We start from the raw sequence: 72,089 nt of genomic DNA on the forward strand, positions 1-72,089 counted from the left end.
GACCCCTTCCAGGGCCCGAAACCGGGCTCTTGTCTAACACTCGGAAATGAATTGTCCGAGGAGACACATGCTGACAAAGCAAGAGATTTTATTGGGAAAGGGCACCTGGGTGGAGAGCAGGAGGTAAGGGAACCCAGGAAAACTGCTCTGCCGCGTGGCTCGCAGTCTTGGGTTTTATGGTGATGGGATTCGTTTCCGGGTAGTCTTTGGCCAATCATTCTAATTCAGAGTCTTTCCTGGTGGCGCACACATCGCTCAGCCAAGATGGATGCTAGCAAGAGGGATTCTGGGAAGTGGATAGACACGTGGTGTTTCCTTTTGACCTTTCCCGAACTCTTCCGGTTGGTGGTGGCTTATTAGTTCTGTATTCCTTATCAGGATCTCCTGTCATAAAACAACTCATGCAAATGGTTACTATGGTGCCTGGCCAGGGTGGGCGGTTTCAATCAGTGTGCTTCCCCTAACAGTTCTAGTTCTTAGCTGGTGGGGTAGGTGAAAAATAAAAGACTTTTTAGGATATCAGTTATTTCAGGGTTTTTTTCTTTTCTTTTTTAAATTAATTTATTTCTTAGTTGAAAGATAATTGCTTTACAGAATTTTGTTAGTTTCTGCCAAACAGCAACATGAAATCAGCCATCAGTATACATATGTCCCCTTCCTCTTGGAGAGGTTTCAAGGTTTCTAACGCACCTTTCCTTTCATCAAATGAAGAATCTGTCAAGCATATAACAGGAACTTATAGTTTAGCTTTTTGGACAATGAGATGTTCAACTTATGAACAAATCAAAGAAGGTCAAACCCAGCATGAATCAAATTAGTATAAAAGGTGAAATTTTAAGAACTGCATATTAGGACTGTTCTCTCTCTCCAGCTGTGAGAGGTGAAAGGGAAGAACTCTTTTTCTATACTCACACATCTGACACTAACTACCCAGAATTAGCACAGACACCACAGGTTGAGGGCTCAGTCCCACAGGACTGTCCCCACTTCTTAAGTCTAGAACTGCTATACTTCTGACCAACTGGTTCCATAACAGAGGTTATTACAATTCCTCTCCTAACATTCAATAATTTTCTAGAATGCTTCACAGAACTCAGGAAAGCACTTTGCTTGGCACGCTGCAGCCCATGGGGTTGCAAAGGGTCGGACACAACTGAGTGAGCTCAGCCAGCACAACAGCATTTTAAAGGATATAGTAATAACTCAGAAACAGCCATGTGTAAGAGAGCCAAGACACGATGAGGCATGCTACATGCCTTCTAAGGAATGAAATGTTTCTATGCCCTCTCCAGGGATGCTATCCTTCTAGCACCAAGACATATTCACCAAACCTGAAGTTCTTGGAACTCCTTTAAGATTTTTATAAAGGTTCCATTAAACAGGCACGATTGACTAATGACTGACAATTGGTGATTAACTTACCTTTGTTCCTCTCCCCTCCCCAGTGGTCAGGGAGTGGGACTGAAAGTTCTAACTCTCTAATCACTTAGTTTTTTCTGGTGACAACCAGCCCCCATCCTCCAAGAGTCACCTCATTAGCAAAAACTCAGGTTTGATAGAAAGGGACTCGTATGAATAACAAAAGATTCTCCTCTCACCACTAACAGTCAGGAAATTCCAAGGGTTTTAGCAGTTCTATATCAGGAATCAGAGATAGAGATCAAAAACATATTTCTTATTATGCCACAGAAACAATTCAGTTTAATCATTAATGACTGGATATACATGAATTTCAATAACCAGGCTGTACATGTGATGAACATGATTGTTTCCAAAAAGCGTGAATCAAAATACTGATGACTTGCAAGGAGTTTGAGGTTTTTAAACTGAAGAAGGAAAGAAAAAGCCAGGAAGATAGAGCTAGGGAGATGGTAAGTAAATGTGCGTGCTTGCTAAGTCACTTCAGTTGTGTCCAACTCTTTGCGATCCTATGGATCATGGACCACTAGGTTCCTCTGTCCATGGGATTCTCCAGGCATGAATACCAGAGTGTGTTGCCATGCCCTCCTCCAGGGGATCTTCCCGACCCAGGGATAGAACCCATGTCTCTTACTTCTCCTGCATTGGCAGGCAGGTTCTTTACCACTGGTGCTACCTGGGAAGCCCAAGTAAAAGTTCATATGATTAAAATCATTTTGCTTTATTGAATATGCATTTTTTATATCTACAAATAATAAAGGGGGAGGGAAATTCAGATTTTATTCCAGAGAGTTACTCACATGCTGAATTCATATAATGTACACTGTATGGGTGAAAATCACCCATATGTTATTAATAACATGCACAAAATATATAGGAGTAGAAAAGTAGAAATGTAGTTTCCAACCTCTGGGTATGTGAAAACATATTTTAAAAAGTAAATTAAAAATGTAATATATATATATATCATTGAAATTCTTTAAAAACTGCTTTCATTTAACACACAGAATTATGATTTATTTTTTTAAATCTAGAGAAACAAAAGACAGATTAGGTCTATGATACTCAAATTTTCTTTATTTGATATCAATTGAAAAAGAAAAATTGAGTCATTTGCTCTGTTTAAATTGATTGTTTTAATTATCAGTATGTCATTCTTAACAAAAAAATAATTGAATAAAGAAATGAATGTTTCAGAATTTACTAGAGAAAGAAAAGATGGGTACCTCCTTTTCCCTCTAAAGTTAATTATGTTAGAATACATTGTCTATTCATAAAATTAGATGATTCTCATGAGCCAAAAAATAATTAGAATATTTATATTCTTCTCCTAAAGGTAACTATTACTAACTTTGGTAAAGTTTCTTTCAGAATTTTTTCATTACATATTATTCATTAAATAAACATTTTTATAAGATCAAGCAGCATATGATTTTTTTTTCACTAAGTTATATATCAAAAACAAGCTTCTACACTATAAAAGTGTCCTTCATATAATTGGGAACAATGTTTTATCTTATTTATGAATTAATAATGAGGTATTTAATTGTTATAACAACAGGGAGACATTTAAAGGGAATTTAAATGCCTAGAAGAGGTCAAGAAGGTAACTTATTAGACAATAATGCTTCTGAAACAACCAGAGAACCCAAGCCTAGCCTAATAGATTTTAAGTATAATTTAAAATAAAAACAGAAACAAAAATTACATCTTTAAATTGAGAAAAAAATCAAAATATTTATTTTGTACCATACCTGATAATTCACATATTTGAAGACTTTGATGGGTCTCATTCAGTTGAGAGCCCAATTATTTTGTACTTTTCAGATTTTTTAGTCCCTGCTTTTATGATACTAAGAAAAAAAAAAAAAAAACAAAACCAAAAAACTTCTGAGAAGTCCAGTCCATAGTATAATCTTTGGGAGCTGATTTTCTTTTCCTTCTGCAAGGTTCTATAGGATGTGACCTCTTTTTTTTCTTTTAATTGTTTGAGATATTGAGAAGACTTACAAAAATAATACAGAGAACTTTGCTTTTCACAAAAAATTTCTAAGTATAATATTAACATTTCACCACATTTGCTCCTCTCTTGCTTTATATTTATATAAAATTACCCTTGGTGGCTCAGATAGTAAAGAATCCGCCTGCAGTGTGGGAGACCTGGGTTCAGTCCCTGGGTTGGGAAGATCCGCTGGAGGAAGCATGGCAACCCACTCTAGTATTCCTGCCTGAAAAATCCCAGTGGTCAGAGGCGCCTGGTGGGCTACAGCCCATGGGGTTGCAAAGAGTCAGACAGGACTGAGAAACTAAACATAGCACCCGATTGGTGTGCTATTTCTTAATTTGTGGTTTTCTAGATTATGTTAAGTGTTTTTAACTAAAACCACAACTCCTCCTAACTTAGACCAGTAATTGCATATACTTTTCCCCAAGGATCTTATTTAAAGCAAAGGAAAAAAAAAAAAAAAATCCTTATACTCTTGCTTTGCTGTTCTGTTTGTTTTACTGGTAGATTTTTTTTTTTTTTCTTTTCATAAAAGCACTTTTTATTTGAGGCAAAGAAAAGTCTAGCTGAAAGGATTACAGTACCAAGCAACTAAAATCCCACTGTTAGAGGCACTATTCTGATTTTGTAAATTCAATTTAGAAAAGAGTATTTGGGTTGCATGTTCCCCAGTTCCCCAGACAAGAAGGGCAAAGGAAAACTGAAGACACTTCTACTAATCTATTGAGTCTGTTCTTTGGACGTGACACCAAGCTGGCCGAGCCCTCAGCGGTTTGTCTAGAAGTCGCTGATCCACCACTGAGGGAAACGGGCCAAATTACGCTACACACAAGGAAAGTGAGGTGGGAGATGGCAGGTCACCTGGCCAAGGGCAGACAGGCGCAGCTTCAAAACTCCTTCAGAACTCCTCATGAACGGGGTAATCCCTGTGGGAGGCACAGCTCACCAAGGCACAGACCCTCCAGCCCCTGTTGTAGCTGGGCAAGGTGGTCATATCCTCCTTGTTCAGTTCAAAGACCTGGAAGTCCTCAGCAATGCGTTCAGGCGTCGCCGACTTGGGGATCACGATCAGGTTTCTCTGCCTGGGGACTCAGATCAGCGCCTGGACTGTGGTTTTACTGTGCTGTCTGCAATCGCTTTGATCCTCGGGTCCTCCAGTATGGAAGGGTCCTCGGGCTTGGCCTGTCGGGAGAGCCCAGGGGACTATCGGCACTCACCACAGTGCCTTTGGAGTTGCAGTGCTGGATTAACTTCTCCTGAGTGAGGTATGGGTGGCACTCGATCTGGTTAACCGGCAGCTTGTATTTTAAGCCAGGTTTGTTTACGATCTTCTCCACATGGAGATGGTTGAAACTGGCGACTCCAACAGCTTTCACCAGCCCTTTGTCCACCAGCTCTTCCATGGCCGTCCAGGTATCCACGAAATCTTTCTCACTGGGAATCACGTTGCCGTCCTCATCCAGTGGGAAGAAGTCTTCCCCAGGCTTGAAGCCCGTGGGCCAGCGGATGAGGTAGAGGTCCAGGTAGTCCAGCTTCAGGTCCATGAGCATCTTCTGGCAGGCTCCTTTCACCACGTCCTTGTTGTGATACGTGCACCACTGTTTGCTGACAATGAAGAGGTCCTCACGTTTCACAACCTTCTCCTGCAGCTTCGCGTGGAGGGCCAAACCCACCTCATTCTCATTCTGGTACATGTGGGCACAGTCAATGTGACAGAGTCCAAGGTCAATCTCCACCTTCACAGCCTCCGTCACTTTGCCTGGAGGGGACTTCCAGGTGCCTAGCCCCAAGATGGGCATCTTGGCGCCAGTGTAGAGCACATGTGGTTGGCCATGACTGCTGAGCTCCGCCGACTGGGATCAGAGGACCGTGGTAGATGTTTTTCTAGTCTACTTTTTTTCACTGAAAATATAGTGGCTTAAGGATTATCAATGTATGTGAGGATCTCAATTCTGTTGCTTCTGAGACTTTTCCCCTTTTTCCAAGTGATGATCAATACCCACAGTTTTAGGGTCCTGGTATCATCATATGTCTGTAAGATATGTGTCTATAGTTATATGTTTATAGTTGTGGCTTCATTTTTTGTTCATCACTTTCATTTCAACTTATTTTTTTCAATTTTGCTTTATGTGGATTTTACCTCAACCTATTGAGAGATCTCTTATCCACTTAAATATATGTTTGTAAAAATGTATTCAACATTTCTAGATGTTTAATCGTGCATCATTTTTCACAATACCAAAGCAGCCATATTGCTAGAACAATTCTAAATAACAATTTTAAAGATAACATTTTCAATTGTTTACCTTGAATATAATATTCATTATTTTTTCATGAGTCTAGAAAATAAAAATTAGTCAGAACTTATCATACTTACTGTTATAGATTCTTCTCCCCAAAGCCCTGATGAAATCACTGTACATAAAATAATTAATTTTATATATATTCATCTTTATCAATTAACTTGAGTATTTCTTTTGACATTTTGAAGATAAATCCTATCTTGGGTGTACAGATGTTTTGTTGTTTTACTAACATTCAAATAAGTTGCATTTTTCAACATTTCTTGTGATAGCTTGCTATTTTTAGACAAAAATATATAAGCAATACATTTCTGAGCAATGTATTAAAGAAAATGAATGCTTAAGTAATATTTGATACTGAGAACTGGAAAGTGAGTTGATCAGAACCACACTGGTTAGCCTGGAAAGTAAGTTTTTAACAGAAAGCAAATTTGGCAGTGCCAGCTCTGAACTACTCATTGCTTGTGACATGATTTGACATTATAATCATTCACCTTACACTCTTTGTTCTAATTCTTTATATGAAGTAAGCAAACTTGTCTTTATAGCTTGGCTTCCCATTTGATTTCCTACAGAGATCATAAGTTGGTCAAGGAAACTATAAATCCTGTCTGCTTAGCAGTGATATTTCTTTCTGTACATTGTTAAATTAGCATTCAGTTCTGCACTAGCTTTTGTGAGCTTGGCTGACCTGAGACTATCTGGGGAAGATTGAAAAACTAAAAATGAAACCTGAAATATTGTGAACAAAAGGATTCTGGGATGCTATATACATTACCAATGAATCAGTTAAATGGTTCCTGTGTTTTAGTCACATAGACAGTTATTTATTTCTGTCATTATTCATTCAATCATGCATTTATCCATCCACACATCCATGCATCCACCCATCCATTTAACTATTCACTGAACCAGCACTTATTTAATATCTATATACCTAGTTCTGTGCTAGCTGGTAGTAATAAAGAGAAAATTATTTTCAGCAACCTTTCTTTAGAAGAGAGGCAGATAGGTGAAACAGAAACATAATCACATATTATAAACATAAAAATATAAAAATAGGTGTTACTCAGTATGATCAAAAGAAAAAGTGAGTTTACCCTGGAGAACAAAAAAAAAAACGAAACAAATATTTGTAACTCCTAATATCACTTTCTTTCAATTTCTCTGAAATTATGTCTTTAGTTATGAGAGGATATGAATTGGTCCTGGATATATTTCTGACTATGTGCAAATATGTAGGTAAGTAAAAATTAAATGGATAAAAGTAAGCAAAATTTATGAAGTCACATTACAAGAGCCATCACTGGAAATATTTCCTCCTTTAATAAGTATAAGCTGAACACCAACACGTACAATTATGTACAAGGCATATTTAATCACTGAATCATGTGACTAAATATAATGCATCAATATCGAACTTGACCTTTTATATTTTTATAATATGTTCTGGATTATTATTTATTAGATTTTTAATTTTTCATGTTAAATTTTAAACTATTGGAAGAAATCACCATTGCAAATCTAAAGCCTTTTAGTTTCATACTCTATGTCAATTTTTAAACTACAGTTTACTATGTATTTCAAGAAGAGCTTAAAAGTGCTTAGTAGTGCTTTTACCAATAAATGAAACATCTATGATTAACAACTGAGTCTTAAGCTTTGACATATATAAATGCCATGTAGATCTATATATAATTTTATCTATATGTCCATAAAAAGAGGACTTATTTTTAAGAATATGAAGGAACAGTATCCATTTTTTTAAGAGACAAAATTTTGTGTTCAGTGATTATGAGATAAAAAAAAGAACCTAGAAATTTAACTGGGCACATTGGTCATGAGCCAATACTGGATTTCCATAAATTATAGGATCTAAAACTACTGATCTGACATTTATAAGATTAACTTACAAAATTTGTTTTAACTGTCTCATTACAAAATTTGACTCTCTTTGTAAATTTTTGGCCTTGGATTAAAAATTTTAGACATTTATTTATATTTTAAGATTATTGAGAAAATATATGATGAATTCCCTCCCTAATACAGTACAAAATATTATTTTCTAGTGTTGTAATTTTGATTCTAATAGTGGATGGTTAAGAAACAGTATTTATCTGTTGTATACAGGTTGTATTAACAGGTTGGATCAACTACAAATCGGCCCTCGCCACTGCACTTGCCATCTACCACAAGGATTAAATCATGTGCTGTTGCAGCTGCTGATTTTCAACACCCTCTGAGAGGAATTCAAGGTAGAGAGCAGAAATGAGGCAGCCTGCAGCGGGGGTGGGGGTGGTGGAGTGGGGGGTGCTGTGGGGGAGGAAACTGGAAGCACAAGTCTTCAGATAGTTAAATCTTTTCAGGAGCCAATTTTAAGAGTTCAATTCTTGTATCTCCTTGTATCTAGAAAAGCACTAAAATTCTTCATAGTGATGACTGCTCCTCATGACAAGCAGAAAACTTCTGCAAAAAATATGGGATTGATTACATGTACTACCCCTTCAACAAAATAACATATATTTTGACCTTCGCCTCTACCTCTTTGGAGCAGTTTCTCAGGGCTATCTGAGGTGCTATCTCTTGAACTATAGTTCTCATTTTGCCCCCAATAAAAGTTAACTCACAACTCTCAACATTGTGTATTTTTTAAAGTCAACACTTGTTTAAATTACTAAACTGACAACATGAATACTACATATATTCTCAAACTCATTTATCAAATTAGAACAAAAATTAGCACATGTTCATTAAAAATATCACAAAGTTCAAGGATTTAAATTTCACTCACATTTTCTGAACATTTCTTGAGGTAAAAGACAGTGTTAGGTAACGTAAATAACATACAACTGGTTTCATGAAGAATCAAATATGTTAACTGTGATAAATGCAGAATACAGATGTGAGGCAAAGGACTGGTACAGAGGAGGGAGTGACTGAGGGTCTTGACACAAGACAGTCTTTTAGAATAATTCTTGCTTGAAATGGGCTTTTGATTACAAATAGATTTTTTTTTTTTCAGGTAAATGAGGGTGGTGTAAAAACGTATTGAGAATAGAGGAAAATAGAATAACACATTCAAGAACTATTCAGTATCCTAGAATGCAAGAGACAGATTTCCAGCACGAGGGAGAAGATGAATCTGCAGTGTGGGTATGATCAGATTCTATAGGATCTTGTGACTCAAGCTAGTATCTTTATCACTTGGATAATGGCAAGCCACTGAGACACAGAAAAGGTTAGAAACTGAGGTGAAAACAAACACACATACCCCCCCACATATTACTTTTCACCTTAGCAAATATGTTATTTACTTTATATTTCCAAAAGAAAAAAAAAGAGAACAACTGAATCTTCTCAAACTCATACAAATTTTAGGGGTTTTTTTTTTGTTGTTGTTGTTAAAATTTTTTTAATTCTTTAATTTTTATTGCAGTACCGTTGCTTTACAATGTTGTGTTAGTGTCTGCTGTGTGACAAAATAAATCAGCTTTGGAAAAAGGAACATAGTTTTCAAGGTCAATCTGTACTCTTGATAGATAAAAAGACTTTAAGCTTCTTAGAAGCTAAATGAGGTTCTTAAGCTCTTACCAAGGACCAGATGCAGAACTGGACTAGACCACAGGCCTCCTATTCATTGTCCAGAATTATTTGAAGATTCAAAATCATCGTGACTTTGCAAGATAGTTGCAATATATCGATGCCTGGTACTGTTTAATGCCGGTACCATCATTCACCTATTATACAATAGCTCTTGTATTTTGCTTTCATTAATCCAGACTTTTAAGGTTCCTCGCCTTTCGGATTAATCTTTGGCATATGCACTGTAGTAGGAGTAGCATTTGGTTTTCATGTGGCTTGTTTTAATCTCAGTATGATTGAAAACAAAATGAATGTTTCTTGTGACTATCTGTGCCCTAACCCCAGCATGGAAGTCCAAACACAGAATATGATGCATTGGCAGAGACCCAAGATGGAAACAGAAAGAGGTACCAAAGGTCTGATGATAGGAGTCAAGGTTTTTGGCTTGTCTAGGAAGGAAAATTAACACATGGGCTTTAAATGAAAAATATCCCATCTTCATGCAAAATGCAGCAACATTAATTACAAGAGTAAAGTCTATTCATATCTTACTTCAGAAGAAGGTGGGTTATTTTTCATTCTGGAGGCACTGATTGTTATTCAATAACCTTGCTGGATTTTTGCCCTTAACTGCATTTATCAACTATGAGACTTGCTCAGAAAATGTTTATAAGGTTAATTACCAGCACATTATGCAGAATGCAGAAAATTTGATGGTGGCTTTGTATTCTGCCGGCATGTGAGGGAACATTTCAAAGGGCTCAGCTCTGATTGTTTGTGACATGGTGTTTCCTTAATTAAGAATGGCTGTTCTTCTGCATGTATGCTCCCACACAAGGTATACACCAAGACTTAATTTTTTTAACTCATCTTTTTTTTTTTTTTTGAGACTACCGAAGATCCATTTTCACAAGCCAAGAGGATTTTTTTTTTTTTTAGAAATTTCATGACAACAGATAAAAAGGAAGTTTTTTGTTTTTTTTCTTTTTTACATTTTTGTAATCCTAGGAAAATTGGGGAAATTCTTAGGCTCCAAAGTGTTGAACAACAAGAACTCTTACCTCCTCTAACCTGTTCTGATACTACTCTTTTCCTGGCTATATCCCCACCATACCAGTTATCTTTCTGGTCCTCAAATATTTCACTCTCATTTTTACTGCAGGTGATTTATTCTTGCCATTTCCTCTGCCTGAAATGATCGTCCATGGTTCTTGAATAGCTGATTCCTAGTTGTCATTCAGGACCCAGTTCAAAGGGCCTTTCCTTAGAGAGGTTATGCGGATAATCTAATGTACAGCCCAGGACTCCCTACTCCTAACCTCTCTCTCTCTTCAAACTTCTTTCATTCTCATCGTAAAGAACAGAAGTATCAGAATGTATTTAGCTGCTTATTGTCTGTCTTTTCCTTCCAAAATGTAAAGACTTGGGTGGTTTTTATATTCCTATTGTTTAGAAGGATAGTAGTTTAAAAATATTGGTTGAATATAAGAAAGAGGGTTTCCCAGTGGTAAAGAATCCATCTGCCAAGCAGGAAACCCAGGTTCGATCCCTGGGTTTGGGACGATCCCCTGGAGAAGGAAATGGCAACCCACTCTAGTAGTCTCACCTGGGAAATCCCCTGGACAGAGGAGCCTGGAGGGCTACAATCCGTGGTGTCCCAAAAGAGTCGGATATGACAACGACTAGACAACAACAAATATGAACAAATGGGAGCATGCTGTGTGTGGAGCTTTCTGTAATACATTCAATGCATTTCTGTCTTAAATTGGTGGTTACAGATTCAAATGCCGAAAGAGGTCAGGTAAACAATATGAGTGAAATAGGTCAGGTATCATGATTAATAGGGACAGGAAGGGGGAAGATGATGGCAAATTGTGGAATATTTGCTCTACGTATATTCAGTTCTGACTAACATTTATTTTCATTAATTTGAACTCCAAAATGCCACAGTTTATGTATAATTCTTGAATTTTAGTGTTGGCAAAGTAAATCTTCTTTTTAGAATTTTATTAGCCAAAAATGTATCTCTATGCTACATAAGTATCACTTATCCTCTTGTTTGCAACTTCAGCTACAAAATTAAATGTTACCATAAGAGAGTATCAAAAATTCCCAGAGGGAAAAAAATAATCTCAGGAAATTGCATATGACATGTCACTCCAAATAAAGTATGTATTATATGACACTTCCGTCTATAAAGACTAATTCAGTTGTAATTGAAACCCCAAAATGATAGTGGTTTGAACAAGGTAGAGATTATTTTTCTCATAATGAGATATAGTATGTTGGCTTTGTAGACCAGGAATCTGATCTCCTTCAATTTAATTGCTTTACCAGCTTCACAAATGAGTTTTTCCTCGTGATTCTCAATAGCTGCTTCAGTTCAAGATAACAAACCTGCATTTTGAAACAAGAATAAATTTTGTGGTGGTTCAGTTCAGTTCAGTCACTCAATCGTGTCCGACTCTTTGCGAACCCATGAATTGCAGCACACCAGGCCTCCCTGTCCATCACCAACTCCCGGAGTTTACTCAAACTCATGTCCATTGAGTCAGTGATACCATCCAGCCATCTCATCCTCTGTCGTCTCCTTCTCCTCCTGCCTCCAATCCCTCCCAACATCAGGGTCTTTTCCAATGAGTCAACTCTTCGCATGAGGTGGCCAAAGTATTGGAGTTTCAGCTTCAGCATCAGTCCTTCCAGTGAACACCCAGGACTGATCTCCTTGCGGATGGACTGGTTGGACCTCCTTGCAGTCCAAGGGACTCTTCAAGAGTCTTCTCCAACACCACAGTTCAAAAGCATCAATTCTTTGGCGATCAGCTTTCTTCACAGTCCAACTCTCAAATCCATACATGACCACTGGAAAAACCATAGCCTTGACCAGACGAACCTTTGTTGGCAAAGTAATGTCTCTGCTTTTTAATATGCTGTCTAGGCTGGTCATAACTTTCCTTCCAAGGAGTAAGCGTCTTTTAATTTCATGGCTGCAGTCACCATCTGCAGTGATTTTGGAGCCCCCAAAAATAAAGCCTGACACTGTTTCCACTGTCTCCCCATCTATTTCCCATGAAGTGATGGGACCAGATGCCATGATCTGTTTTCTGAATGTTGAGCTTTAAGCCAACTTTTTCACTCTCCTCTTTCACTTCCATCAAGAGGCTTTTCAGTTCCTCTTCACTTTCTGCCATAAGGGTGGTGTCATCTGCATATCTGAGGTTATTGATATTTCTCCCAGAAATCTTGATTCTAGCCTGTGCTTCCTCCAGCCCAGCGTTTCTCATCATGTACTTTCCATATAAGTTAAATAAGTAGGGTGACAATATACAGCATTTGTGGTGGTAGCAAAAAAAAAAAAAAAAAGAAAGAGAGAGATAGATGTCAGATTTGTGCTGTAATCAGCAGAAAGAAGGAAGTGGATGAAAGAAAAGTGGTAAAAAAATATCTGTCACTCAGCTCTTAAAAACAGTATGGAGGTTCCTCAAAAGACTAAAAACACAGTTGCCATATGATCCAGCAATTCCACTCCTGGGCATATATCCTGGAAAAACTATAAATCAAAAAGATACAAGCATCCCTGTGTTCATAGCAACACTATTTACAACAGCCAAAACATGGAAACAACCTAAGTGTCCATCAACAGATAAGTGGATAAAGAAGATGGAATACTACTCAGCTGCAAAAAAGAGCAAAATAATGAATTTGTAGCAATATGAATGCAACTAGAGATTATCATGCTAAGTGAAGTAAAAGGGAGAAAGATTAGTGATGCATGTTATCACTTATATGTGGAATCTAAAATAAGAGACAAATGAATCTTTCTAAGAAACAAAAAGACTCACAGATATATTCAACAGACTTCTAGTTTTCAGGGGGATGGGGGAAGGATGGGAGAGGGAAGGACTGGGAGTTTGGGGTTAATAGACACAAACTATTATATATAGAATGGATAAACAACAAGTTCCTATTGTATAGCACAGGGAATTATGTTCAATATCCTGTGATAAACCATACTGGAAATGAATATGAAAAAGACTGTGTATATATATATATATGTGTGTTTGTGTGTATAACTGAATCAGTTTACTGTACAGCAGAAATTAACACATTGCAAATTAACAGGACTTCAATATTATTTTTAAAAATTTGAGCCATTTTAATAAATGTATAGTGGTTTTTATGTGGTTTAATTTGCATTTCTCTGGTGAAAAGTACTGATTAACACATCTTCATATCCTATTGCTATTTGTATTTATTTGTGAAATATATGTTCAGCTTTTACTTGTTTTCTTTAATTTTTTTGGTCATCTTTTTAATATTACATTGTAACAGTTCTTTATACTTCTGGAAGCAGATCCCTTAGTTATATGTTATATACACATTGCACACATTTTCTCCAAGTCTATGACTTTCCTTTTTATTTTTTTAACTTTATCTTTCAATGAGCTTTAATTTGTATGAATGTTGTTCAGCTGCTGTCATGTCTGACCCTTTGCAACCCTATGGACTGCAGCACGCCAGGCTCCCCTGTCCTTCACCATCCCCTGGAGTTTGCTCAAACTCATGTCCATTGAGTCAGTGATGCCAACCAACCATCTTGTCCTCTGTTGTCCCCTTCTCCTCCTGCCATCAATCTTTCCCAGCATCAGGATCTTTTCCAATGAGTCAGTTCTTCACATTGAGTGGCCAAAGTGTTGGAGCTTCACCTTCAGCATCAGTCCTTCCAGTGAATATTCACGGTTGATTTCCTTAGGATTGACTAGTTTGATCTTGTTTTCCAAGGGACTCTATTAATTTTCTTTTGCATTTTGTACTTTTTGTATTTGGTTTATGTTTTCTTTTTTTCCCTAATTCAACATCACAAGAATTTTCTTCATTGCTTTCTTCTAGGTCTTTAATAGTTTTATCTATTTTAGGACTATGATCAGTTTCAGGTAATTTTTGTGGATGGTTTGAGGCATGAGTCAAGATTCATCCATTGTCTTGGCTTATCATCTTTGTCAAAATGCATTTGATGGTATAAGTGTGAGTCTGTTTTTGACTATTCCATTTTATTCCATTGATTTTGATGTCTATCATTTTGTGACTATCATACTATAGCTTTATAATAAGTTTTGAAATCAGATGGTATGAATCCCAAAATCCTGTTCATTTTCAAGAATGGCTAGAATGATTTTATACTATTTAGTTTAATCCTAACAATATACTCTGGTATAGTGATTATTGTTATTACCTTTAACTGCAACAGAAATCTTATATATAAAAATGGCAGAGCCAAATTTGAACAATGCCAGTGTGACTCCAAAATCTATTAATTCAACCATTATGTAGTTCTGTCTCCCTGCATATAGACAATATGATACTGGAGCTATTTATGGACACTAATGACTAAAAGAAAGCCAATGACATCTGTATTGAGTGTGTGTGTGTGCATGTTCATACATATGTATGTATCTGTATTATATATGAAAATTTAGAACAAGAACTTGTGCTATTTTTTAGAAGATAATAACTTTCCCATTAGCCTCAGTAGATTTAACTGTGTGGTTTTTGCTGAGTTCCTATGCTCTTTTTGGCCACCCTGGTAAAAATACGTTGAAATCCATAATCATATTGCCACATATGCCATGCTTCAAACTTATATTCAGAGCTCATGACCTTCCTAAAATATTTGAACTGCTACAAGTTCATACAATAACACTGGTTTATAGATTTACTTAATGCAGGTATTAAAATCTTATCATGAGACAACAGTATTCCTGACATAATACATGAGAGTTAAAAGATAACATAGGCCTTGGTGGAAGAAGACAATGGCAAATTTAAATTTCAAAATTCAGGAGGATTTCTTTTTTATAATTATGGTATAAATAAAGTTTCTAAGTGCCTGAAATAATGGGAACTGACTCTGCCTGGTCTGTCAGACAACATATACTGAAACAGTTTCACTGAGTGGATCAAGGGAGGGAAGATACTATAGTCTTTAGGAATGACATTGCAGAAACGGTGCCACCAGAGAGCCTGGCATTCCATGAGCCTAAAGCAGAGGTGTATGTGTATCATCACTTGTTAAGGGTACAAGTGTTAGAAATAATTTCTCTAGATTCAAGAATTAGTTTACAGCTACATTATCTGAGTATTTATCAAAGTCACAAAAGAAAATAGGAAAAAAATATTTTCTGGGGTCAAACAGTAAAATGGAGTTGTTCATCTGCCCCTAAAAATAGAATCTTACAAAACTCACTTCCCAATATTAGAACCGATTTCTAAAGAATTAATAGAAAAATTGTCATTTGACAAAAAGAGATAAGGAGTATTTTAGTCATGTGCTAAAAGATGAACCCAAGAAAGAGATTTGCCTCTCTCAGGCATGGTACCAGCTTCAGTGGCACACCCTGACATATATGTATAGAGGTAAGGCTAGGGAATCAAGAAGTGAACTTTTGCAATAACTTTATCCCAGGTAGGAAGTGTTGAGGGCCAACAATGGCAGCACAACTAGAAAGTTTTCTAAAGTAGGATCAGTGGGATACAGTAATCATTTGAAGAGAACAGATGTTTGAATTTTTCAGATCATTATTCTCCTCGTAATATAAACATTTTCCTTAAAAAAAAAAAGCCTTAAATGGATTCTTTGGAACAACACTTATTTTATTTTTAGTAGTCAATGTTAATAGGGAAAAGCTATTTAGAGCAAGAGAATGAAGGGAAAAGAGTGGATGATCTTCCCAGGCATGTGTTTCACAATGAATACAGGCCCATCTGGGCCCAGCAATCACCATCTCTGCCACTGAAAGTATGCTTCATATGTATTCATGAGTTCCCGCTTTAGCGTGCTAGGAGCCTGTGACCTTCAATTTGGCAAGGCACGCTACAACAGGATGAATGGTGTTCTGTATTCAAAGAATATTCAAAAAAATATCCAAAAAACTATTGTGTTCAACAGTTTGTATTAAAAAAACACGTATCTTTTAGTCTTGAGAAAAAAAAAATGGTGTGAATTAGACCATACACTTGTTCTCTGAATAAAATTATTATTGGCTCTAGTTAATGTTGCCTGAGTCCCAGATATACACTAAGGAAGACCTGTAGACTTACCATGTGCTGAGAACATTTCTAGTGGTATAACCAAGGACCTGAATCAGGAAACAGGCAACGTTAACTCTCTCTGCTTAATATAATGCAACTTAATAAATGTTTCATATATGAAATGATCTGCAGGGATGTGTGTGCTTTTTGAATGATGAGTTGAAAAGTGAAAGGAAAAAAACAACCATTCAACTGGTTAAAGTCTCTTCCTGATACCAGGCTATTATTTTGACTGATGTTGGCAGTCAACTACCTGGGCTATTGTTGTCACATTGCCTAGAAATATCCTGAAGAAGGCCATCAGGTCTCAAAATGGAAATATCCAGACCTGAAAAAAAGAAAAACCAAAGACAAAATCCACCAAAGAGAGACAAATTCTAGGATGTGATGGTTTTGCATCCTGAAAACAAGCCATTTTTCACCTGCATGGTATCAACAGAGAAGTTGAAGAAACTAAAAAGGATCAGAAGCATCTGATTGTTTAATGTTGGTATAGTCATTCACTTTTCTTCTGATTTTGAAATGTTCTGAAACTTTCTGTACCTGCTTCCTCATTTGGTGCCTGAATGTTATACTTCAAAAAGTGTTACAAATGTAAAATTGCAGTTATAACTTGCTAAGCCTATAAAAAGTAAAAATAAAAAGTCAATTCACTTCTGCCTGGTTCCTTCCTTTGTAGCTATTGAAGTTAGATACATGATTGCCTTTCCCTAGTGGCTCAGACTATAAAGAGTTTGTCTGCAATTCAGGAGGCCTGGGTTTGATCCCTGGATTGAGAAGATCCCCTGAAGAAGGGAATGGCTACCTACTCCAGTATTCTTCCCTGGAGAATTGCACGGACAGAGGAGCCTGGCAAGTTACAGTCTATGGGGTTGCAGAGAGTCAGACATGACTGATTAACACTTTCACATGATTTCCTAAGAAGAGAGGAAAATCCCCATTCAGTTTGTCCACTACTGATTTTGGCCACAACTGTTCTGACCGGTCAGGCTTGGAGTGAGGGGGGAGAAAATATGTGTACGGATGCTGTTTTGTAGAGACAGAACTGTCTGAAATATAAGGAAAGGAGCAGAATGATGTTGAAATGTGAAGGGTGATAGAAAAAGATGACTCTCTTAGCTTGGCTTGATCACCAATTAGAGATATTCCATGAGTTAAGAGTATAGTCATAAAATTAGCCTTAATCAAATGAAAACACTTCTGTAAGTACCCATGATGCCCTTTAATTTAACACACGGGTAACTCACCAGCAGAACTAGAAACCATTTGAGCACAAGAAACCAGAGAACACTTCTTTCTAACCATCTTAACTTTCTCCGTCTTCAGAAGCTCCTTTCACACAAGCTTGGGTATCTTTGCATTAGAAACGGAGTATCTGTCACAATCTCTTCATATCTCAAGCTATCGTCTAATCACTTCTTTATTTTTTTTAACAATTATTTAAAGTTTTAAAAATTATTTATTTTTTTGGCTGTACTAGGTCAAGGTTGCTACACATGGGCTTTTTCCAGTTGGAGTGAATGTGGGCTCCTTCTCATTGTGGTGGCTTCTCATTGCAAATCACAGCTCTGTGTGGGCTTCAGTAGTTGTGGTGCCTGGGCTGTTTTTCTTTGGTTGTACCATCTTCCTGGTCCAGGGATCAGACCTGTGCCTCTTGCACTGCCGGGCAGATTCTTAACCATTTGACCACCAGGGAAGTCCAACAACTTTAAATCTGATTTCCGATTGCATATTACTATTGAAATATAGACACTAATATCCCCTCTCTTCTTAAATCTTACATCTTTTTTTGTATTTCATTCTCCCTATAATTCAGTTGTGGTTGTCATTCAGTCACACAGTCATGTCTGACTCTTTGCAACCCCATGGTCTGAAGCATGCCAGCCTTCCCTGTCCTTCACCATCTCTTAGAGTTTGCTCAAACTCATGTCCTTTGAGTCAGTGATGCCACCCAACCATATTATCCTCTGTCATCTTCTTCTCCCGCCTTCAAAATTTCCCAGAATCAGGGACTTTTCTAAGAGTCAGTTCTGCGCATCAGGTGGCCAAAGTTTTGGAACTTCAGCTTCAGAATCAGTCCTTCCAAAAAATATTCAGGATTGATTTCCTTTTGGACTGACTGTTTTGATCTCCTTGCAGTCCAAGGGACTCTCAAGAGTCTTCTCTAATACCACAGTTCAAAAGCATCAATTCTTTGGTGCACAGCCTTTTTTATGGTCCAACTCTCATTTTCATACATGACTACTGGAAAGCCATAGCTTTCACTATATGGACCTTTGTCAGCAAAGTAATGTCTCTGTTTTTTAATATGCTGTCTAGGTTTGTCATAGCTTTTCTTCCAAGGAGCAAACATTTTTTAATTTCGTGGCTGCAGTCACCGTCGTCAGTGATTTTGGAGCCCAAGAAAATAAGGTCTGTCACTGTTTCAATTGTTTCCCCATCTATTTGCCACGAAGGAATAGGACCAGATCCCATGATCTTCGGTTTTTGAATGTTGTTTTAAGCCAATTTTTTCATTCTCCTCTTTTACCTTCAACAAGAAGTTCTTTAGTTCCTCTTCGCTTTCTGCCATAAGGGTGGTTTTATCTGCATATCTGAGGTTATTGATATTCTCCTGGCAATCTTGATTCTAGCTTGTGCTTTATCCAGCCTGGGATTTTGCATGCTGTACTATGCATATAAATTAAATAAGCAGGGTGGCAATATACAGCTTTGATGTACTCCTTTCCCAATTTGGAACCAGTCAGTCATTCCTTGTCTAGTTCTAACTGTTGCTTCTATACAGTTTTTCAGGAAGCAGGTATGGTGGTCTGGGATTCCCATCTCTTTAAGAATTTTCCAGTTTGTTGTCATCCACACAGCCAAAGACTTTAGCATAGTCAATGAAGCTGAAGTAGATTTTTTTTTCTGGAATTTTCTTGCTTTTTCTATGATCCAGTGGATGTTGGTCATAGGTTCAGTAACATCTAGCATTTTATATATCTTTTTACTTGAAATTCATCTCTCTCTTTACCTCTGTGGCTCTGAACCCTGTCTCCTAAGGTTAGTGTTTCCCAAAGCAGATTTCTGTTCTTTTGACATCTGAAAGTTAGGGTTAACTTTCACAAGACTGATTCTCTCTAGACTGGCTGCTACAAAGCTTCAAAGAAACTGGTTACACTGATGCTCAAAGGCATCCAGTCCTGCAGAGGATTGCAACAAGAGTTCAGAGTAATGGTTCTACCAAGTTGACTAGCTGTAACCACATTACATGCTCAGTGGTTTGAACTCTAGTCCCTGATGATACCAGTGGAGGCACTAAAATTCTCATGACCATGAATACTGGATTGATGGCACAGAATTCTACTAGTTTTATAGCTGTATTCTTAATGCTTGGACCTCAGTTTCTTAATCACCAAAGGGGAGGGTATTCTCTGAGTGCTTCAATTCTGGATTAAGCTTAGGGACAAGGTCCCCAGCCAAGGAGTTTAGAAGCCCCCAGACCTTTGATCAGGGTCCCTCTTCTGGAGCTTAATGTCCAGACTTCTGCGTGCTGCCCCAGCATGCAAAGAGCCACAGAATCCTGCCCCCGCTCTCCTTTTGGTGACTCTTCACTGATGGAGGCTGATTTGGAAGGCGGGTGTGCTTGCTTCCCAATAACTCACCTTCACTTAATCTGTAACAGTCTTTTTCCTCAAGGAATCCATCTATTCATGACCTTCTTCTACTTATGCCGAGGTTCAGGGTAGAGAGTGTGATTGATTAAATCTTATGTCTCTGTTGCCTAGCACCATAACTGCTACAGGTAAGAGTTTTGCTCTACCAAACTCAAACATCTAACAGCAGGATGTCACAGCCTTTTTCTTTTTTTTTTCAATAGATGAGTGAGAAACATTATCTGAGCAGTTCTTTTTGAGACTCATTTTCCTTCCAAAAAAAAGGTCTCTTGTTTACTTGTCATCTTTTTGAAGAATGCAATAATTGACTCTTGTCATCCAAGTTCAGTACCTTGGAGCCGCTTCTGAGCCTTGTCTCTGTGAGTTTCCATGTTAGTGACCTTGGATTAAGGCAGACTGTGCCAGCTATAAGTTCTGACTGCTACCACTGTACGTCTTAACAAACTGCAAGTAGGAAGCAAAGTACCAAACAGATACACAACAGTAGCTTTTTACCATCTGTTATTATACTTTTTTTTTTCTTTTTTTGGTAAATATCTTGTCTCCTCATCTAAATTAAAAGCTCTTTAAGGGCAATGACCTTATTTTCCCACAATAACTAGAACCATTCTGTGCCTAATTGCTGCTTAAGAAATACTGGTTAATTTTGATTAGATGATAAGAGTTATGGAAGAGGATAAGAACATAAGGAAGAGAGAAGCATCACAGGACATGGAGGAGGGTAAAGAATTAGGAGATGTTTAAAGATGTGTCACCCATTTCACAAGTTTTATTGGAATGCAATCTCCTCGAAGAACCTAAAAGGCCAGTCTGACCGACAGACCTGAAAGTACAGTGATTTCAATTCTCCTCCAGACAGCTGATGCTTTTTCACCCTGATGACAGTCTGCTCTCTAATCAAACTAAGGAAGCTCTCCAGTTTTTCAGTGATTGGGAATCACAGAAAATTTAGACATGGGAATATTTCTCATTATCTTTGATACATGTACATTTTTAAAAAGAAATCTCTGGACAGAATACAAAAAAAACACACTGGAGAGAATAAAGTGGCACATGTTTTCCTGAAGGGCTACAGCTCTTACAAATGTCTGACCTTGTTTGCAGGGTTCAGGACAGCATTAGTAGATTTCCCCGTCTGAAATTAACACCATCCATCTATACACTGGCAAGTGTCTGGAGAGGCAGAGTCCCAGGAATCAGCTTGTAGGCTAAATGGGAATTGAATGCCCAGGTTCCCTGGGTCTTGGGAGCAAGACATTTTCATATGTGCTCATCAAGTGGGCTCTTGGTCTATAAGGAACATTATTTTGTAACTTGCTAAGGAATGTGCTGGAATTACAGAAAATACTTATCCAGAGAAAAATGCCTGGATTCACTTATGAAGACTGCAGTGTCATCACACAGGTACAGGTTTATATCCCAAAGTCTGTGTGTATCAAAATAAAACATAGTGGATAGAGATAGCTTTGCACTATTTTACCTCCCTTTTGTCTGTTTCAAAATTCTAAGGTATAGTTTGTTTGTCCATCTCTGTTTCCGTATGTGTGTATAATCATGTTTTATGTGTTTTTGTGGCTCAGAAATGACACACTCACTCTTTAAATGGTGATTTCCCTGATCCTTTTGTTAAATTTTTTTTTCAATTGAAGGATAATTGCTTTACAGAATTTTGTGGTTTTCTCCAAAAATTGACCCCCCTCCTAGCTCTCTGATTTCATCTGTAACTACTCTTCATTTTGAGTCCTCTGCTCAAAATAGCATTTTGAACCCTCTACTAGAAACAGCATTTTATGTAGTTCTCTCAAAATACCCAATCACCATATACGTACGTTCCTTTATACTTGCTGTTCTCTCCACCTGGAACGCTGCATACTCCCTGCATGAATAATAAGATCATACAATGAACCTAGCTGGACAAAGATACTTAGAAGGATTCCTAGCCATTGCTGTAGGAGGCAGAAAGAGAAAAAAACAGAAAGTCATTCTCCTGTGTTATGGAAGAAATTTTTGCTATACCACTCTCCTCTGTGTAAGTTCTTAAGTTTCTTTGAGTTTTAGTCTCCAACACTTAAAAATGAGGATAACAATATGTCATATGACTACTGTAAAGATTAAAAAAAAAAAGATCATATGAAATGTTATAGGCAAGGTTTAATACTATTTTGGGGGTTCATTTCAGACCATCAATTATATGACTTTATGATTTTCTCCCAGTTCTATTAGTGTCATTTTTCCCTTTAGGACTGGCCAAGAACTGTCACTAGGAGGAATCTATCTTCTATATATTTATTCTTTGTCTTTATCATCAAGAGACTCACCTACACCAAGATTATTCACTATTAAAAAAAAATCATCAATTTTGCTTAAGAGTTTTAGCTAACCTGTAAAATAAGTGTGAAGTTAATTTGAGAATTTAGGGATTTTACTCCAACTGTAATTCTTAGAAATTACATTTTTAGTAATTCTTAGAAACCCTTTGGTCAGGTCCATTTTTTAATCTTTCTCCTTCCAGGACCACAAGATCCCTTCTCCTTACTTTTCAATGCGTGTCTAGTATGTCTTCTTTATTCTTTTTGCTGCAAGTTAATTTCTTCTATGTAGTCTGTGATTTCTGCTCTACCATGACTTCAGCTATTCTGTCTCTCTACTTGATGTAATTTTATAGATCTCACTCCTAAGAATAAGAGTTTATCTTTATCCCTTAGTTCAAATTCTTGTGAGTTGGATAAAGCTACTCAGGTCAAGAGTTCAGGTTAGCTGGAACAACATGGCTCCTTATGGACACCCTACATCCCAAGAGCTGTGCCACAGAAGATGATTTGGGTCTGATGGCAAAAGTAAACATGTCTATTGAGTGATATCTTTTTTGATTCATTTCCTAGAGTAATGGAAATAAAAACTAAAATAAACAAATGAGACCTAATTAAACTTAAAAGCTTTTGCACTGCAAAGGAAACCATAAACAAAATGAAAGATAATCCACACAATGGAAGAAAATATTTGCAAATGATGTTACCAACAAAGGATTAATCTCCAAAATTTACAAACAGCTCATGTGACTTAAAAACAAAACAAAACAAAAACCCAATCAAAAAATAGGTGGAAGGCCTAAATAGACATTTCTCCAAAGAGCTATATGAAAACAGACTCAACATCACTGAAATGCAAATCAAAACTACAATAAGATATCACTTCACACAGTCAGAATGGCCATTATCAAAAAGACTACAAATAATAAATCCTGGAGAGGGTGTGGAGAAAAGAGAACTTTCCTACACTGTTGGTGGGAATATAAATTGGTACAGCTACTATGGAGAACAGTATGGAGGTTCAATAAAGTACTAAAAATAGAGCTACTATATGATCCAGCAGTCCCACTCATGGCCATCTGGAGAAAAGCATGCTTTGAAAGGATACATGCACCTCTATGTTCATTGTGCCACTGTTTACAATAGCCAAGACATGGAAGCAATCTAAATGTTCATTGATGGATGAATAAGAATATGTGCGGTGTGTGTTGTGTGTGATGGAATATTACTCAGCTGTTAAAAGGAACGAAATGATGGCATTTGCAACAACATGGATGGATTTGCAGATTATCATACTAAGAGAAGTAAGTCAGACAGAGAAAGACAAATATCATATGATACCACTTATATGCAGAATCTTAGAAATGATACAAATAAATTTATTTACAAAAGTCAAACAGAATCATAGACTGAGAGAACAAATTTATGGTTCCTGGGGGAATAGTGGGACGGTGGGAGGGATGGATAGGGAGTTTGGGGTTGACATGTACATGCTGCTATATTTAAAATAAAGAACAAACAAGGACTTTCTGTATAGCACAGGGAACTCTACTCAATACTCTGTAGTAACCTAAATGTGAAAGAATTTTAAAAACAATCAGTCAGTTCAGTTGCTCAGTTATGTCCTACTTTTTGCTACCCCATGGACTGCAGCATGCCAGGCCTCCTTGTGTATCACCAACACCCAGAGTTTACTCAAACTCATGTCCATTGAGTCAGTGATGCCATCCAACCATCTCATCCTCTGTCGTCCCCTTCTCCTTCCACCTTCAATCTTTCGCAGCATCAGGGTCTTTTCAAATTGAGTCAGCTTTTTGCATCAGGTGGCCAAAATATTGGAGTTTCAGCGTCAACATCAGTCCTTCCAATGAATATTCAGGACTGATTTCCTTTAGGATGGACAGGTTGGATCTCCTTACAGTCCAAGGGACTCTCAAGAGTCTTCTCTAACACCATAGTTCAAAAGCATCAGTTCTTTGGTGCTCAGCTTTCTTTATAGTCCAACTCTCACATCCATACATGACTACTGGAAAAACCATAGCCTTGACTAGACGGACTTTTGTGGGCAAAGTAATGTCTCTGCTTTTTAGTATGTTGTCTAGGTTAGTCATAACTTTTCTCCCAAGGAGTAGGTGTCTTTTAATTTCATGGCTGCAATCACCATCTGCAGTGATTTTGGAGCCCCCCAAAATTAAAGTCTGACACTATTTCCACTGTTTCCTCATTTATTTGCCATGAAGTGATGGGACTGGATGCCATGGTCTTAATTTTCTGAATGCTGAACTTTGAGCCAACTTTTTCACTCTTCTCTTTCACTTTCATCAAGAGGCTCTTTAGTTCTTCTTCACTTTCTGCCATAAGGGTGGTGCCCCCTGCATATCTGAGATTATTGATATTTCTTTCAGTAATCTTGATTCTAAAATAGATACATGTATTTGTATAAATGAATCACTCTGCTATACATCTGAAACTAATACAATATTGTTATTCAACTATAATCAACTATAAATAGTTGATTGTTAATCAACTGTATAATAAAGAGTTTACCTTTAAATCCTACTAGAATTTAAGACTACCTGAAATCTGACAATCTTCTAGGATCTATCAGAGGATCCTGGTTGTACAAGAGAAAAGGTAGGGAGAAGGTCCAAGGACTGACCTCAACTTTAGGATTCCAGGAATTTTTTCTTACTTGGTTTCCATTCTGCATTCCGGAAAGTTTCTTTCTGTTTAGATTTTTTCTAGTTTGTCTCATCTAGATTATTTGGGTTTCCTAAAGTTCAGTGTCACAGCAAGGGGAATGAGAAAATAGAGCATGTGCAATTTTTCAGTTTCTCTCCCAGATCTGCCTTATGACCTTTGGATAAAAGTGGAAACTGGAAACTGAAAGCTTCAAAACACTCATACCTACCTGGCTATAGAGGACACTGTGGTTGCCTCCCCAACATCTCTGTCACCCTTTCCCCGTGGTATCCCCAGGCAATGCAGATAGACTGATCCACTCCAACATCTGGGTGGGTGAGTTCAGATTTGATTAACTGCAAGGCCACAGTTACTGCTTAAGGAGGTCTATTTCTTAGTCTGTCAATCTTAGCATTCCTCTGGCCACAGGGGATGTGTAAGAATGAGCATTACATAAAACTTGGTCAATAGGACATAAATGTGACACTTTATTTAAAAAAAGTGCTTTTCTGACAAACTTAATACCAAGTAGGATTATTCTTTCATTAGACAAGGACATATGTAAATCAGATTACAACTGGCCATCTTGTTATTATGGAAAAGCCAGACTTTATAAAAAGCAGTTATTATGGAAATCAGCTAAGAGAAATCAAAAGGAAATGGGTCTTGACAGCATCACTGAACACTCATGTGAAACAAATCTGAAGTTCTTCTTTGTATTTTTTAGCTATGTGAGCCAATATAGTATATGTATTACTTAAGACATTTGCAGTAATTTTTTTCTTGCTTCCAAAAACATCCTAACAGATACATTTGCTTCAGAATTAAACAAAAAGAAAACTCTTGTTGGTCTATATAACTGAGATTATCCAAGGTATTCTATCTTCATACAAGACTGGATACTGCAACAGATCCTGGATACAGGAACTGTTTTGTCTCTCTTCTCCTTAGTTGGACTTATTTTCTAGTTTCATTCAGCAGCTCTCAGATAGTCAAAGGTCTGCTTCTGAAGCAAGGGGTGGAGTGAACAACCCTAGAAGAATACAGTAAAAGTAAAATGAAGGGTAATTATCTAGTGGAAAATTGCATAAAGTGATCAGAAGAAGAATGGGTGAATTCTGGGCAGGAGTAAAAATAGGTATCTACTAAATAAGGGCAAATCACTTGACTAAAAAGTCCTTAGTTCTAGTCTCAGTTGATCTGTAATTCACTGGATATGACCTTGGAAATGTTACTTAAATTCTTTTAACCTTGATTTTCAAATACTGAAGTTAGCATAAACAATCTTTAAGGTTTACTTTGATTTTATTTTAATGTGATAGTATACTAAATATACTGTAGTATACTGTGGTTGTTCAGTTGATCAGTCATGTCCAACTGTTTGCAACCCTGTGGACTGCAGCATGCCAGGCTTCCTGGTCCTTCACCGTCTCCTGGAGCTTGCTCAAACTCATGTCCATTGAGTTGGTGATGCCATCCAACTATCTCATTCTGTCATCACGTTCTCCTCCTGCCTTCAGTCTTTCCCAGCATCAGGGGCTTTTCTAATTAGTAGGCTCTTTGCATCAGGTGGCCAAAGTATTGGTGCTTCAGCATCCTTCCTTCCAATGAATATTCAGGACTGATTTCCTTTAGGATTGACTGGTTTCATCTCCTTGCAGTCCATGGGATTCTCAAGAGTCTTCTCCAATACCACAGTTCAAAAATATCAATGCTTCAGTGCTCAGCCTTCTTTATGGTCCAATTCTCACATCCATACATGACTATTGGAAAACCAAAGCTTTGACTAGACGGACCTTTGTTGGCAAAGTAATGTCTCTGCTTTTTAATATGCTGTCTAGTTTGGCCATGGGTTTTCTTCCAAAGAGCAAGCATCTTTTAATTTTGTAGTGGTCACAGTCACCATCTACAGTGATTTTGGAGCTCAAGAAGATAAAGTCTGTAGTTGTTTCCATTGTTTCCACATCTATTTGACATAAAGGGATGGGACCAGATGCCAGAATCTTCATTTTTTGAATGTTGAGTTCTACTGTTGAGCTTTTTGAATGTTGAGTACTATAGTATAATGTAGTATAGTGTATTTAGTATACTGTCACATCAAAAGAAAATCAAAGTAAACCTTCAAGATTGTTTATGCTAACTACAACATTCGAAAGTCAAGGTTAAAAGAATTTAAATGACTTTTTCAAGGTCACCTCCAGTGGATTATAGACCAACTTGGACTAGAACTAAGGACTTCTTAGTCAAGCAATTTGCCTGTAAAAACTGGGAGGAGGTGACATATCAGTAAGAAAGAATAATTCAGTGCCTTAGTTAGGTTTCTTACACAGTATAACTCTGGGACTATCACCTTCGCTGAGAGGAGGATAACAGTTTGCTCTTTGCTTCATTATGGGGGGGAGAAAATAGGTGCTTCAATTTAGCAAAAAGTTTTAATCTAGGGAGAAAAAAATCTCTTCAAATACACCACAGCATACCTCTGTGAAGGTTATTTCTTTATTTCTTGGCATATTGGCATCATATTTATTTTACCTGTTAAAGCCACATATGGGTTTCTTCTACTGCCTAATACTCCTCAGAAATGAAAAATCAAGTTGCTTTGATCCTGCAAGAACATTTTAATCACAGGATGAATTAAATACAAGTCAGCAATTTATATCTGACTTGTAGAGCATCTGAAACCCTGAATCTCATCTAAAAAGGCAAAAAGAAGAAGAGAAATGACTATTTACACTATTCTTTTTTCAGGGTAAAGAGTCACTTTTCACTATACTTCTTTCAGGGAATATGTAAATAATTATTTAATAATAAGAGGCGAAAGAAAGTAAAGAGGGTTGTATATAATGGCTACAGTTTTGACAGATCAAACTCAGAAAGTAATAGGACAAAATGTGAAATATTTCTCAAAGTTCAAGGGCTTCAATTCAAGGGCTAATGAAACCATAAGTGTGGTCCTTTGGCTTCTAGAGCCACTGCATAGTTTTTTCATCTGACACTGTCAGAAAGAATTTTAAATGTTTTGCAGGCTACTCACAGGTTAGAGTCCCAAAGAGATTTTAAAGGTATCATAAAAGTTGTGATAATACGTATTTTTCATCTTACAGAGTGGGTCAAAGGTTCTATTAAAAAGCCTCTTTAATATAAAATGAACATAAGAAATTCTCAGATAGGAACTCTATGCAGAACAGACAATTTCTAACATAATGACACCAGATTTTGTCCCAACAGAGGGGTCAAATAGCTTCAGTGTGTGACCTCAGTTGTAGTAATTTTATGCCACTAATTTTCCATTAGTGGAGCTATGCAGGGAGTTGTGTTGCAAGCAGAGAGAAAACATAACTTCAAGTTATTGGTCTTATATATTGCTATTCATGTGGGAAAAAAAAAACAGGCATGAGTTTAAAGGGAGGTAGACGCAGAGGTAGATGCAAAGTAGACCATTTACTGTAAACATAAGTGTTTTATTCATATATTCTTTCATTCATCATATTTCTGAATATTTCCTATGAGCCAAATTCAGCATGACTCATTAGATTCTTTCAGAAGTGGTACTGAGGGACTTTAAGTACATTCACTGGAAGAACCGATTAGAAAAGTGTAAGAAAACACCCAGCTGTGTGTATATGTACATACCTGTGTACATGGAATTTGATACAATAGTTTTTAACTTTTTAAAATAATTTAAGATTTGTAACATGTCGTATAAAAAGTGCCATGCTAAGTCGCCTCAGCTGTGTCTGACTCTTTGTGACCCTTGACTGTAGCCCTCCAGGCTTCTCTGTTCTGGAGCTCTCCTGGCAAGAATACTGGAGTGGGTTGCCATGCCCTTCTCTAGAGGATCTTTCATACCCGGGGATCAAAACCATATCTCTTTGGTCTCCTGCATTGGCAGGCCAGTTCTTTACTACTAGTGCCACCTGGGAAGCCCATATAAAGAGTACAGAGAATTATTTCTAAGAATCTATATCAAGGAAATAATCAGACACATGTGTACAGGTTTATCAATGAGGATGTTCATTACAGGGCTACTTATGAGCAAAACTGAAAATAATTTAAGTGAATATCAATTGAGAACCAGTTAAATACATTAAGATATATTCACATTATTAAATATTTATAGCCATTGAATACTGCATACAAATTAAATATTTATTTATCATAACCTCAATTTTCAAACTACGAGATTTCATTTTGAATTATTTCCCCTGTTGATTAATGGTCTTTCCCATTAGACTGGAAGTTCCCTGAGGGTGGGGGCTTTGTTTTCTATGCTATTACAATCCTAGCTCCCAGTGCCTTTGCAAATTAAAAATGTATCTAAAAATATTTGGTCAGCCTACATTTTTAGAAACAGAAAAGGCTTTGGAACCAGATAGATCTGGTTATTACAGTGGCTCTGTCACTACCACTGCGATCCTTTCTTCCTCCCTTCCTTCCTTCACTGCTTCTTTCCTTCCCTCCCTTCTACAAATATTAGCTAAACATCAACAGTATGAAGCTTTATGTTAAATGTAAGCAAGTTAAAAACCTCATGACCTCAATGTTTTATCAATGACAAAGTGAAGAGAAAATAGTTCTCCTTTCTAGATGGTTGAGAATATTCTGTGCAATGAGAAATTATGGATTTGAGATATCTTACATCGTTTTCACAGTTTTCTAACTTAGTAAATGATAAATGGTAGCTATTAGTAGCATTATAGTACTGTATAATAAAGCATTCCTTTGCACTTAGTCATGATTTATAATGCAGATATTTATTGAGTACTCATGGAGGTCCAGGGATTGTTCTTTAGATCATCAATACAAACATGACTAAGACAGCATCCTGGGCCTCTGGGATCTCACATCACAGTGAAAAACGTACCATAGGGGCACAAAACCAAGTTACCTGAAACATTTTTTGCCTGGTCAAGTTACATGACCCCTCCTCCCCATACTGTATTTAAAAAAAAATAAAATTTTTTTTTAAATTAAAAAAAAAAAATCCATAAAGCTAAATGAGTCTAAGTCACTCACAGAAGTTGCAGGCTTCCCTTGGGTAATTCATTACTTGACTGACCTTAGTGTGACAGAATGAAGGTCATCTGAGTGGAAGCAAAGGATGCTGGCTTTTCTGTAGGACTTCAACTTTTGAAGGGAGCACAGTCCTAACTCATTCTCAGTTGACCCAATCAGTACTAGGCTTTGTGTATCAGTTTCTAGAATAGATGTGAGTGCTCTCCCATCAAGACTTTGTGGGAAGGAAGGGCCAGGGGTAAGAGACCTAGATTTCTGCAAAAGCAATAGAAACAAAGGATATTCAGGGGACAGGAAGATGGACAAAATTTAGGAAAAAAAGTTGAGCTTTACACTGAAAGTTGAATCAGAATGCACTAAGTAGAATATCAGAAACAGTTCTGGGCATATACAAAAAAAAAAAATTGCAATTTTCCTCCTTAGTGTCTGTCACTTGTGTAATACATGTGTGTGTGCTCGGTCACTTCAGTCGTGTCCAACTGTCTGTGACACTATGGATTGTAACCTCCCAGGCTCCTGTGTCCAAGGGATTTTCCAGGTATGAATACTGGCTGGAGTGTGTTGCCATTTCCTATTCCAGGGGATCTTCCCAAACCGGGGAATGAACGTACATCTCTGTGCCTCCTGCATTGGCAGGCATGTTCTTTACCACTAGCACCACTTGAGAAGCCCTGCATAAATGGATAGTTCTTTTTAGGCCTAATCTTAGAGCACTGAGGCAGACTCCTGATACCTGCAAATCTTGAGGTCCCTGGAATGAGAGAACAGAGAAAAGGACTGGAAAAGGCTGTCTCAAATCTCCTGATGGAAATTCATAGCAACAGCTTCTAGACAAATCCTGCTACATGTAGATAATTCCTGCTGCCTGCAGTGGCAGCCATGTCAGTACCACACGAGTGTGAATGTAGCTGACTTCTCATGCGTGCCGTGTGCTCAGTTGCTCAGTCATGTCCGACTCTTGGCAATCCCATGGCCTGTAGCCTGCCAGGCTCCTCTGTCCATGGAATTCTTCAGGTAAGAATACTAGAGTGGGTTGCCACTATTCCAGGGAATATTCCTGACCCAGAAGATATTCCTGACCCAAGTATCGAACTCACATCTCTGATATCTCCTGCATTGGCACGGGGCTCTTTACCACTCTACCACCTAGATTAACAATTCAGTCAAAGTGGGGGTATTGAAGACCCTCCCATGTAACTGGAGGGGAAAAATTGGGGAATTTTACTGATTATACAGAAACTTTCTTGTTGAATCTAAAAAGGGACTATTCGATCACTGATGAAAAAAGTCCCTCTCATTGTCCTTCAAAGAAAATCTCAATCTTCAGAGGCAAATCTATGTGTGACTGCAAGTACAGGATTCCTGGATGAAATGTTCTCTTTTAAGCACGAATAGTTCAGAAGGTTGGAGCCAAAGAGAAGCAGCTATCTGCTTTTCCTGTTTCCTAGCTACAGCCCTGAAGTAAGCTCTAACCCAGCTGGGAATGAGTTTTGACTGGGGCAATTATATAGATGTCACTGTAAGCTGTTATCTTATCAGATTTTTTCTTTTCTTTCAGAGTCCCAGCATCATCTTTCAGAGGGACTGGATTACTTAGGATAAAGAGAGCTTAGATACATTGTCATGATAAAAACAAAGATGTCTCAGACATTGGCTTTACAATGTTAGCCACAGATGCAAACTGCTTGAAAAGATACATGAAAATAAAAGCAAACCCAGCTCACTCATTGCTCAAGCAGTAATGATAGTCAGACTTTTCAAAGATCCTGGACACTGATTGATTTATCCATTGCATAGTTTGCATCTTATTTGAGGAAGTTCTTTAAATGCAGGTTCCCTCCAATGCATGCTGAAATGTCTTTTAGTGTCTATTGGGAGAAGCATCTAGAATCTTACCAACAAATCTGGATTCTGTGAAGCTTACTCAATGCTTGGAACAAAAATACACCCATCCAAGAGTGCAATCTCAGTGAATGAGTGCATACCTGCCACATTTTCTGATGAAGACATGGTCTAGGAATGGACAGTAGCCCCTGAAATGCCCCACAAAAGACTAAGCAGGTAAGAAAGGCAATTTACAATTTTGCGCATTTGTGAAAGAGAGGTGGCCTTAGCAAAGTGAAAATGGCAGGTTAGCTTTCAGCTACATTTTCCTTTAGAGAATGGGGGAGATTAAAAGGCAATGCCAAACAATACTCAAACTACTGCTCAATTGCACTCATTTCACACGCTAGTAAAGTAATGCTCAAAATTTTCCAAGCCAGGCTTCAGCAATATGTGAACCATGAACTTCCAGATATTCAAGCTCATTTTAGAAAAGGCAGAGGAACCAGAGATCAAATTGCCAACATCCGCTGGATCATCAAAAAGGCAAGAGAGTTCCAGAAAAACATCTATTTCTGCTCTATTGACTATGCCAAACCCTTTAACTGTGTGGATCACAATAAACTGTGGAACATTCTGAAAGAGATGGGAATACCAGACCACCTGACCTGCCTCTTGAGAAACCTGTATGCAGGTCAGGAAGCAACAGTTAGAACTGGACATGGAACAACAGGCTGGTTCCAAATAGGAAAAGGAGTACCTCAAGGCTGTATATTATCATCCTGGTTATTTAATTTATATGAAAAATTTATATGAGAAATGCTGGGCTGGAGGAAGCACAAGCTGGAATCAAGATTGCCAGGAGAAATATCAATAACCTCAGATATGCAGATGACACCACCCTTATGGCAGAAAGTGAAGAAGAACTAAAGAGCCTCTTGATGAAAGTGAAAGAGGAGAGTGAACAAGTTGGCTTAAAGCTCAACATTCAGAAAACTAAGATCATGGCATCCAGTCCCATCACTTTGTGGCAAATAGATGTGGAAACAGTGGAAACAGTGGCAGACTTTATTTTGGGGGGCACCAAAATCACTGCAGATGGTGATTGCAGCCATGAAATTCAAAGACGCTTACTCCTTGAAAGGAAAGTTATTACCAACTTAGACAGCATATTAAAAAGCAGAGACATTACTTTGTCCACAAAGGTTCATCTGGTCAAGGCTATGGTTTTTCCAGTGGTCATGTATAGATGTGAGAGTTCGACTATAAAGAAAGATGAGTGCTGAAGAATTGATGCTTTTGAACTGTGGTGTTGGAGAAGGCTCTTGAGAGTTCCTTGGACTGCAAGGAGATCCAAACAGTCAATCCTAAAGGAAATCAGTCCTGAATATTCATTGGAAGGACTGATGCTGAAGTTGAAGCTCCAATAGTTTGGCCAACTGATGGCAAGAGCCAACTCATTTGAAAACACCCTGATGCTGGGAAAGATTGAGGGCAGGAGGAGAAGGGGACGACAGAGGATGAGATGGTTGGATGGTATCATCAACTCAATGGACCTAAGTTTAAGCAAACTCCAGGAGATACTGAAGGATAGGGAAGCCTGGCGCGTTGCAGTCCATGGAGGGTTGCAAAGAGTCGGAATTGACTGAGCAGCTGAACAACAACATTTAATAAATGGGATAAAATATCAAAGAGTTTTAAGTGATTTTTCCATACAGCTAGTATACGATAGAATCATTTTCAGATCAGTTTTTGCCTCAAATGTCAGTGTCATTTCCACCATATCACAATGGCCTCTTCACTGACTTCAGAAAATTCTATGAAGGACGCAAAGCACAGGTTAAGTCCTGTTTCTTGAAAGTCTGACCTTGTGCACTGAGTCCATGATCGTCTCTCTTTCCTAAAAATCTGCCTTACAGATTTCCTCATTATGGGATTCAAGCAAACATAGCATCATTACTTTCTTTTTCAAACTTCATATGTGCATGTTGTCTGTCAGGCGAGTGTAATCTCCTCTGTTCTGTCTCGTCTTAACAAAAATTTAAAGCGACAGATACTAAAGCCCTCAGTGCATCACAGCTCTTGCACAGACCGTGGTCTCGAAAAGACCGTATTATAGTTCTTAGATCAATGCTACAGCTCCATGTTACAACTCAGTTTTATTTAGAAAATAGCAGGAAGATACATCCTTGAGCGTGAGGGCATGCCTACTCAAATATGCGAAGAGGAGAGAGAGAGAGCAAGAGCGAGAGAGAACGAGCACGCGAGCGTGAGAGAGGAGAGAGAGAGGCCCCTGGCCCTTTGGCTCCTCTTTTTATATGTTTTTTCCTCCACCCCCTGGGCCTGCCCTATATAAATTGGGCTATCTGGGATTGCTGTTTCTTCTACCTGAGGTCCTCACTCCAGTCCTCGGACTTTTCTTTGACCTTCCTTTGTTCTATTTGTGTAGGCTTTTCCCTTCCTTGTCTTTTAGCCACCGCCATTTTAGACTCCTGTTTCCTATTCTAACTACCTAACATTCCCCACTCAAGAGATGGGAGGCCCAATTCTTTGGGAATAGGGGCGTCAAGGTCTTTCTGGCTACTTCCTGCTGAACTGGGACAGCGAGGGGTATTGGGCCTCCCCCTCTTGCTAGTGTCAGACCTCAGAATCCTTATAGTCCATCTAAGGATGGGTAATATTTTCCGTGGTTGGCTGTAGTTTTATATATCCTTGTTGAACTGGTACTGCTTGTTGGAGCTTGTTGACCTGGCAGCAGAGGCTTAGACTCTATGGTCTCAAAATTGGAGACTACTGCATATCCGGCTCTTCTTTTTTCATCCAAGACAAAGCTGCTTCCATGAGTGTACCAGATTTTCTCAGAATTGGCCAGAGGATCTTCCCAACAATCCCTCTCGGGGTTTCATCCAGCGTTCCAAGGTTTCTAGGCAAGAGTGAAAGGGGAGAGAGCCCTTGGAGGTAGGCAGGAGGGTGGCTGGGTTAAGAACCTCACAAGGGGATATAGTGAAGCCTGGATTTTCCATCAGCACTATTTGATATCTGAGGATTCTTTGATCAGACATCCATAAAAGGCCTCTCCCATTTAGGAGTTGTTTTACTTCGTGGCTGGTAAAAATAGTTAGTCTGCCCCCAAAGGAGAGTTTTAAAGCTCCTTCTATCAGGATTGCAATAGTTGCAAGATTTCGAAGGCCGGGAGACCAGCCTTGGTGGGTTGGGTCAAGCCTCTTGGATAAATAAGCTACACGTTGGGGCTCAGACCCCAACCTTTGAGTTAACACTCCCAAGGCTATTCTCTCTCTTTCGTGAACATAAAGTTGGAAAGTGTGTAACGGGTTCTTCAGTAGTAACCAGACACTGTAGGACTCTAGGGGCTGAAAAGCTTTCCGTCACAAGGGTGGTCCTCAGTTTAGTGAGTATATCTCTTCCCAATAAGGGAGTAGGACACTCAGGGACCACCAGAAACTGGTGGGAAAATATTTGTCCATCCCAGCAACAAAGAAGTGCTCAGGTGAATCTTTTAGTAGTTGCTTTTCCTGTAGCACCCAAAATGGCACAGGTTTGGGAGGAGAAGGCTCTGGAATAGGAGCTCAAGACAGAGTAGGTAGCCTCTGTGTCAGTCAAGAAATTCTCAGACCTATCTGCCACATCCAGTTGCACCCTTAGCTCCAGCCCCATGATGGTTATCTGTGACAGGTGGGCTGGCTGGAGCAGGCTGCTTCAGTCCTGTTGAGCCATCGTGAGGGAAGGCTTGGCACTTGACCTCGAGCCTCTTGGGTCCCAAGGGCAGAGTAGCGCCCAATGTCCCAGTTGATGGCATTTGTAGCAAGACATTTTAGGAGACTTGTCACGGTTTGGATACTCTTTGGCCCAATACCCCACCTGTCTACAGATTAGGCGTTTGCCTCGTGCCTTGTGCTTTAAGGACTTGGGTTGGCCATAGGGCTTCCCTGGAGGGTGGCCACCATCTGGGCATGCCTCATCTCTTTCCTTCTCTCCCTCTCCTGGGCCTTGGCCTCCTTCTCCTGTTCTTTGTTATAAAAGGTATTAGTTGCTATCTGGACCATCTCATCTAAAGAGGCAGCAGGGACCTGCTGTTGTAACTTTATTCTGATCTCTGATGCACACTGGGACAGGAATTTGTCCTTTAAAATCACTTGTCCCTCGTAAGAGTCTCAGTCCAGATTGGTAAACTTTTGGAGGGCCTCTTTTAGCCTTTCCAGAAAGGCAATGGGGTTCTCACTGGGCTCCTGAGTGATTGCTGAGACCCGGGCATAGCTGATTACTTTTTGCTGGGCTGCTTTCAGTCCTGCCTCACACAGATTAGAAAATGGGAAAGGGATTTCCCAGATGTGCTCAGGGTCATTATAATTCCAATTAGGATCTGAGGAGGGGACTGCAGTTTCCCCTACTGGGTATTTGTCACCTGACATGTGAAGCCCTGTTCCATATCTTCAGGCTTCCTTTAAGACCCTAGTATGCTCAGGGTCAGATAACTTGGACTAAATATGACCATGATGTCCTTCCACGTCAGGTCAAAGGCCAAGGTAATGTGTTGGAGTGTATTTATATTTTCCTGGGTCATCTGTATAGCTTCCCCGGTCTTGTCTGATCTGTCTTAGTTCTAAGATGAAGAAGGACTTATGGACCCGGGTTGGTCTGAATTCTCCTCCAGTTTCAACTAAGGGACATACTTGAGTTGGCTTTTGTGGAAGGGGTGTTCCTGGATATGGGGGCACGTTTGGATACAAGGAAGGAACACCAGGCACCTCGGGAGCTGTGGGAGGCTCCAGTCTCTTTGGGGGTGTGAGAGGTGAGCCTTCACGAGGGGGTTCCTTCTCTTGGTTGCCTGTGCCTAACAGCATTTGCCTAGTAGGCTCACTTTTAGGGCATACAACAATCCCATACTTAAGACAGACAACATTTTGAGGACCAGATCCCTAGGCAGGTCAAGGCAGTTTGACCTCCTGGGACCCCTGGACTGGAGTTGGGCATCCCCAAAATCTCCAGCGTGACCAGTGCTGGGTAAGATTAAGGGGTTGTAACTTTAACTCATTGCCAGTTTGTTCACCACAGATGGGAATAGATACACTGATGTAAGGCAATCCAAGCCTATGCCCTGAGACTGGGAAACAGTGAAACAGTCATAAGCTTTGTCCTCTTACTGCTCTAAGGGATTGTAAGTCATTGATTTCCTCCCCTAGTCCTCCATAAGAGCAGGTTAGGGTGTCTCCAATAGTAAACATTTCATTGTTATAGACCTACTTTAGGTAATAACAGAAGTAATGACAAAGGAGTGGGTTATCTGGCCCTGTTAGAGGCATTAAGGTATTTTAATAATAGACTGGGTGGAGCTACATTGCTTACAAGGGGGCAGGGTCCTGATTGTAGGAGTTAAGAATTGGCTTAAGAACAAATTTGTTAAGAGGCAACAGACCAGATGTTCCACACAAGTGGAGTAGAGATTTGATCCTGAGGTATGTTTGTAACTTTAGGATAAGGGTGGTAAGGGTTTGGGCCCAAACGGCCTGCAGAGCTAACTCCCAAAGTGGCAAACATTATCCTTGTAAGCCCAATCGTCTTTGAAGGGATGCCAACCAATGGACTTCTAGCAGGCATTGTGTGCCTGTCACCCACCCTAGCGGGTTCACTGGGAGATGCTGGTGTTGCACAGGTTGCAGGAAACATGGAAGATGAAGGCCTGAATATTTAGAGGGATTGGATATTATACAGTATTTCCCTCCCAAGGGCCAGCTATTTTCTGGTTGTCCCTCCAGAAGATTGTAGAGGCAACATTGTGGGCCTGGACGGGGCAAAGGAAAAGAGCATGAAACAGGAGGGATGGGGGCAGGGTACAACCTTTGAAAGAATGACATAGCACAAGGGCATAACATAAACCAATCAAAATCAATTGGGTCCAAGATGACAAGTCAAATTCAAGTGAACCTTAAACCCCAATCTGTAAGCTAAATGACACACCCAGAGGTGGCAGGACGCCTCCAAGGTTGGGATGATCCTCCCACTCATTAGCATATGAATTCACCCCATTGGCAAAACCTAGCCAGATGGTATTCCATGGCCTAAACATTTGCCTCTGCAATAGCCTACACCCTGCAGAGTGTGCTTTTCTCTGAATCCCAACAAATCCACCTCTTACCTATCGCTGTGTCTCTCATTGGATTTTTGCATCTGCTAAACACCTGACCTGTGCTCATAGCTTTCACTGGCCTAATCCTTGGCACAAAGGTTAAGGACAGAAGAACCCCCACCTGCTTGGGTCACAGCTACTGGGCCCAGCTCAGCAGATAGTGCCTTTGGGACATACCGAGGAATAGCCTCTCCAGAGTCCCTCAATAACTGCCACTCACCTGTTCACCGGGGTGGGGGGTGGGGTGGGGAAACAAGAAACGAGAGATTGTAAAAGAATTAAGATTTTGTTAGGCATATGAGCCTCCAACCATAGGAGCAAGGACCTCCTACCTTAACCGGAGGTCTTCTGGAATCTGAGACTGAGCCGTGTGAGCTTTCTGCTGAGTTCGTTTTTCGCTGTCCTGGTTTTCAGCGCGATGGGCCTCTTGTCACTTCCCTTGTGCTGGGTTTTCTTCGCGCCGCTTCTACTGAGGGAGCTTTCACTGGGTTGGGCTCCTGCTGTGCTTGGCCTCTTCCTTGCGGGGACTGCGCAGAGGTTGTTTCAGCCAGGTTAAACCTGAGTCACGGCACCATAGATGTCAGGCGAGTGTAATCTCCTCAGTTCTGTCTTGTCTCAACAAAAACTTGAAGCAACGGACATTAAAGCCCTCGGAGCATCACAGCTCTTGGACAGACCGGGTTATAGCTCTCGGGTCTTGAATAGACCATGCTATAGCTCTTAGCCAGATCAGGGTTACAGCTCCATGTTACAGCTCAGTTTTATTTAGAAAATAGCAGGAAAATACATCCTCCAGGCATGAGGCCATGCTCACCCAAAGACGTGAAGAGAAGAGAAAGAGAGAGAGAGCGCACGAGAGTGAGAGCAAGAGCACCAGTGCCGTGCACAGGAGAGGGGAGAGAGGAGAGAGAAAGAGAAATGCCCCAGGCCCTTTGGCTCTGCTTTTTATATGCTTTTTCCTCCCCCTGGCCCGCTCTATGTAAATTGGGCTATCCAGGAGCGCTGTTTGTTCTACTTGAGGTCCCCACTCCAGTCCTCGACCTTCTTTGACCTTCCTCTGTTCTATTTTCGCGGGCTTTTCCCTTCCTTGTGTTTTAGCCACCGCCATTTTGGACTCTTGTTTCCTATTCTAACTACCTATCATTATCCTTGCTTAACTCAATTTTAAATTCATTAGAATAAAGTAAGTATGTACTTGTGTTCATTCCCATCTGGATAAATAAGTCACTTCCCTTTTCAGGAAAATTACTTTGTGGAGGTGGAGAGATTGGACAGAAAGGCTCAACATCATTGATACTTGCTTATATCCAATCAATATAAAAAGAGGACACAGAAATCAAGAAAAAGATGACACATCTTGTAAGAGGTAGAGACTGTGTTCTAAGATTTTAGCTTACGTCTTCAAATGCTGAGTTTAAGATGTTTCTCACTGTGCTACATGGCCCATATGGTTGGTTTCTATAACGTGATTTTTATTTTTAAAGCAGAAAAGTTCTCTGATTTGTCCTCACTCCCTAAATTGCCCAACAAAAGTATGTATTGAAAGGAAAACTTCCAGATTTGCTATACATCACTTGTGAGAAATTGTTCAAGAAATAATTCCTCAACTCATTCAGTCTCATTACTTTTCTCCTTTGAGGGGTGGAAAAATGGATCTTTCTAGCAAAAATCAAATTTGTGCATGACAGCCGGTTGAGCTCAGAGGTCAAAGGATGCATTTGGGTTGCTTCAGCGCATTCCCATCCGTTCAATCTTTTGTCATGCTTGCACAGCAGGCAGGATTTGAAAGAGAATCTGCCCTTGTCTAAAGAATCCTTTTTTTCTTCTTCTTTTAATGGCTGAAAATAATCAGACCTACACTTGAGAACAGCTAGTCAATGCCAGTTCCAATGCTAAAGTAAACCTCTGCCAATACTTAGGCTTGGCAAAATATTTCAAAAGTAATTGCCATGGCCCAGAATAGATCTTAGTGGAGCTTTATCTCTGGGCTTAGGAATGCGGCAATCGAGTTGGAGGGGCAGGAGAGAATTTTTCAAGGAGGAGTCTCAGAAAATTGGGTCTTTCCACAAATGAATGAAAGGAAGCACAGACATAAGCCCAAAGCTAATGTCACCATACACCAATATCCCCAACAAGCTCTAAGTTCCCAGTGACTTTACCAGTGCAATTTCAATTTTAGCTCCCAAGTTGCTGTTCTTACTAGGATTTGGTAAAAGGATTTGTTAAAAGTAAAGGACAAAGGTCACAAATAGGAATAAAAATTAGAAATAAAAATAAAAAACAGAAACCTCTTGTTGTCTCCTGTTCTCACTTCACTTTTAAAACAGTCTGTTTGCACATACCTGATGCATTTCCCTTTAGGAAGAAACTGCTTTGAGCATTCAGAAGAGGTGTGCATGCATGTGTGCTAAGTTGCTTCAGCCGTGCCCGACTCTTTGCAGCACTATGGATGTGTAGGCCGCCAGGCTCCTCTATTACTGAGTCCAAGCTCACTCTGCTCACTGAACGGTAGGCCAACGAATCCAAGAGATGAGGTGTTGAGGCAAGGAAGAGACTTTAGTTGGGGAGCAGGCAGACCAAGAAGATGGCAGGCTAGCCCCTCAAAATAACCATCTTGTTGGGGTCTGGATGCCAGGTTCTTTAATAGATCAGAGAGAAAGAGGCAACAAGGAACTAATGTCAAAAGGCAGACTAGAGAGGGAGAAGCACTGGGGAAGTAAAGTGAAAAGGTCTTCAGTCTTGCAAAACATCTCCAAAGGAACGTTCAGCCTTCAGAAGGGGTGTGTTAATATCTTCTATTCATAGGTGAGCAGGGACAAAGTATCTCTCTGTGAGCTGAACAAAGGCACTTTAGTTTACAGTCAAGCAGAGGGGCAGGGTCCTCAAGGCAAGCCATTGAGTATGATTATAATAATAAAAGCAAGTCAAAGAAACAGTTTACGACATGGAGCCAGAATCAACTTCCACCCTGCAACATGTCCATGGGATTGTCCAGGGAAGAATACTGGAATGGGTTACCATGCCCTTCTCCAGGGCATCTTCCCAACCGAGGGATTGAACCCTCTTAACTCTCCTGCATTGGCATGTGAGTTCTTTACCACTAGCGCCACCTGGGAAGCCCTCAGAAGAGGTGAGGTTGCCAAAGTCCTTGGAATTATTTTCCAAGTCCCAGACTTCAAAGTCAGAGCAACACTTTCTACTTTTTTTTTTTTTTTCTTCTTTATTTGGCTGTGCTGGGTCTTAGCTGAGGCATGCAGAATCTAGCTCCCCAACCAGGGACTGAACCTGAGGGCCCTGCATTGGGAATGTAGAGTCTTAGCCACTGAACCACCAGGGAAGTCCCAGTGTCAGAGCAATGCTTTCTGTCAAGGCTGTGAAGTCCTGATGCTTTGTTAGACTAGGCAGGGTCTCATCATATTGAAGCACACATACTTTTCTGATTTATTAAATATTGATGATGTTTAAATTTAAATAATTAAGAGATGTGGTCAGATTTATGTTTTGAGATTGCGATTTTCCATTTCTGTGTGGGCTATACACCTTGTGTCTCCCTTTAGGCCAGCTGGGGTCCTGCCCGAAGTGTTCCTAGCAGCCACATCATTTGAAACAGTTCTTTGCTTAGCAAACCAGTCTTCAGAACACTTCATGTAAGTTTGTGTGTCTGCTTGTGGCTTCCTTCTCAAGGCCCAGGGCCTGGCCTCTCCACTGAAAGTTGTTATCTGCCCAGGGCTAGAGTTACTGAAACACCCCTTCTCCCCCAGCCTTCTCTGCAGCAGGACTAGAAGTCTTAGTGTCCTTAACACTGGTGAGTGAGACAAGTAAAAAACAAGTTTTTACCAGAAGAATTTTAGTCCACTATCTGCTGCCAATGAGGGGAGAGAATTTTAAGTACAGGTGGATTAGAAAAACAATTAAAGATCTCAAAACAGGACATGGTGAGGGAGAAAGCAAGGAATCTTTTTTTTTTTTCCAACAGTCACAAATGCTTGAATAGCATTGAGAATATTCTTTAAAGATTACATTAAGGGAAACCTAATGTAATCTAAACCTAAAGAAAACTTATCTGTATATTGAGATGTTGTTTTTTAAAGAGAAAAGCTGAAACACTTTTTTTTTTTCTATCCTGTGAAGTGCTATTAGACCTGCAAATATTTAATTTAGGGAACAGTCTTACATTGATGAGTGTGCATGCACGCTGTCATATAAGATTCTTTGTGACCCTATGGACTGTAGCCTGCCAGACTCCTCTGTTCTTGGGATTCTCCAGGCAAGAATACTGGAGTGGGTTGCCATTTCCTACTCTAGGGGATCTTCCAGACGCAGAGATTTAACCTGGATCTCCTGCATTGCAAGCGGATTCCTCACTGCTGAGTCACCAGGGAAGCCCACTTTGATGACAGCCTCTTGTGATTTAGAAATATTTCTATTTAAGCAATGATAAAAGCATACTGGTAACGTGATTATAAAGGTTACTTAGTAGCTGTGGTAAGGATATTACCTTCTTAAAAAGGGGATCTTGAGTGAATATAGACCCAAAGGGAGATGAAAAGAAAGCAGCCTGAGATAGTGGTAAGGACTCGTAGGTTGGACTGAAATGGATCAAGCCAACTATTAATATCAATGTGCCACTCTGGACAAGTAACTCCATGGTTCCACCCTTAGTTTCCCATCTGTAAAATGTAATTAATTATACTAATGCTTCTATAATGAAAGTATGAATAATTTTTTTAAAAGTATAAGTCATTTTGCATAATATAAATGGCACAGTAAATATATAATAGTCACTATTATTATTTATTAAAAATAAATATTGACTCCCACTATCTTCAAAATATTCATAATCATTTACTATGAGGAAAGAGATGAAAAAGTAGAATTCTATTGAATTTCATATTGTCTCCACAATGGGTAATAATTTGCAGTGCTTTGTTTTATATGTTCCTATTTCTGTTATTATTTTCTCCACTATTCTGTTCACCAAAATCCCATTCAGCCTTCAGGGACCATCTCCAAACCTTACCTTGCCCTTGATGAGCTCTGATGAAAGAAATTTTACCCATATTTCAACATCCCTTGTATCCCATTACTTTGTTCTCTGTCATCTGCTACATGTATTTATCTGCCTTATACTATATTTGGGCTTCCCTGGTGGCTCAGATGGTAAAGAATCTGCCTGCAATGCAGGAGACCCAGGTTTATTTATGTGTGTGTGTTTTTCTAAGTGCCAGTTGTATAACAGGTACACAATAAACACTGTTGTATAAATGATGCATGTTTTTAACTAAAATAGTTTATTTTGTATTTTGTACTTTAAAAATACAAAGCTTGAAACATTTTACTGTGACATAATAATTGGCAGAGTTTTCAAAGGATGCATCCCAGAAGATAAACACACACACATACTCAAGAAGGATTGCAAACACATTAGAAGTCGTACAAGGCTCTTTGTTGCAAGAAGCAGGAAGTCATTTGGATAACATAAACAGGAAAATGATTTGTTGAAAGGCAGCAGATATCACACAAAATGTTTGGGAAAACTAAATACTGAATCTTTGAAATTAGGCAGAAACCACAATAAGTGGAACATAGAAACCACAGCTAGCGCGAGCAGTAGGAAGAGTTTGGATGGTAGCTGGCCTTTGGTGTCATCGCTGGATACAGCCATTCGGGCCAGGCTAATGAAAAGAAACTTTAAATTTCTTAAGCATATTTGTCACTCAATTAAGTTTCAAAACTCATTGGTAAAATGAGTTCAAAACTCATCCTTTTGGTAAAAGGATTTGTATGCCCAGGATTTATGGAAATATAAGATTTCCCTTCACTAGTTTTCACAGATACACATGATGATAGATTAATCTCAAATTAACATGTACATTGACGTCAAAGAGACCCTGAATGACAAATATACTTCACTATTGATTCTACTCCCCAAACCAAGGAAAAAATCCACGAATGTATAGTAAGACTGTCTTTACACACAACTGAATGAAAGTACATTCCTTCCATCTCCAAAGTGACAAAATTCAAAATCAGTTCGTTTATACAACAAAATGCTTAGAAGCTCTGGACTGGATGTCCATTTCTCTTTAAGTTTTATGATGCTGTTGCAATATTTTGTAACCTATGGGCTGATTCAATTGTATGGATAATTACTATCAATGTACCCAACAGAAAACTGTGGAACATTTAAGAGAGAAAAATCAATTGAAAATAACATGAAAGTGGGTATGAGCTAAAACTGCTATTTCTGCAATTGATCTTGAGGCTCTACTTATGACCTGATCCACCACATTCTTTTCCATGTATCTGTTCCCTCCCCCTGCAGCTAGTATCTCAGTTGACTGGGGACTTTTTCTTAGTGAATCACTCAAATCTTGATATGTGAGAGCTTTGAACATTGAACAGCCTCCACTGTACAAGACTTCAGTTCAGTTCAGTTCAGTCACTCAGTCGTGTCTGACTCTTTGCGACTCCATGAACCACAGCACGCCAGGCATCCCTGGCTCCATCACCAGCTCCCGGAGTTTACCCAAACTCATGTCTGTTGAGTCGGTGATGCCATCCAACCATCTCATCCTCTGTTGTCCCTTTCTCCTCCTGCCCTCAATCTTTCCCAGCATCAGGGTGTTTTCCAATGAGTCAGCTCTTCGCATCAGGTGGCCAACCTACTGGAGTTTCAGCTTCAACATCAGTCCATCCAAAGAAAACCCAGGACTAATCTCCTTTAGGATGGACTGGTTGGATCTCCTTGCAGTCCAAGGGACTCTCAAGAGTCTTCTCCAACACCACAGTTCAAAAGCATCAATTTTTTGGCACTCAGCTTTCTTTGTAGTCCAACACTCACATCCACACATGACCGCTGAAAAACCATAGCCTTGACTAGATGGACCTTTCTGGATAAGTACTGTCTCTGCTTTTCAATATGCTGTCTAGGTTGGTCATAACTTTCCTTTCAAGGAGTAAGCATCTTTTAATTTCATGGCTGCAATCACCATCTGCAGTGATTTTGGATCCCCAAAAAATAAAGTCAGCCACTGTTTCCCCATCTATTTGCTATGAAGTGATGGGACTGATGTCATGATCTTAGTTTTCTGAATGTTGAGCTTTAAACTAACTTATTCACTCTCCTCTTTCATTTTCAAGAGGCTCTTTAGTTTTTCTTCACTCTCTGCCATAAGGGTGATGTCATCTCCATATCTGAGGTTATTGATATCTCTCCCAGCAATCTTGATTCCAGCTTGTGCTTCTTCCAGCCCAGCGTTTCTCATGATGTACTCTGCATATAAGTTAAATAAGTAGGGTGACAATATACAGCCTTGATATACTCCTTTCCCAATTTGGAACCAGTCTGTTGTTCCATGTCCAGTTCTAACTGTTGCTTCTTGACTTGCATACAGGTTTCTCAAGGGGCAGGTCAGGTGGTCTGGTATTCCCATCTCTTTCAGAATTGTCCATAGTTTATTGTGATCCACACTGTCAAAGGCTTTGGCTTAGTCGATAAAGCAGAAATAGATGTTTTTCTGGAACTCTCTTGCTTTTTCGATGATCCAGCAGATATTGGCAATTTGATCTCTGGTTCCTCTGCCTTTTCTAAAACCAGCTTGAACATCTTCAGTTTCACAGTTCACATATTGCTGAAGCCTGGCTTGGAGAATTTTGAGCATTACTTTACTAGCGTGTGAGATGAGTGCAATTGTGCGGTAGTTTGAGCATTCTTTGGCCTTGTCTTTCTTTGGGGTTGGAATGATAACTGACCTTTTCCAGTCCTGTGGCCACTGCTGAGTTTTCCAAATTTGCTGACATATTGAGTGTAGCACTTTCATAGCATCATCTTTAAGGATTTGAAATAGCTCAGCTGGAATTCCATCACCTCCACTAGCTTTGTTTGTAGTGATGCTTCCTAAGGCCCACTTGACTTCACATTCCAGGATGTCTGGCTCTAGGTGAGTGATCAGGCCATCGTGATTATCTGGGTCGTGAAGATCCTTTTTGTACAGTTCTTTTGTGTATTCTTGTCACCTCTTCTTAATATCTTCTGATTCTGTTAGGACCGTATGATTTCTGTCCTTTATTGAGCCCATCTTTGCATGAAATGTTCCCTTGGTATCTCTAATTTTCTTGAAGAGATCTCTAGTCTTTCCCATTTTATTGTTTTCCTCTATTTCTTTGCACTGATCCCTGAGGAAGGCTTTCTTATCTCTCCTTGCTATTCTTTGGAACTCTGCATTCAGATGGGTATATCTTTCCTTTTCTCCTTTGCTTTTGGCTTCTCTTCTTTTCACAGATATTTGTAAGGCCGCCTCAGACAGCCATGTTGTTTTCTTGCATTTCTTTTTCTTGGGGATGGTCTTGATCCCTGTCTCCTGTACAATGTCATGAACCTCCGTCCATAGTTCATCAGGCACTCTGTCTCTCAGGTCTAATCCCTTAAATCTATTTTTCACTTCCACTGTATAATCATAAAAGATTTGACTTAGGTCATACCTGAATGGTCTAGTGGTTTTCCCCACTTTCTTCAATTTAAGTCTGAATTTGGCATTAAGGAGTTCATTATCTGAGCCAGAGTCAGCTCCTGGTCTTGTTTTTGCTGACTGCATATAGCATCTCCATCTTTGGCTACAAAGAATATAATCAATCTGATTTCATTGTTGACCATCTGGTGATGTCCATGTGTAAAGTCTTCTCTTGTGTTGTTGGAAGAGGGTGTTCGTTATGACCAGTGCGTTCTCTTGGCAGAACTCTATTAGCCTTTGCCCTGCTTCATTCTGTACTGCAAGGCCAAATTTACCTGTTACTCCAGGTATTTCTTGACTTCCTACATTTGCATTCCAGTCCCCTATAATGAAAAGGACATCTTTTGGGGGTGTTAGTTCTAAAAGGTCTTGTAGGTCTTCATAGAACCATTCAACTTTAGCTTCTTCAGCCTTACTGGTTGGGGCATTGACTTGGATTACCATGATATTGAATGGTTTGCCTTGGAAACAAACAGAGATCATTCTGTCATTTTTCAGATTGCATCCAAGTACTGCATTTCAGACTCTATTGTTGACTATGATGGCTACTCCATTTCTTCTAAGGGATTCCTGCCCACAGTAGTAGATATAATGGTCATCTGAGTTAAATTCACCCATTCCAGTCCATCTTAGTTCGCTGACTCCTAGAATGTCGACGTTCACTCTTGCCATCTCCTGTTTGACCAGGAGTATAAGGTTAAGGTGACACAGAAAGGCACTCTGAGAACCCCTTGGCTCCTGTCTTACTGCTCGCTCTGCTCTCATTATACAGTAACAACCTTATTTCCTTGATGATCACAATCAGTCACCTCAACCCAAGGTAATCTGTTTTGCTGCCAGCTTATGTTGTCTTTGAGAAGCCCCAAATGGCCAAAAAAAAGGAGACTAAACTCCCAGTTCAGTGGGTGGTCCTCTGATGGAAATATTCTTTAGGTAGTCAAAAGCAGACAGTTAGACATAAAGCCTCCCTAAATAGTAAGCTTCACGAATCACATGATTGGCGATAAATGCAGGCCGCATAATTACTTGAGCTCATGTGTCTGTTGGCTTTTATGGAGAGATGTGCCTTTAATAATTCAGCATATTTATTCTTTACCTCTGCATCTCCCACCCCTTACCCACTGCCCACTTGCTTTCTTTTTCCACATATATGTTAGTCAGACTCACCTGCAGGAACAGAGTCAACAGGAGTGTGATGGGACAGGAAGGAAGAAGTTATGTAATTAAACTTCTAGAGTGGGAGGCTATAGGTTCAGAGAAGAGGTCATCAAGCAATAAACTGGTCAGCTCCTGATGTAGGTCAGCACTGTGGGAGCTTGTGGAGAGGACTATGGGTATGTCAGTATAGGCACTGCCTCTGTGGATTCACAAACAACTGTCTTGTTTTGGAGGAGCTGGACAAAAAGTAGAGAAGAGTGAGGCGAAACAAGAGCTTGCTGAGTACCCTGTGCCTGTCGTCATGGCAGAATTTCAGAGAGGAATTTCAGAGAAGAATGACCCTATTTTACTTCTGCTTCTAAGTTTGCTTAAGTTCTTCTTTTATCAAACACTTAACTGGAACCATATAGTTCCCAACTTAGTCAAGTTGACACATACACAGTGCATCACACTGTGTATGTGTAAACTTGTTACCAAATTAGGTCAGTATAGTAACTATAGCTTTGTATACATCTTTATTTTAACACATAAATTACAAGTATTTACCTATGCCATCAGATTCTACATGATTCTACCAAGAAAAAAAATCCAAGAAAAAGCACACTGGAGCAGAAAAGTGTAAATAACATTTTAATTGTCCCTTGATGGGTGGGGGGTTGGGAAGTAAAACAGAAGGTGGCATTAAGGCAGAGGAAATAACATAAACAAAGAATGAGGGGAATGTGTAATGTGTTTAGGGAACAGCTAGTAGCTGGCAGTGGAGAAGATACAGGGTAAATAAAACATTTAGAGATATAATAGGAAGATAGATTCATTTGGACTTAAGCTGACTTTAAATTTCACATCAGAGAGTTTAGACTTAATGCCAAGGACAATGGGGAGCCAATTAATAGTTTTAAGTTTGAGCGTGGTGATTGGGTTTGTTTTTCAGTTAAATCACTCATGAGTAAGTGTAGGAGCTGGATTAAAGGGGCCAAGGGAATAGAGCAGAGAGAATTGTTAAGAGGTAACTGGAAGAGTTCAGGAGAGGCATGATTCAGAATTAACCAGGGCAGTGGCTATGAGAAATGCTAGGAATTGGAGAAATCTGAAATTCACAATGGTAGCCGAATCCAATGGTTTGATGACTAAATATAGAGACTGGGATATAAAAGTGTGTTAGAGATGATTTTGAGTAGTCTATCTTGAGTTGATTAGATAGAGAGTAAGGTTAATTTGAATTAATTTAAATTCATATTAGAGATAGTTTAGGCTTGAAATACAGTGAGCCAGAATTGCTGCAGTAATTTTTAAGGACGTTTCCCTCATCAGTGGCAAAAGGTAGTGATTTTCAGACGTGGTAGACAGTCAAAGAACCAAAGGACCATAGAGAAGGCTGAACACTGAAGAACTGATGCTTTTGAACTGTGGATAAGATGCTTTTGAACTAGAGAAGATTCTTGAGAGTCCCTTGGGCAGCAAGGAGATCATACTAGTCAATCCTAAAGGAAATCAACCCTGAATATTCATTGGAAGGACTGATGCTGAAGTTGAAGCTCCAATATTTTGGCCACCTGATGCAAAGAGCAGACTCACTGGAAAACACTCTGATGCTGGGAAAGATTGAAAGCAGGAGAAGAAAGGGGCAATAGAGGATGAGATAGCTGGATAGCATCACTGACTCAATGGACCTGGGTTTGAGCAAACTCCGAGAGACTGTGAAGGACAGGGAAGCCTGGCACGCTGCAGTCCATGGGGTTGTAAAGAGTTGACTGAACAACAACAGTGATTCTGATGGTCTGCTAAGTTAGTGAGTTTGAATGTTGATTTGTCCAGCTTTAAAGTGCCAGTCATGACAACCATCTTTGTGAATGTAAAGTGAACAATGTATATGGCAGTAAGCAGTTGCCCTGCTCATGCCTCAAGAGACTTCCTATTGAGAAAATAATCAAAGGCAGGTCACAAAACAAAACAACATGAAGATTAAACAAACCCAGGTTAAAATCATAAAAATATAAATGTTTCTAGGGATGATCATAGGGCAGTTCACAAATACTGAAATAGTAGCAGTAGCAAAATTTGGCTGCTTTGTGAATGTGCAAACTTGCCTCTATAATTTCTGAACACCAGAGTGAAAGACCCATGAGGGAGGGAACTTTGATTTTCTTCACTGTTGTATCCCCAACACCCTATACAGAGACTGGTGTACAATAAGTGCTCAATAGATGAATTCAGTCATTTACCCAACACATGTTACCAGGCTTCATATGTTCTTTTATACTTTGCTAAAATAACTTTGTGATCACAGATACTTGCATGTTGCTTTGCAGGGATGGTAGAGATTTCAGCATGACTGGAGGGTAGATTGCAAGGAGAGGAAGGCTAGAGGCATGGATAGGGGTCAGACTTATGTTTTGTTTGTTAATATGCCTCTAAATCTAGGGAAGTGCCTAAACAGAATAAATGCCTACCTTATTCAAAATAAATTAATAAGCCAAAGCATTGCAGAAAATACTTGGTAATTTACCTAGGAGGAAATGGAAAACTACCAAAGGATATAAAGTAGATGAATCACATGAGAAGGTTTTTTATTTTATAAAGGTTAACATAAGCAACATTGTGATATGTTGTGCCATTGAATGTAAGAAAAGCAATTAGGTGATTATCACAATTGTCCAAACAAGAGTAATTTAGAGTCTCAGAAAAGAAGAGCAGTTGAAATAGGAGAAAGAAGCAATAGGAAAGCAGGAGTACATGATTCAGGTGAACTAAATACCTAATTCTATGTATCCATGGCTGAAGAGCAGTCACTATTTTCAAAGGCAAAATGAATCAAACTTGTTTGCCACATGTTATGCCAAAAAGTAACATGATTATATAACAAGTTACCAGTTAAGTAAGTTTATGTGTCATTTCTCTTACAACTGTTTGGTCTTTTTAAATAATCTTTTTATTGTTTTCCTAAATTCATGAGTTAAAAGACCCTTTGAGATAGTTTAAATTAAAAATGCCTAAAATGTCTTAAGTTTACAAAAAAAAAATGCCTTCTTCAAGACTAAGTTTACAAAAAAAAATGCCTTCTTCAAGACTCTTATACAATTGGAGACCTTTCAGAATTACTTGGACAAATGATATTGATATATCCAAGGATGATTATGATTGCATTTGTCAAGCACACATTTCTATAAATATAGGGGCTTGTACACAACAGTTGTTTTGCAAATATCATGGTAAGAAAAGAATTGTATTAGCACCGAATCTCAGATGTTGATATTTTGAGTTATGATATGAATAAAAATAAGAGTCTTGACATTAATTATAATCAGAATCATAAGATCAGGCAATTTGAACTTCCCTCTCACCACTGGCCTTTAAAGAAAGATGACTCTTAATGGACATATCTGCATAATGGCTTTTCTATGTTACTTTCACTTAGAGCTAATTGACTGTAGATTGAGAAAGATCAAAAATGGACATTTGTGGCCTGAGGTGCCAAGGAATCCATCCGACCATGCCTCTAAGGAATATCAAACTTCCCAGGCAAAGCCTGTAAAAGCAAGTCACCTACTAATTTTATTAACATTCATACAAAATTATGTAATTCTAATTATGTAGTGAGATGGAAAAACAATGAAACTTTACTATAAGTTGAAAACTTATAAAAATCTTTGTGGAGTTCTCTCCTCTGTCAGGTATGGAAAAGAACGTTATCTGTCTCCCAAGAATTACAGTCATCCATGTAGCAGACAAATTCCCTCAGCTTTTGACTAGCAAAAGGCCTTAGAGACTAGAATCTTTTATAACTTGTTCCTAGAGGTAATAACCAGTGGGGTAAAGCATTTTGGTACTTTTGGTAAATGACATGAACATTAAATAGGAAATATCTCGTAACTTGGTCAGAAACACTGACTGGGACTATATATTGGACTAGAACTGAAAACTCCAATCTCTACAAATAATTGTTCCTATTTGTATTTTTTTTTTTTGTTTAGACTAATCCTTGCTGCTGTTGACAGCCAATTCAGGTAATCAAAAACACCAGAGGAAACTTATTATCTTAAGAAATAATTTTGATAACTGAAGATCGACCTCCCCACACCAAGTCAAAACAGTTTAATACAAACTCAGATTGTGATAAAACTAAGTTAAAAAGAGACATAATTGGTTGCACACACACTAATACATCATTGAGCTCCCACTAATCTTTTAATCTATTTAATTCAGAGACCTTAAATTAGATGTAGAAGAAACTCAGGCTATTAACCACAACAGTGGAACAACCCATTAGCAATGGACCATGAAGTTACAGCTCTTTCCCCTATTACAATAAAGAGCCATCCAGGGCGTTGATTGATTGGGAAATTTTAGATGTTTTCTAATTGCACCAAGAGGCTGCATCTAATAATTTATGAAAATCACATTAAAACTCTGTGATGAAAGTACATCCTGTAGATCAGACTACCTTGTAATGTGTTACAGGATTAGAATTGATGATTATCTTGAAGAGTTTTAAATGGCTTAGAGTGGAAATGGAGAAAGCATCCTTCTATTTAAAGCCATTTGCTGATCAGTCATAGTCTATTATTTATTACTTTCCACATCCCAGTGGCTCAGATGGTAAAGAATCTGCCTGCTATGCAAGAGATTTGGGTTCGATCCCTGGGTCAGGAATGACTATCCACTCTAGTATTCTTGTCTGGAGAATTCCATGAATAGAGGATAGAGGAACCTGGTGGGATGTAAATATATATGTATATTAAATATATGTGTATATTTATATATGTATACATATATATATATATATACATATATATACATATACACACACACACACGTGTACTAAATCACTTCAGTTGTGTCAGACTCTTTGGAACTCTATGGACCATAGCCTGCCAGGATCCTCTGTCCATGGGATTCTCCAGGCAAAATACTAAAGTGGGTTGCCATGTCTTCCTCCAGGGGATCTTCCTAACCCAGGAATCGAACTTGCGTCTCTTATGTCTCCTGCATTGGCAGGACGGTTCTTTACTACTAGTGCCATTTGGGAAGCCCATACACAAAATGTTTACATATATTTATTCATATGATAATACATAAGATTGATAGATACATATCTATATATCTGTACACATATATACATAAAGACATTCACATACACACACACATTTATATATGTACATATATATATTTTTTCTTTTCTCTCAGATAGACATATAGTTGGATCTTCTGAATTCTTTTAGATTTCAATTCAAATATCATCCTTTCCAAAATTCCTTCAGTGACTAATAGAGTAATCCCAAACATTATTACCCAACTTTCTTTTATTAATTGCACTAAACTCTTAAAAAAATCCTTATATGGTTATTTGCCTTTTTTTAAAATCATTTGCATAATTAAAATAGAAGCTGTTTCTGTCCAGTGGTCTTGCCTATCTTAGTCATTCTGAATTGCCTGTGCCTAGAATGGCATTTGCTAAAAAAAAGAAAAAGAAACTCAATAAATATTTATTATACATTTATTAAATGACTTACTGAATGAGCTAGCTTTATTATAATGATATTATCAAAGTGTTCTAAAATTAATGGTTCATAGTTATACCATGACTAAAACCAGGCTTTCAAATGCAAAGAATTATTTCTAAAATCAAGTAAAACTCTTTTGACAGATGAGGAAGTAGAAGTTCAGGAACTAAGGAAACACAAACACTTTAACAAGTATGAACATCAGCAAAATCAGGGAAAAGGCTCAAGTACCCTGTCTTTCACTGAAAATGTTAATCCAGTGCATTATTCGGCATAGATATTAAATCGACAATTGATATATGTGATCGTTAATTTTTTTCCCTTTTTCCAGTTGCATACAGAGATTCAACTGAATGTGCGTTCTTTAAATATTTGTCTATCTACCCCCAATCCTTATCTATATCCCATTTAAGAAAAAAAAAAAAAAAAACAAACAAAACTCTTCAGATAGACAAATACTTATCTGAGCATGTTTCTCAAGCAGTAAGAGTGGCACATGAGTCCTTCAGAGAAAATAAAGTAATGCTCTTTTTTTTTTTTTTTTTTTTAAGTAATGCTCTTAAAAGCAGTTTGTTGGAAGTTTGAGTGTGGAGAGAGTGGAGGTTGGAAGGATTTCTGGTTTCCTCTTATGATCTTGAGAGCTGGAAAGAGCATCACTTCCACCCACATAAAGAAACAATAAAGCTGGACAAATGCAAGATCATGGATTTCCTTGAACCTGAGCTGAGATTACCATCAGCTAACCAGGTCTAAAATCCACAGGAAGGCGACCACCAAACTCTAGGGAGATATAACATGCACACTGATGAGCAACTGACAACGAGTCCCTTTTGAGAGGTTAGGATATTTGATGGAGGCTCAATCAAGGCTTGGGTACCGGCAAGAGAAGTGAGCCCCTGGGAGCTGCAGACCTTGAGGAATTTGAGCCCTTAATAGAGTTATTCTCCACAAACAGCGTTGGACACTCACAGAAGACTAGAGAAAGAAAATGTTCCTGGTGGTACAGTCCTGGGACAGGGAAAGAGCAGGTGCTACATGAGTAGGGGTGAGGTTGGGCACAATGTGTGCCCAGCTCCTTCTCCTCCATCTTCCTCTGGCACTCTCATCTGTGGGGTCAAACACCATCATCCTAAGGACACTTGTGAAAACCCAAGAAAACCCACTGCATCTGGAAAGAGGGAAAGGAGGAGGGGGTAGAAATCTACTCCCTGTGAGCAGAAGGGCTAATCTGGAGGCCCAGTGGTAAAGAACCCACCTGCCAATGCAGGAGACATGGGTTTGATCCCTGGGTTGGGAAAATCCTCTGGAGAAGGACAGGGCAACCCACTCCAGCATTCTTGCCTGGGAAATCCCAGGGACTGAGGAGCCTGGCAGGCCACAGTCCATGGGGTTGCAAAGAGTCAGACACTTAGTGACTAAACAACAACATGAGCCAGAGAGGATTATGTGCGGGGCCAAAGTGTTACCAACCAGGATTCTTGGCCTCCTTAATCAATAGAAACTGATTGGAAGCCAGACAGGTAATTCAGGCAAGGCTTTATTGGGGAGGGGGGAACAAGAACAAGTAGTAGGTTCCCTTGTTTGCTTGTTCCCAACTGGAGGCTCCGAGCTGGTTCGTTATATGGTATGAGGATAGGGGTGTGTCCAGAGGTTGGGCCGGAAGGGTGGCTTAAGTGGTCTGCCCATCCCTCAAGTTGCTCCTGACTTCCTGCTTTTGTTTCAGCTCTTCAGAAGTGGCAGTAGGGCTTTTTGGTCTTTTTTTTTGTGTTGTTGCCCATAATTTGCCCCAACTGCACATGTAAGGAGTGATTTTTAGTTCCTTACAGTTTCCTTGTATTTTGCTGCTCAAGGATACATTTGTCTAGATGCAAGCACTGCAGGAAAGGGTCCCTGGTCCTAAGTCCCAGCCTGTCTTAAGAGGAATCACTTGGAGAGGAACAAAAGAATGGAGTAGAATATATGGACGAGGCACCTACCTAACCCCCCACCATACCTTCAGGTTAACCAGTGTTAACTGACAAATATCTGTGGAATAAGGGAAAGTGAAAGTGTTAGCTGCTCAGTCATGTTCAACCCCATGGACTATAGCATGCCAGACTCCTCTGTCCATGGAATAAGGGACACGAGCATAAAAAGAGACTCTGTCTGGGATACAGCACCTAAAGCTGAGGGTGGAGCAGAGGTTAAGGTTAAAAGTCTTTGGCAAACTAGCTTAGCAGTCTAAATACTCGGTATCAATAGAAGACTTTGAAGATTGTGGTGAACTGAGGGTAAACATAACAACAATGCATCTCAAACGGCTCCACTCCTAACTAATTCAGTAGACTGGACTTAAGGTTCAGAAGGACAAGCACACTCATTTCCAGGGAGTAGAAGCTGCCTCAGTGTCTGCTGAACTGCACAAGATGCCTGACGTTCAGAAATATACATGTAATAAAATCTCCTGAACCAACCAACCAAGCAGCCAGAACTGTTTCTCAATGACAAAGTAATCATCAGAACAAGATTTCTGTATGACATAGATACTGGAAGTTTCTAACATGGAATTTAAAGTAGCTATAAATGATATATTCAAGGCTCTAGTGGAAAAGGTGGGAAATCTGTAAGATCAGATATGTAATTTCAGTAGAAAAATGGAAACTATAGGAATGATTCAAATGCAAGTGCTAGAAATTAAAAAGCATTAGAAATGTAAAATGACTTTGATATGTGCATTGTAAATGCAATAAAATCTAGAAAAGAAACAGTGAACTTAAAGTTAGGTCAATAGAAATTACCCAAATTAAGACACTAAAGAAAAAAAAAGAAAGAAAAACAGGAAGAGGCAAACAACAGAATATCTAGGATTTGTTGAACAGTATAAAATACTCCAATATATGTATAATAGGTAATCTGAGAAAGAGAAGAGTAAGAGAATTAAGAGGGAGGGAAAAGAAATATTGGAAGAAATAGTGGCCAGTAATTTTCCAAAATTGTATAATTATATTTATGTGATCTTTGACTAAAGGCTAAACTACAGACAAAAAAAAATGATCTGAGATAGCAAGGGAGCGGAGGTGGGTGTAGGGGTTGATTACAAAGGGTTGCATGAAGGCTTTTAGTGGAATAGTGACCATGTCATAAGTAACTATATGTCACTTGAGGCATTTATCAGAAGGCATGGGATTCAGCAACACAAAATGAATTTTTACTCTATGTAAGTTGTCCTTAAATCCACCAAGATGTTGGAGAAAACCCAGGGTAGAAGGCAGACAAATGAATCCAACTGTATCACAAATCAATCACATAATCATCCTAAAAGGAACAGGCAGGAAGGAACTTGCCAGGGTGCCATACGGTCCCCAAGGGCACTTTAGGCAAGCACATTCTCGTACATAAATATGTTCATCATAGGAGTAAGAATTGTCAGTTCTACAAATACATATTTATTAGGGTTGAAGAAAAGAGTTAATATATGAGAGCAGTATTCTCACTGTTGTAGAAAAAAAAATCTATAAATAAAGGAAGGGGGGAGGCTGTAAAGAGGATTTATATAGGATTTATGTTGGATTTATATATCCTTTAGTGATATATAAATAGATGCAGATATAGATATATAAACCCCTAATATAGATTGGTGTCAGTGTTATCTGTACGAACTGATGTTTTAGATAGAAAAATATAAATACGTGTATATGTGTGTATATATATGCTTGGGTTGACATGGGTACGCATATTTCCTAGTTCTATGTCCTGAGAGGGAATTAAAGCACTGTCTGCTGAAGGACTGGGCAATGAACACACTTAACAATCAGATTCTGGTTTTTAATATCATTTTCCAACAACAGTAACAGGAGTCCTTGGTGAAGTGGCTGATTCCAAATTGGGGTCACATAAAATTACAAGTTGAGTCTGGAATACTTTGTGTTGACAGAAAGTATGGAAGAGTTCAAGAAACAACAGAATGCTGTGTCAAAAAGCACAGGAGCCAACCTGAAAGAACTCCCAACGGCCAAAGTCAGAACAATCTGGGAAACAAAATAAGCAACAGTAGTAATTGATTGTATGCCCCACTCTGAATAAATGAAATTATGTTGGTCCATATTGATAAAAATAAATAAATGAATATAAAAATAAATGAGAGAGAAAAGATAACCCTTCCTTAAAAAGAATTCAAATTAATAAATGTATAAGAAATGCATGCACCATTAGAACATCACAGTAATAATTACTGCACGATGAACTGAATGGATGAGTGCTAAAATCAGTAAAAGGAAAATTTAAGAAGAAACAAGATATTTGTTCAGTCTCAAAACATCTCCAAAATAAATACTTTAATCACAAAAAGGAGAAATTATAAATTTACAGTGGAGAAAACAGACAGACACTATACTAACCAATTGGTCAAGTTAGCATCACCAGTAATAAAACATATGGAGATCATGTACCACCAAGTATGGAGCACTGAGAAGGTATGATACTAACTTTGGTGATATTCTGCCCAGAAATACAAAACTTGAATTTTTGGTGAGGGGATTATGTAGAAATATATGTTTAACACTTAAAATACCTATGGCACAAAGGGAACAATCTAAAAATTTTAATTATTTTAATAGCAATCACTACTATTACACCCATTTTACAATACGTTGATGAGCCAATAAATTCATATATGCATGTTGTTGCTATTCAGTCACCACGTTGCACCCAACTCCACGACCCCATGGACTGCAGCATGCCAGGCTTCCCTGTCCCTCACCATCTCCCGGAGTTTGCCCAAGCTCATGTCCGTTGAATTGGTGATGCAATCCAACCATGCATACTTTGACCAAAAAGAAGAACTCACTGATAAATTGCAGTCAAAGGAAACTTGCTATTAAAAAAAAAATGACCATGTCTTTTGAGAATTCTTAATATCAACGGAAGGGAATACTTCTCCTATTCAGGGGCACTATCTGTGAGTTTAGAAAAATAAATGTCAAGATTCTCAGAGCAAAAAAAGGTGTAATCCTCTGTAGAAGCTTTATAAGGGACTAAGTCTCAAGAGAAATGTGTTGCACTGTAGTGGGGAAAAAAATAAAACCAGAAAGCAAATGATGTAACCACAAATGAGGAAAAAAGTGGAACAATAGCTAAAAAGAAAAACTATTTTGGCCACAGAAGAGGCTTTCTGGTGTGTTATGACTTCCAAAGGAAAGGATATCAAATAACAAGAAAAAAACAGAAAATAGTGCTGTAGAATTGTAAAACTAGGTGAAGAGGGTTAAATCCTAGAATGGATTGTGGCACAATAGACTAAGAACAATAAAAAAAGCTTATGAAGCTGTGTTTAGGAAAAAATGAACAGGAAAGTAATAACGCCAGAGCTTGATGTGTAATGTAAATGGTCAACAGATTTCAGAGAGACAGAGCTTCTATTTTGCACCTCTTTTCCTTTGCAAGGAGAATAAACTTTAATATGAAAGTTTCCCTGAACTGCAGAAGTTGTAAAGAATATTTAAAGTCTCTGGAAAGAAAACAGGAAAAAGAACAAGATACCTGCAGATGGATGAATTCCTCAGCTTCCTAAAAGGTAAACACTAGGGAAAGCAAAAATGATAGCACCTAATGTAAACTCCCCAAAATGTCTAGCCCAGACTACAAAACAGATGGTTTGTGAATGCTTGCAAAGAAAGCACTTAACATTTGGGCTCAGCTTGATCTCCGTAAATGAAACATGACAAACTAAATTTATTCCCTTTTTTAATACAGCTACCAGACTATTAGATGAGGAAAAATACCCTAGACACAAGGCGTCTGGATTTCAGAAATACATTTGACGGTTTTCTCAGCTGTCCCTGTGAACAAGTCGGGGCAATGTGGGCCATCGAATGGTCTCGAGCCTGCTTGTATGCCCACACTAAGGGTCATTCATGGGTCAGTGCCAGGCAGGTGGAAACCATCTAGTGCCATGTGCCAACACTGTTTTTGGCTTTGTTTCAGTCAACCAATTTATCAGTATCTGTTTGAGCTCTCACTGCAGCTCTTGGTAAGTTATGTTAAAGCAGAAGCAAAATTTACGAATTTATTCAGCAGCCACTGTATGTTTATCATAGTGCATACATTATTTAAACTTATCCATTCAACAGCCCATTAAGGTGGTTGTGGTTTAGTCACTATGTCTGACTCTTGCAAACCCATGGACTGTAGCCCGCCAGGCTCCTCTGTCCATGGTATTTTTCAGGCAAGAATACTGAAATGGGTTGCCATTTCCTTCTCAAAGGGATCTTCCCAACGCAAGGATCGAACTCAGGTCTCCCACATTGTAGGCAGATTCTTTACTGACTGAGTCACCAGGGAAGCCCTTCAAGGTATGGGATATTACTCCCATTTTACTGAGAAGAAAATGAAACAGCTAAAATACTTGTTCCATAGCTAGCATGTAACAGAATAAGGAAACAGGCTTATATAATGCCAAAGTTTATGGCCTTAACACTGTATTATGCTATCTCCAAATGAAGATCAATTGCAGAATGTGATTATCATAAAAATTACTGCTGGCTTCTGCTACTCTAATAGGCATTTAGTGACCAGATTAATGGAGGCAATTATTCTACTCTGCTCTGCAGTGGTTTGGCTATACCTAGAGTTACTTTATGAGGAGCTGTTGCACATTAAGGGAGACACAGACAAAATGCAGTGGTTTAAAAAACAACCTGGGTTTAGAAACCAGTTATATGACTAGTTGTCCGACCAACAGAAGACATTCAAAGTTATGATGGATGTTTTTTAAAAAAAATTGAGGATCTATGAAGGAAAGGAAATATTCTGTAAAGTTTAAATCATCAGATATAGAATCAATAGGTAGTGCCTACAAGGACAGATTACTATGTAAAGTGCTTCATAAATAATAGGTCACTGCACAAAGTGAATAGTTTACTTTGTGAGGGAACAAGCTTCCTACCACTGAACGAGAAATAAGGATGACCCAGAATGAGATACTGTGGGAAATGCTGCCACCTAACCCTCTTTTCTACACCCCTGTTGACTCACAACGTGTAACACACAAACATCAATATACTGCATTAAATGAAACATAAATAATTAGGGATAAAATAGACTTAAACTCTTGTATCACACAATATGTCTATTTCATCCATTAATCAAACAGGTAAGACCTAACTGCCTCTAAGAGGTTACAATTTAGAGTTCGAAAAAATATATTAGCTCCAAATTACAAAAAGGAAACGTCATTGTAAAAATTAAAAAATGTTTAATGAAGAATTGAAGATATATCAGGAAATGAATTTTAATCTATGTAATTATAGAGGAAAACATTCAGGCAGTTATTGTGATTGATTCTATACACTACCAAAATTAAATAACACATAGAAAATATTTTTTTTAAAAAGCCACATTCAACTTTTATAGATGGAAACTAAAAATTGTGAGATGAAAATGATATTTTATGGAATTAGCAACAGATTAGATTAGATATTGAATAAGAAAATATTATTGAATCCAGAGACATGGCAATTGAAAATATCCAGAAAGACAGCACAGAGGTAAAATTTTTAAAAATGAAAGTAAGCAGTACATCAGTGAATAGTGATACAAACCCAATAAACATGAAGGCAAAATTTATTTGAAGAAATATTTTCCAAATTTAATAAAAACTGTAATAAAAGAAAAACAGTGGCATTTTACAAAAGCTGAAATAAATAATTTATTACCAGCAGGCCCATACAACAGAAAATGTTAAAGGACATCTTTTAGGCAGAAGAAAAGTGCTACCACGTGGATCCATGAACCTGTATAGGAGAAAAATGATCACAAAGTGACGGTAAATGCATGTGTAGTCCACTCCAATCCTGAACTTGGAAGAAAGCACTGGAAGGATTCTTTCTTCACAGAAGAGCAGTGTCTGGTGTTCTGGGCACACTCCAGCCTCTGAACCTTTGTACTTGCTCCTCCATCCTTTACTCTGGATTGAAGAATGAATAGTTCCATCTCTTCATGCAGGTAGCCTTTGCTTCAGCAGTACTTTCTTAGAGAGACTTTCCCCATCAAATTAAAATAACACCCCCTAAAATCTTCAAGCCTTCACTCTGTTCTGCTTTAAATTACTTACCACTTCAACAAACTGTATGCAATCTAACACTCTCCATTCCATTTTTGGACCTGGCTAGTAGTGATTTGTTCACTTTATGAAAGTTCTTCCAGCTGTGGCTGTATCATTGTTGTATTTTCTACATGTATGCTATACACCAATAAAAATATTTTTAAACACAAAAGAAAAGCACGATGAGACACCATCACACATCTATTGCTCTTGCTCAGTGACTAAGCTGTGTCTGACTCTGCAACCCCATGAACTGCAGCACGCCAGGCTCACCTGTCCTTCACTGTCTCCCAGAGTTTGCCCAAGTTCATGTCCATTGAATTGGTGATGCTGTCCAACCATCTCATCCTCTGTCAATCCCTTCTCCTCTTGCCCTCAATCTCCCCCAGCATCAGGATCTTTCCCAATAAGTTACACATATATTAGAATGAATGAAACATAAACATTGACTTCACCAACTATAGGTTTCCCTGGTGGCTCAGACAGTAAAGAATCTTCCTGCAATGCGGGAGACCTGGGTTCAATTCCTGGGTTGGGAAGATCCACTAGAGAAGGGAATGGCTATCTACTCCAGTATTCTGGCCTGGAGAATCCCATGGACTATACAGTCCATGGAGACGCAAAGAGTCAGACAAGACTGAGTGACTTTTACTTCACCAAGTATAGATGCGGATAGTAAGCAATAAACATTCTTAGTCAGTGTTGAAAGGAATTTTTAATTGTTCAAAATCTTGAGTTTTTAAAAAGACTTTTATTTATTTATTTATTTATTATTTTTTTCTGATGGAGCAAAGGTGTTTTAATCAACATGGCGTGGGCCTATATACTGTAGTCATTCTCAGCAAAGATAAAGATTAAAATTCCAGACTCACAAAACACAAGGCGATCCCTATTAAAGAGAGAAGAGGGTACTTATCACCCTAATGAGAAACTAACAAAGGAAATGCCTGGATTCCTCAGCCCTGGGAAAGGCGTGCCTCTCCTCTTAATTCCTGAATATTCAGGAATTAATAAGGGCCTGACAGATCCAAAACAGCACACGGGAAGCCTCCTGTTAAATGCTTCCTGACAATTCCCCCTATTTTATTATATTTGTAAAAATGGTCCTGACCAAATGAGTTTGGTTAGTATTAACCAATCTTATAGAACGGTGACGATAAACAACAAATACAATTATCAAGACAATCACCAAAGTTACAGTTCTAGACCCGATGCTGTGGGTAATACTTAAAAAGACTTTTAAATTGTTTTAAAACTATAAGGCATTTTCTTAAAAATTTAAAATTTACTATAATCTAGCTATTCTATACTCAGGCATTTCCCCTAGTAAATTAAAACATATATTCACAAAAAGACTCATATACAAATGCTCCCTGTAGTTATGCTCATGATAGCTAAGAACTGGGAATAAGTCATCAAATGGAGAATATTCATTAAGAATTGAGTGAAACAATAATACACATAATAATATCTACATGGTGAATTCTACTCAATAATAAAAAGGAACAAACTGCTACTGATACAACAATTTGAATAAATCTCAAAATTATTATGCTGAGTGAAAGAGGTAACACAAGATGATGTAAACTATGTGTTTATTTCACTTACATAAAATTATGCAAACCACCAGGCAATTTATAGTAAAAGAACAAAAAATCAAATTGACAGTTTCAGAGAAAATGGATTGCAAAAGGTGAGATGGATTGCAAAAGGGTATGGAGAAACTTTTGAGATGATATAAACTATTATGTATCTTGATTGCTCCATGGATATATACATCTTTCAGAACTCACAAACTACCATTTAAATGAATGACCTTACTATACATAAATCAAATCTCATTGAAGTTCATTCAAAATTTAGTTTTCCTTGGTACTCTCTCTTGCAGAAAGCTCTTATCTTCTGCACTTTTCCTTTTCTTCCATGCTTTTACCTATTTCTGGCACTAGACAGACACAATAAATTATGCATAGAACTTATTCATATTTGGCTTCAAATTATGTACTAGTCCAGGTTAAACTTAAATGTGTCTTAGTCAAGTTATTTTTCTCTCAAAACTTCTACTATGCTAAGAAATTTATTTCTGAAGCTTCCAATATGTGACACTGTCTGTATTTAGCTTTCCCACTTTACTGGGGAAATGAAGTAGCAATATGCTAGGAATGGCTATTCATGGCCTGCGTACAATTACCATTCAGAACCTCACAGATCCGACTGAATTCCATCACCTGAAGCCTTCCTTCTGCCATGTATGAGAAACCCATAAAAATGGTAATTGGAGAAAAGGCAGGATTTAGTAAATTCTGGAAACAGGGGCCTGCTCTCAGGGCATTATTACATAATGAGAGTTTGTTCTTGCAAAGTAAGGCTTTTAACTAGAAGCTTCATTTCCCAAATGTGGTCAGAAAGCTCGGTTGATACCACAATGCAATCCTGCAGTTTTCAGTGAGATGAAAGGTGTTGCATGGAGGCAAATAGATTTTCCTTCGATCTCATGCAATTCCATAAGCAGCCTAATTAATTTGGTTCTTCCTCTTAATCTGTTGGTAGTTTCCTTGTGACTGAAAGCATCTTTAATGTTGAAAAACAAAACAAAACAAAAAAACAATAAAAAATTAGAGGTCTTTTTCATTGAACTGTAGCCTCATTTTAAACAAAATTAATTTATTTATTTTAACTGGGGACTAATTACGATATTGTAGTGGTTTTTGCCATACATTGACATGAATCAGCCATGGGTGTATATGTGTACCCCATCCTAAACCCCCATCCCATCTCCCTCCCCATCCCATCCCTCAGGGTCATCTCAGTGCACCAGCCTTGAGCACCCTGTCTCAAGCATCGAACCTGGACTGGCAATCTATTTCACATATGGTAATAGACATGTTTCAATGCTATTCTCTCAAATCATCCCACTCTCGCCTTCTCCCACAGAGTCCAAAAGTCTGTTCTTTACATCTGTGCCTCTTTTGCTGTTTCGCATATAAGGTCATTGTTACCATCTTTCTAAATTCCATATATATGTGTTAACATACTGTATTGATGTTTTTCTTTCTGACTTACTTCACTCAGTATAATAGGCTCCAGTTTCATCCACCTTATTAGAACTGATTCAAATGCACAGACTAAGTCACAAAGAGACAGTGTGAAGCACAGGGAAAGCAAGTTTGGAGCAGTCAGATGTGGATTTGAATCCTGGCTCCACCAGTTTGCAGGGTGACTAGGAGTGAGTCACAGTCTATTAGAGCTTCACGCATTTTCCTCAGTAAAGTGCTGACAGGCAGCACGCCACTGTAGTCACAAAGATAAGTATAATGTGCACAAAGTGCTTGACACAGCTTTTGTTTTTATCCAAGATGTAGTCTAAATTATGCAGGACATAGTCTGTACACACCAATTATATCTTATGTGGGAGAAACAGACATAGAGAACAGACTTATGGACTCGGGGAGAGGAGAGGACAGGGTGAGATCTATGGAGAGAGTAACATGGAAACTTACTACTGTATGTAAAATACATAACCGATGGAAATTTGCTATATGTCTCAGGGAACTCAAACAGGGTTTCCGTATCAACCTAGAGGGGTGGGATGGGGAGGGAGAGGGAGATGGGGGGGGAGGTTCAAAATGGAGGGGACATATGTATAGCTACGGCTGATTAATATTGAGGTCTGACAGAAAACAACAAGATTTTGTAAAGCAATCATCCTTCAATTAAAAAATAAATTAATTAAAAACATATTTTATGTTAATTGTATCATAACAAATTTCAAATTAAGAGTTAAACATATTATATATCAATACATATATGGAATCTACAAAATGGTACTGATGAACCCACCTGCAGGGCAGGGATAGAGATGTAGAGAACGGACGTGTGGACACAAGGGAGGAAGAGAAGGGCGGGACGAACTGAGAGAATAGCATTGACACATATATACATGATCATGTGTAAAATGCACAGCTCGTGGGACGCTGCTCTATAGCATAGAGAGCTCAGCTCTGTGATGATCTAGAGGGGCGGGATTGGGGTGAGGTGGGAGGGAGCGGATATAAGTATACGGAGAGCTGATTCACTTTATTGTATAGCAGACACTAATATTGTAAAGCAATTATACTCCAACTTAAAAATAAAAGCAGGGTTACTATGTTCCCACGTGGGGAAAAAGTATCATACTGAAAAGATCAGGAGATAACTGACTGTTTTGAAAGAAAAGACTTACTACCCCTATGAATAGTGCCAAATGCTGTGTGTGAGGAAAGCCAAATAGCTGCCAGGGAGAATGGTAAAGCATGACATTTTTAAGATAAACGTAAATGCAACCCAACCTGAAAAACTCAAATACCTTAGACTTACTTAAAGCAATTGTCAATTGACAGAAACTAATGATTGCAATAACCCTTAAAATTAATGAGTGTTACCCAGAGTTCATTCTCTGATTCAGTATGAACTCTGCAGAACCTTTTTTTTTGGCAATGGTGAGAGGTAAGCCTTTGCTTACTTACAGTCTTACATTTCAGAAGTGATGGCTAGGACATTACTTTGGCAGCAGATTGAATTCCTTTGAACCTAATTTACCACATGGGGAAATCTTATTCCAGATAATTTTGTTTTATACTGGTGTGATAATCCTTCATTTTTTATTAGAAAACACACACACACACACACAAAACAATATATTTTCTTATATAATTTCAGAGTGTCTCCTGCAGTTAGGCCAATTTTTCTGTTGTATTTAGAGGGATATTATAGGTAAAACTTCCAAAGCAGCATAAAGTATTCAAAAGCATTCACAATCTGTGAACTCAGGTAGATGATGGCTTGATTCCCAACCCGAACCCATACTTAGGGTATGATCACTTAAGTATATCTACCTTGTTTCTTTACCTGTTAGGTACTTACCTCAAAGGACTATTGCAGAATTAAGATAATATTTGGGAACCGTCTGTATATTTAGCAGGCACTCAACAATAATAGCTCTCCTTTTAGGACATCAAGGGGAAAATAAACCAGTTACCTTCTAAACGTTTCCTTTTCCCAATACTGTTTTGCTGATACTATATTAATATATTTATGTCCACTAATTTGTTACAAATATTGATTACTGTTGACAAGATAAATAAATCCCATAGAGCTCTGAGAAATATTCACAGAAAAGAATAGTAACTACTGGTCCTCCTGTTTCTAAGGACACGAAACTCACAAAGTTCCCGACAGGTAATTTACTGCCCAGGGAGGTGATCCAGACTTGACACCTTCAGTGCCCCTTTCACGGGATGGATTGTGCTTTGCAGAATCAGCAGAATTGCTTGGCAAACTACTAGGGTTACATTACTCCTTCAAGTCTCAAGTCGCTCTAAATGTTTTACGAAGAAAAGTCTTGAGGCTTTAATAGAACAGTGAATGCACTCTCTCAGCAAGACACAACAGAAATCTTAGAAAGACAATGCTAGAAATAGACAGTGACTTCTGAAGTGTGTTCTTTTCAGAAATTCAGCCACAGAAAAGGAAATAAAAGCTCTTCTCCTTCCGCCTCTTCCTTCCTTCCTTCTTTCAACTGATATTTTTGAAGAACATATGTACTTAGCAGTGTTCTGGACACCGAGGATGTAGAAATAAAACAGGGAAACTGATGTAGTATAGGGGAGTCTGTGCATGCTCAGTTGCTCAGTCCTGTCCAACTCTTTGTGACCCCATGGACTGTAGCCCACCACGCTCCTCTGTCCATGGAGTTTTTCCAGGAAAGAATATTGGAGTAGGTTGCCATTTCCTCCTCCAGGGGAAATTCCTGACCAAGGATTGAACCTGTGTCTCCTGAGTCTCCTGCATTGGTAGGCAGACTCTTTACCACTGAGCCACCTGGGAGACGCCCTTCTATTACAGGGGAATCAGACAGTAAATAAATAAACAACGAACTATTATTTCACACAGTGACAAGTGCAGTGGAACAAAAGTAAATTAAGGCCAAGAGGATAGGAACTCCTGAACAGGAGTGGCTTGATATAATCTATGTTTTAATAATAATAAATATATATTATGGGACCAAATTATGAAATTTCTAAAATCACTTTAAGGTGTAATTTCCAAGTGCATTTTACCTTTTCTATATGATCTGCTTTTTTTCATAGGAGAAGAAATAAAACTAATACTTACTCTGTGGCTGGCAGTTTACAAACTTGGCTATGTTCAATTTTCACAAACTCTATGAGAAAGAAATTATTGTTTTTGTTTGAAAGATAAGGAAGCAACCCTCAACTAACTAAAAGTTTTATCCAAAGATACCTTGATAGCAAAAATAGAGCTAAGCTTCCAATTCAAAGGCTATTGTAATTTTTCCCACCATGTCATTAAAATCTTTTCCACTTGGCTGTGCAAAGGGTGATGAAACTAGGTATGAAGAGCAAAAATTAAAAAGCGCTTGTATTACATTGAGAGTGTTATTATGTGTAAAATAGATAACTGGCAGGAAGCTGCTATGTAACAAAGGAAGCCCAGCTTGGCACTCTGTGATGACCTAGAGGGGTGGGATGGGTGGGGTGAAGCTCAAGAGGGAGGGGAGATATGTATATATATAATTATGACTGATTCATGTTAATGTATTGCAGAGACCACCACAAGATTGTAAAGAAATTATCCTTTAATAAAAAACAAATAAAATAAAAATAAATAGAGAGTTGGTATTGAACAGGAGTTAAGATGCAACACTTTCTTTTCCTTATTCCTTTTAGTTCAGGCTTGTTGAAAGATTAGATTCTGTCTATTACAGAACTCTGTTATTATGAAACCAGAGTCAGACAGGTTTCCATCTACTATTTACAGACAATTTACTTTGTATATTCAAGATCTGCTCTGCGGAGAATTTCTCCCAGTTCTTCCCTTTCCCCACAGGACTCTTAATTGCTCTGGCACCTCCGTGTGGTGCTTCCCCAGCCATGACTCAAAGACTTTAAATGACTGTATTTAAGAAAAACTTCAGTGCCCATAAAAACAGCATGTTCTCCTGTCGCACATCTGTTCTCTCTCTGAGTTTTATATCACCTCTTTGCCAGAGGTTTTACCTGCTACTTCAAGGGAGCTTGGTGTGTTCTGATTCCACTAGATTCTCATCCGTACTGAGTATAAATTAGCTGAACATGTGGGGCATACTGATAAAACTGCATGATCTTTGCTAGTTACTAGATCTTCTGATCCTGAAGGTCTTCATCTATGAAAAGAAAACAGTAGTGTCTTCTTTGAAAGGTTTTCATATCTGTTTACTTTGCAAGAGCTTTTCCTTCCCTTTGGGTTAGCAGTGCCTTTTCCTGGCATTTTCTTTTAATTACACTTTGGATTCAGTTCAGTTCAGTCGCTCAGTCATGTCTGACTCTTTGTGACCCCATGGACTGCAGCACACCAGGCCTCCCTGTCCATCACCAACTCCCAGAGTTTACTCAAACTCATGTCCATTGAGTTGGTGATGCCATCCAACTATCTCATCCTCTGTCATCCCCTTCTCCTCCCGCCTTCCGTCTTTCCCAGCATCAGGGTCTTTTCAAATGAGTCAGTTCTCCGAATCAGGTGGCCAAAGTATTGGAATTTCAGCTTCAGCATCAGCCCTTCCAATGAATATTCAGGACTGATTTCCTTTAGGATGGACTGGATTTCCTTTAGGATGGACATTTTGTATTTGTGACACATTATTATTTTTTCTCTATTTATATTTATACACAAATCTGTGTACTGTATTACTTTCTTATATTTCCTTTGTTCAGGACTCTTAATGACTTAGGGCATTAAAAATGGAGAAGACAGTTGAATAGTTTTTGGCAGGGTATGTGTATTTGCATAAGATTTGACTCCATCTTGACTTAAATATTTTTCTAGTCAAATATCTTGGCAGAACTTTGGTTCAACTTAATGACTGTGTCACCACAATAATATGTTCCACTTGCAGTAAATAATAGCCAAAATAATATTAATTCTAAAGCACGGACGTATTGGGTCAGGTTTAGTCTGGTGTAGAGTCAAATAAGCCCCTAAAGTATGCTAAGGATTAGCCAGTCTTTCTCCATCTTGTAATTTTGCCATCTGATGCCTGTTGCCTCCAAAGTTATGATAATGGGGAGAAAAAGACTTAGGAGATTCTTAAAAACACCTGCCATGATATGTTCAGTTCTGCTAACAATTCACTGACCAGGAGTAATAATATGGCTCCAATTTAATTGCAAGAAAATTCAGTGAGTACCACATGTCTATTTCTCCTCAATAATGCATATCAGTTCCTCTATATGCTATCTGGATTCTACTGCTTCAAAGAAGACAAATCCCAGCCTAGCAGTTCTGTGTCTTGTGGAATTTTATAGCAAACAATAAAATCCTAACAAAGAAATTCATGACCGGAACACAGAATATTGGCAAAAGTTAGCCTATTTTAGACTAAGAAGAGTACAAAAATATAAATGAGCTTATGTTTAATGACAAGAAACATATTATCCTCCTTACTAATAAGTATGCAGAAAAGTAACAATGATTTTTGTAATGGTGCACTATGGCATTTGCATTCTTTAGTAAATAACAACTCTCAATTAATTCATTAACCTCCATTAACTCTCAGCTATAATGCAGTAATAGTATTCCTCAAGATGAGAGTTTTAGTTACCAGAGTAAAAACAGTGCTTGCAAAATCCATACAGGCACTTAACATTTTTAAAATTAGACAATCTCTTAAATCCACAGGAATGAATTTCTGAAATCTCAGAACTGTGGAGCTTCAATGTATGAACAACAACATCTAGACACCAAGTCAGACTTTCCTTTGCTTCTTTTTTATCTTTAAAATAGACACAACTCACTGATTACCTCTAAACATTAGAATCTTCTAAAATAAAATAGATTTAACAAAGATTATCACAAAGTAATTGAACAATATTTGAATGGGAAAGAAAAGAGAAAACAGGCAAATATCCTTTAATGTAGAGTCAATAATTTATAATTTTAATATAGAGTGAATTCACTTTGGAGATGTTTTTTCATTGGCATTACACACCAAAGAGGTCACAGTGAAAGTGAGAGATAAAGCAATTTCTGTAAAATTCCAGAAAACAGCCCAGATGATATGCATGTCTTCAAAAATATATTTCATACAGTATGAATAAGCAAGCATTACTCATCTGCTAAGGCCCAACAGATTATGACTGAATATTTTCAGTGTTTCAACTAATGGTATATTTTTTCTCATATTATTTTAAAATTGCAGATGAATTTTTTCTGACAGCTAAAAAATTATATGTTTACTACAGAAAATTTGGAAATAAAGAAAAGCAGGAAAATAAAAACTCCAAGTAAAGTTTCAAGAGCATACAATGTTTTGATTTGCTTACTTTTGACTTTATTCCAAAGGATCTATTAATTATATCAAAATTTAAATCATACTATACGTGTCTGATATATGATACACAGTTTTCAAAGCATAAATTTTAGTGACAATTTGATATACACTGACATAAATTCATATGTAGTGGTATTTAATAGGTCCTATTTTGGATGTTTGAGCTGTATCTAAACATTTTACTATTATAATGAACTGTACTGAACATATAAACACATAAGCCTGTATCAATATATCTCATTTATTTCTTGGGCTTATATTGCTTCAAAAGGTAGTATTTTTGACTCTTATTAAGTATTGCCAAGCAGCAGTGACATTCTATAAAGCAATCAAAATGAAGGTTCATTCTTTAAAATTAATGAAATGTACTCATAGAATTTTGTTTATTGGCATTGAGAAATGAATGCTTTAATTTATAAAGAAAGCATTATGGAGAAAGAATCTGAATGAATGGAGAAATGTAAGCTGTTTCTTAAATAAAAAGGCATTCCAAGATACAGCATGAAATAAGTGGACCAGGGAATGTGAAAACTGATGAGTAGCAAATTGCTTTAGGATGGTAATGTATTCCTTCTAGAAGACAACTGTGAATAACTTCCATGGTAAGGTGAGAAAAAACCTCTGATTTATAGGATATGGGGACTTATCAGCATTTTAAGGAAGGTGATGAGTGAAGATTGTTTTGAGGAACAAGAAAAGATATTGCAGAAGTGTTTCGACTTCTTAACATGATAGAAAGATACAGTTTAAGAAGCATTTTAAAGAAAATTTATTCTTTTCCTTAGGATTAGTTAATGAAGCCACCCAATCAATACTGGCTTAGAAAAGGGCAGAATATTAGGAATATAAAGTAGTATACCAAAACTATAAATGGGCTCAATTATTCATTCCAACTTCATACATCTTGTCATTTTTTAGCACACAGGTGCTATGTGAGGCACTAAAAAGGTGATTCCCATGTTGTGAGAACTCAGAGTAAAAGGGGAAGAATAAGCAATTATTTACAAAGATTACAGTATAAGAATTGAAATAATAATGAGATATGACAGCATAAAACAACAGATAAATAATATGATACCATAATGGAGATCTCAGATGGAACAAATCAGAGGACGTGACAAACTATGAGGTGACATCAAGCTTTGTGAGGAGAGTCAATGCAGGTGACATCACACGATTAACCTGAAAGCTATCAAGGAGTCCATCGGAGGAAAGTTTTGCAGCAGGCATTCTGGGCTGCAAGGCAAGCACATTCAGAGTCATGGAGGGGTAGAAGTGCACATGCATCCAGGGCAGTACCATTATTTCAGTAGGGCCGTTGTTCTGGATTCACACAAACTCAGATGGAAAGTCTACCAGGTTCATTTTGAAAACAAAGAGTTTGCATTTTAACACATTGTCAGAAATTCAATAAAAATGTTAAGCAGGAATTAATGAGAC

General features: G+C 38.4%; 1 pseudogene; it reads right to left on the reverse strand.

Annotated features, from left to right (window-relative positions):
- Positions 1-4,322: 4,322 nt before the first annotated feature.
- On the reverse strand, positions 4,323-36,747 carry LOC122454023 (annotated as a pseudogene).
- Positions 36,748-72,089: the final 35,342 nt, after the last annotated feature.

The sequence above is a fragment of the Cervus canadensis genome, chromosome 15 (assembly GCF_019320065.1).
Source record: "Cervus canadensis isolate Bull #8, Minnesota chromosome 15, ASM1932006v1, whole genome shotgun sequence".
NCBI classification, from domain to species: domain Eukaryota; kingdom Metazoa; phylum Chordata; class Mammalia; order Artiodactyla; family Cervidae; genus Cervus; species Cervus canadensis.